This window comes from Macaca nemestrina, chromosome 11 (genome assembly GCF_043159975.1).
Source record: "Macaca nemestrina isolate mMacNem1 chromosome 11, mMacNem.hap1, whole genome shotgun sequence".
NCBI lineage: Eukaryota > Metazoa > Chordata > Mammalia > Primates > Cercopithecidae > Macaca > Macaca nemestrina.
The window spans coordinates 21,342,681-21,413,535 of NC_092135.1; the positions used below are offsets into that span (position 1 = coordinate 21,342,681).

Genomic DNA, 70,855 nt, shown 5'->3' on the forward strand with positions numbered 1-70,855 from the left:
ACCCAGGTGATCCACTTGGATACCTCTTTGAACCCCCTTGCCCACCTCAGACAGTAGATGGACAAGTTCAACTACCCTGGATGGGGGAAGAGCATGGTGACCAGGGACTCAGATTCCTATGAGGGTCTGGGTCATGCCACCAGGTGAGCCAGCGCGAACAACAGATGAGCTGGGCTGAGGGTGAGGGGAATCTAAAAGGGGCTGTAAGAGGTGAGAAATGATGAGTGTTAGTTGCAGTCCAGAGATGAGCTATAGTGACAGGGGCTATCTCATCTCATTAACCTTCCTTTCCTAAGTTTTCTCTAGGAATCCTAGAGGAGTGGAATCCGAGCAATGCAAGGGGCAGAGTGGACTGGATATGTGATGCACTTTCAGATCTTCCATTAGGACTGAAGGACAAATTCCTCTTGCTGCTGGGAATGCTGCTGGAAAGGTGGCTTTCCGTCTTTTTAGGGGATTGCCTTGGGTGATAAACTTCCTTGACTAAGGGACAGTCTACATCCAATAACTGACCAATGACTTCCTTAATGCAGGGAATGACTTCCTTAATGCAGAACTTCACCAAAACGGATGCCAATGTACTTTCCCACTTTACATCATGGCTCACGAGATAAGTGTTGACCAAATGAAAATCATCTTCTCTTACAGCATGGATTTTCACTGATAAATAATACCTACTTTACGATGCCTCTGTAGTGTTGTGTTTTCCATTACTTTTAGCTACAAAATTCTTCAATTTTGTATTGGGAAGCACTTGTAATGCTTGCACTTGTTCCGGTAAAACTTTATTGTTCCATCAGAGAAGTCACTATACTTTGTTGGAAAATGACACTGAAGCTTTTGTGGCTTCTTGCTGTTATTGAAAAATATTTTATAACAGATGCCACCCTGGAGGCATAGGGGCAAACATATTACCGTCTGATACAACCCGATTTTCAGAGTTTTCTGGTCATATTTCCTATTCTTGACTTACAGTCTTACATTTTTGTTAGCTTGTATAAGATAATCACAGTCATGTTCTTACTTCTCCCAGCAAATACTGCTTCACAGCTCTTTGTTGGTCCTTGAACCTGTTCTCTCTTTACAGTCAGATGTTATCGTCTTGAGTTATAATATCTATGTTATGCTTTTCATCATCATCACTTTTGATCCACTGATACAGTTTAGTAAATTAGAGAAAATCACAACATTAACTACTAAAGATACAAATTCAGTAAATGAAAACAGTGACATATGTTATCTGAGACAAAATACACACCCTGTAAATGAATGGTTGGCCTAGATGAACTGATGTGTTGCTGGGGGTAATCTAAGCATTCAAGGATCTCATTTGGAGCAATCACACCCTGGCTTTTTCCACTTCCCCTTCTTCCTTTTTCCCTTTGTTGGTCCTATCTGGACTCCTTGCCTACTTCTTTCCCTTCCTCGTTCCTCTGTTTTCTTCTTGAGAGTTGAAGAACATTAAAATAGAAAGAGACCTTGGAGATCTTAAAATCTAATGATCTCATTTTACAGATGAGGAAACTGAAGTCCAGAGAGATACAACGAACTTCTCCAAGTCAGAGGGACGAGATCTGGCCTCCTGGCTTCTCTGACTCATGGGCCAATCTTTTCCATTTTGCCACGACTCCAGTAAACTTTCTCCTTCAGATTATCTTTCTGGTTCTCTTGTCATTGACAGTGGTTGAATCCATAGTGGTTAAGAACAAAGGAGACAGGCGTTTAAGGAAATCATAACTTCCTCCTTTCCCTCCCTCTCCTTCCTTCCTTCCCTCCCTCCTTCCTCCCCTCTCTCCTTCTTTCCTTCCCTCCCTCTTTCTTTCCCTCCCTCCCACTACTGCCGGAATGGCCTGATAATGTCACTCTCTTTTCTACTCTTTGGTGACTTTTAAATCCCTATAGGATAAAGTTCAGTCTTCTACCTGGACATGTGACAGTCAAGTCATTTTTGTGTTCTGACTCTTACCCTCCTGTTGAGTCTTATCTTCATCACTCTATATATTAGCCAGGCTGGTTTATGATATACCAACAAACAGGTCCAATATCTCAGTGGCCTAACACAACAAAGATTTATTTCATATTTGTAAAAAGTCCACTGCAAGTCTGGCTGACTTTCCAGAGGAACTATTCTTTATGTAGTGACTCAGAGATCCAGCCTGCTTTGACCACACGATTTTTCCATTTTCACCAGATTTCCTCCTTGCCATGGAGGAGGAAGAGACAAGAAGATAGCGCTCAAGTAGGGAATGAACTCTTCTGTGCTTATCCTGAAAAGAATGCCCAATTTTATCAGGCAGAGTTTATCATCTAACTGCAAGAGGCTGGGAAGTGCCAGGGAATGTTTGGTGAGGACTATGTTTCTGCCATGGCCCTTCCTTGCAACTACAGTTCTGGAAATATTTGACTACTTGTCCCTGGACAGACTTACAAACCCAAGTCTCTCTTCTCTTCTCCTTTCCTTTCCTTTCCTTTCCTTTCCTCTCCTCTCCTCTCCTCTCCTCTCCTCTCCTCTCCTCTCCTCTCTTTTCTTTTCTTTTCTTTTCTTTTCTTCCCTCCCTCCCTCCCTCCCTCCCTCCCTCCCTCCCTCCCTCCCTCCCTCCTTTCTTTCTTTCTTTCTTTCTTTCTTTCTTTCTTTCTTTCTTTCTTTCTTTCTTTCTTTCTTTCTTTCTTTCTTTCTTTCTTTCTTTCTTTCTTTCTTTCTTTCTTTCTTTCTTTCTTTCTTTCTTTCTTTCTTTCTTTCTTTCTTTCTTTCTTTCTTTCTTTCTTTCTTTCTTTCTTCCCTTTCTTCCCTTTCTTCCCTTTCTTCCCTTTCTTTCGTCTCACTCTGACGCCTGGGTTGGAGTGCAGTGGCGCAATCTCAGCTCACTGCAACCTCCACCTTCCAGGTTCAAGCGATTCTCCTGCTTCAGCCTCCTGAGTACAAGGGATTACACGCTCATGCCACGATGCCAGGCTAACTTTTGTATTTTTAGTAGAGATGGAGTTTCACTGTGCTGGCCAGGCTGGTCTCAAATTCCTGACCTCAAGTGATCTGCCTGCCTTGACCTCCCAAACTGGTGCGATTACAGGTGTGAGGCACTGCGCCTGGCCTCTAGTCTCTATTTCTAAGAAGCCATAGCTGATTTTCCCAGGCCAACTTAGTGGTTCATTCTCCACGTCCCTACTGCATCTTGTCGTTATCTCCATCACAGCACTTTTTTTGTTTTGTTATATTTTTTCGCCTGGCACTTTTCCTCTAAACGGAAATCACCTTGTGCGTAGGGAAAGTGTACTTTCATCTTTAGGTTCTCAGTTTTATACGATGGTACCTAAACTCTTCATACCTGTGGCTGAATAAATGAATGAACAAATAAATGAACACAAAACTATCCAGTTTCTTGTTATGTTCCATTTCACTACCCTACCCTAGCTCAATCAACTGTCTTCTTCTCTTGCCTGGATAACCACAGAGCCCCCCTTGTGTTATCCCTCTTCCATTCTTACCTTTATCCAATCCATTCTTCACTCAGCAAGCACATCATTCTGAACACACGAATCAGAGTGGGGCTTCCTATTTCCTTAGAATAAAATCCAAACATCCAAATTCCTGCCCATGACCCACAAGGCATGCGCTGGTCCCTGCCTGCCAATGTGGTCACAGCTCTCTCTCGCTTGCTGTGGTTCCCACACCGGGGCCTCTTCTTAGTTCCCCGACACACTAAGATTTTTCTCCCCCCAGGCTTTCTCAGGGCTGGTTCCTGCGCCTGGAATACTCCTACTTCCTCTTCTGTCCTGGTTAGCTGTTTCTCAGTTTTTAGCTTAAATGCCATTCCTGGCCGGGCGCGGTGGCTCACGCCAGTAATCCCAGCACTTTGGGAGGCCGAGGCGGGTGGATCACGAGGTCAGGAGATCTAGACCATCCTGGCGAACACAGTGACACCCCGTCTCTACTAAAAATACAAAAAATTAGCCGGGCGCGGTGGTGGGCGCCTGTAGTCCCAGCTACTCGGGAGGCTGAGGCAGGAGAATAGCTTGAACCGGGAGGCGGAGGTTGCAGTGAGCGGAGATCGCGCCACTGCACTCCAGCCTGGGTGACAGAGCGAGACTCTGTCACCAAAAAAAAAGCAAAAAAAAAAAAAAAAAAAAAAAAAAAAAACACCAAAAAAAGAGCCATTCCTTCGGCAGTTGCGATGATTTTGTTTTGATGGCAAATAAGAAACTCCCACTTGAAATACCCCAAATAATAAAGGGAATCCACCGACTCATATATCTAGCAAGTCCTGAAACAAGTGCTGGCCTCAAGACAGGCTTCATTTATGCCTTGAAGGACCCCATAATCTCCAGAGAAAAAGAGAGATCCTTCTGGCAGTTCCTGCTGAAGTCCAGGGATTCATTCTCGCTCATTGGCCTAAACTGCATCACATGCCACAGCTAAACCAATCCCTTTAGGAGCGGGACACTCCAGGGGCGGTGCTAAATTTGCTTAAGCCAATCAGGATACTCCCCCCTCCCCCAGAGCTGATGATGGAATTGTGTATGACCAAACAACATGGAGGCTTTGGGGAGGGTTTAACTCCCAGAGGATGTACAGTACTTTTGGCAGAAGAAGTGGGAAATAAATATTGGGAATGCATCCAAAAAGATATGTTTATCATATTTTCTCAGAGGAGCCATCACTGCCCATCCCCATCTACAGAATCCCCTCCATTATTTTCTGTTACTGGATCCTACTTCCTTCCCTCCTAGCACCTGCTACTGTTGTAAATATTTATTTTGTTTGTTTTCTGGTTTATGGTCTGAATCTCCCACTAGGCTCTATCATTGGAAAAGATATGATTTGTTCACCTGCTGCTGGAACATTCGAGAAAATTCAATAAATATTTTCTTAATGAAAGAAAAAAGTGAACAATTTTCTTTTTTTCCATTTTAGCCCTGTTTTTTACTAACAGGCATGGAAGGATAAGGGTGAATGTGAGCACTGTATTAATTTGACTTTTCTTTGTCTCGAAGCTTAGTTCTCTTTCCCTTCCAATAATCCCTCAAATTCCCTTTTCCCAGATCTCGTCTTATTAACCCACCTGCTCCAGGCACTCTGGTAATTTGGTTGTCCTTTTCATTTTTTTTTTTCCGCCTAGCTTGATTTAGAGTCTTTGATCTAAATCTTGATTTTTAAAAAGGAGTTAAGTTAAATTTTTCCAGAGGATCTAGGATCTTGTGTTCCCCTAGTGCCTACAAATGTAGGAGTGTGCTTTACTGGGTGAAAAATCAACCACCCTCATGGAAAACAAGACTGAAGACAATGCCAGGTAGCAGAAAGAGAGAGGAACAGTTAAGAGCCAGCCAAGAAAAAGAAAAAGCTGCCAAGAAAAAATAGAGGTTGGAAAACAGTGAAGTGGGAAGTCTTTTGGGTGAAAGCGACATAGCTGAGAAGAAAAAAAGTCATAATGAACTTGAGAACTGAAGATTAAATAAATCACAAAATAAAAATAGACTGGAGGAAATTTCTTTCCTTCTGACATTTATTCATTTATTTTTCAACAACTACTGAGCTCTACTGTGTGCCGGGAGCACCCTTCTAGGTGCTGAGGATACGGAAGTGACCAAAGTCTCTGCCTTTCTGGAGCTCATATTCTAGAAAGGCAAGACAGACATTAAACAGACATAGAATATGGACTGCAGGACGCAGATGTCAGAGTGAAAACACACATCTACTTTTGCTCTTTCTGACACCTCACAGAATGCCAATAAAGGTACTTTTTAAAGGCAATACTCATGGATGAGGCAAAGGGGAGAGAAGTCAACAGTAACAATGGTGGGAGCAGGAAGGCAAACTTGAGAAAACTACATCTTAAGTGGGCAGAAGAGAAAACATTCCGAAGTACAGGAATTGGTGACATCAGGTGAATCTGGAGTGGAGTGTGTGTGCGTGTGTGTGTGAAGGGAGAAGGAAATAAAGAGGATCAGTTGAGAGTTTGTTGAGGAAGCAGTCAGCTCTCCAGACAGTCTCTTCTTTCCCTGCACCCCTGCAGAGAGTGGAGCTTTATTCTTTGGAGATGGCATCCGGCCCAGCTGAGAATGGAGGACTGAACACAAACAAGGGGATTGAGTGTATGCAGACTGGATGCCCCAGGAAAGATGGCATCCAGGCCTGGAACCTTCAGCAGGAGGTTGGAGAAGCCTCTCTGAAGAGTCTGACCATCTCAAGAGAGAAAGATCCAAAGATATGAATATTGGGGTTTTCCAACCAAGTGGTGCGGTGTGACCATGTCATATAGTGAAACTCTTCTCTCAAGAAGTCCCACCTGGGCATTCAGAGCTACCAATCGCCAATCAGCATTTTAGTTCCCTGTTCCTCAGATGAGCAGATGGCCAAGGATTACTAGACATCTGCACAAAGGTTCTAACAGGAAAGACAAAACAAAAACCAAATAAACAGAAAAAAAAAAAAAGCAACTTGGAAGAAACAGATTATGTAAGGAGAAGAAAATTTATAAGAGAGAGGGAGAGAGAAAATTATCATTAAATGTCCAGAGAGATTAAAAAAAAGAGATATTGCAACAATGAAATAAGTACTGGATGCTAAAAAAAAGTAATATTCAGAGGACTAAAAGGAGCAGTTGGAAATTAAAACTATAACAGCAAAAGTGAAAAACTCAGTAGAGGAATTGGAAAGTTGAAGAAGCTTTCCCCAAAGTAGAGTGAAAAGACAAAGAGATGGAAACATAGGAGAGAAAAGATGAGAAAATGAGAGGAACAGTCCAGGAAGTCTAAATAATAGAGATTTCAGAAAGAGAAAAGAGAACAAAAGAGAAAGGGATGGTCAAATAAAGAATTCAAGAAAAATTCCCAGAATGGAAAAATATGAGTTTCCAGACTGAAAAGCAGGCACCATGTACTCATCATAATTACACGATGGGTGAAAATAGTCCTATGCTCATATCATAATGTACTTTCAGAACATGGAACTAAAGAAAGAGCTTAAAACCTTGCAAAGGGCAGAAATATGCCACTTACAAAGGATCATTAATTAGAATGGTTTCAGTCCTCAATAGAAACTTTGGGAGCAGAAATTCAATGGAGTAATGCCTTTGAAACTGTGAAGGAAAATGTTTTCAGGCCTAACTTCCAGCCAAATTATAAATCAGCTGTAAGCATAGAAGAAAAGTATTTTCAGATGTGCAATGTCTCAAAAAATGTGTCTTCCATGCAGCCTTTCTCAGGAAGCTATTGGAGCTTATACTTGTAGTAAACCAAGAAAAATAAATATGCTAGAGTCAGGAAACAGAATAGCCTTAGGATGATGGTGAAGAGAGATTCCAGGATGTCAGCAATGTACCAGACATATTGGGTGGCCATTCTAGATTGCACCATGTCAGAAGGTGTAGTTGGGAGAGCACTGCAAGAAATTGAAATGATGGGGGATGTAATAAGTATAATAAATATTGAGAAGATTTGGGGAAATGGTGAAATTTGGTTTCATTGCTGATATGAACAATGAACTCTGAGCAAATAGGAAACAGTAAAATTAGTAACTCCAGGCAAAACAGAAATAATTGGAAAGGAAAAGTTATAATGGGATTCTATATGGTTCATTGACTGCCTTTGCATAGTCATAATTATGTAACACTGAATGTTAACTTATTCAAAAATATTATATATGAGGAGGACAGAGGAATGAAAAGTGTGTGCATGTGTGATAGGGGCAGAGAGAAGAAAGAGAATCAAAGCCCTCAGTTTCCATACTGAGAAATCAGTAGATAATTCCTAAACGTTATAGTTTTTTTCTCCTGTTTAGAGACTTGGAGGCAATAATAACAACAAGAAGAGTATCAGTTAAAGTCATTGAAGGTAATGGCAAACAGGCATATGAAAAGGTGCTCAGCATCATTATTCATCAGAGAAATGCAAATCAAAACTATAATGAGATGTTATCTCACCCCAGTTAAAATGACTTTTATCCAAAAGGTAGGCAATAACAACTGCTGCTGAGGATGTGAAGGAAAGGGAACCGTTGTCCACTGTTGGTGGGAATGTAAATTACAAACACTATGGAGAACAGTTTGGAGGTTCCTCAAAAAACTAAAAATAGGTTGGACATGGTGACTCACACTTGTAATCCCAGCACTTTGGGAGGCCGAGGTGACCGGATCAGTTGAGTCCAGGAGTTCAAGATGAACCTGGACAATATGCAGAAATCTCTGTCTCTACAAAAAATACAAAAAATTAGCTGGGCATGATGGCATGCACCTGTAAGTCCCAGTTGTTCGAGAGGCTGAAGTGGGAGGATCCCTTGAGCCTGGAAAGTGGAGGTTACAGTAAGCGGAGATCATGCCATTGCACTCCAGTCTGGGCAACAGAACAAGACCCTGTCTCAAAAACAAACAAATAAAAAACAAACAAACAAACAAACAAAATCAAAACCCAAACCAAACTAAAACAAAGCTAAAACTAAAAATAGAGCTACCATATGAGCCAGCAATCCCACTGCTGGATGTATTCCCAAAAGAAAGAAAATCAGTATATCGAGGAGATATCCACACACCCATGTTCACTGCAGCATTGTTCACAATTGCCAAGATTTGGAAGCAACCTAAGTGTCTATCAACAGATGAATGAATGAAGAAAATGTGGTACATATACACAACGGAGTACTATTCAGCCATAAAAGGAATGACAGCCTGTCTTTTCAGCAACATGGATAGAATTGGAGGTCATTAAGCTAAGTAAAATAAGCCAGGCACAGACAAACATCACATGTTCTCACTTATTTGTGGGATCTAAAAATCAAAACAATTGAACTCATGGATAGAGAGTAGAAGGATGGTTACCAGAGGCTGAGAAGGGCAGTAGGGGGATAGGGAGGAGGTGGAGATGGTTAATGGGTAAAAAATGAATAAGAAAGAATGAATAAGACCTCGTATATAATAGCACAACAGGGGTAATATAGTCAATATTAATGTAATTGTACATTTTAAAATAACTAAAAGAGTATAGTTGAATTGTTTGTAACACAAAGGATAAATATCTGAGGGGATAAATACTCCATTTTCCATGATGAGATTATTATGCATTGTGTGCCTGTTATCAAAACATCTTAGGTACCCCACAGAAATATACCTACTGTGTACCCACGAAAATTAAAAAAAAAAAAGTCATTGAAGGTAGTTGGCTCTGGATAGGAAAAATGGAAGGGGTAAGGAGATTGCTGCTACTCATAATAAACTTTGTAGATATAGTTGATTGTGTAAGCTCTGCATGATTAACACTAAAAAAGAATAAGACCAAAATCAAGGGAAAGGAAACCACTAGAAAGAAATACAGGTTGGGTGCAGTGACTCATACCTGTAATCCCAGCACTTTGGGAGGCTGAGGCAGGGGAATTGCTGAGCCCAAAAATTGGAGACCAGCCTGGTCTCTACAAAATAAAAATTTTATTAAAAAATAATAAAAAAGAAAGAAATATAGCAAAATGTTAGTCGTTTATCTCTGGGTTTGTGGTAACAGATTATTTTCATTTTTAAATTTTAATTTCTAAAATTGTCTACATTTCTAAAACGAACACAGCTTACTTTTTAAAAAGCACCATATCGTCGTGTATTTTAATAATATATTTCCTATTTGGAACATTGCTCTTTTTCTTTCTATTTTTAGTTGACATGTAATAATTGTATATATTTGTGGGATACAGAGTGATATTTCGATACATGTACATAATGTGTAATGATCAAATCAAGGTAAATAGCACATCTATCACCTGCAACATTGATCATTTCTTTGTGCTGTGAACATTTAAAATCCTCTCTTCTAGTTCCTTGCAAATGTACACTAAATTATTGTTAGTCATGGTCATCCTGCAGTGTATAGAATACTAGAACTCATTCCTCCAGTCTGGCTGTAATACTGTATCCCTCAACCAGCCTCTTCCTATCTTCCCTCCCCTCTATCCTTCAGAGCCTCTAATAATCACAATTATTGGAGCTCTATTTCTATGAGCTCATTGTTTAAAAGCTCCCGCATATGAATGAGAACATGCCGTATTTATCTTTCTGTGCCTGAACATTTCACTTAATATCCCTCAGGTTCATCCATGTTGAATATGGCTTAGTTTTTAAATCACAAAACACTCACATTTTAGGTGAAGGGGGAGAGAGAGTTATAGAGAAAGATATTAGTTTTCTTTCTCTTTCTTTTTTTTTCTTTTAAGAGACAGGGTCTCGCTCTGTGGCCCAGGCTGGAGTGCGGTGGCGTGATCATAGCTCACTGAAGCCTCCACCTTCTGGGCTCAAGCGAGAAAGATACTAGTTTTGATAGGAGGATTTTGGGCTGGGGGGATTGCTAATGGTGACGTTTGGATAGATCTTTGAGGGAGCAAGCCATGTGGACACTCAGAGGAATGGGTGGGAATTTGCTTGAGCCTGTGAGGAACAACAGAGGTCAGCTGTGATCAGCGTGGAGGGAAGAAGGAGGTCAGACAGGGTGACCGTGAGGTTAGACAGGGGCCGGGGACCAGGCCCTGCAGAACTTTATAGGACATGTTGAAGACTTCAGATTTCCTTCTGACTGCTACAGAAAGCTATTGGAGAGTGTGGAGGAGAAAAGTGCCATGATCTGATTTGCATTTTAATGCTGTAACTGCTGTGTGTCCGGGGGTGGGAGCCACAGGGAGCAAGGTGGGAAGAAGTAGGCAGGACCCGAAGCCGGGAGAGCTGTCAGGAGGCTTTTGCTATCTTCCAAATGTGGGATTCTTCCAGCAGTGTTCAGGAAGTTTTTATTTTAGCAACAGGAACCTTTTTTCAAAGGAAATCTTGCCTTGATTTCTCATCTATAAAACATTAAAGTGAAGCACACAAGTGAAGCGGCTTTAGTTGAAGTAGGAGGTGGGGGGTCCAGAGCTCCCTGCCTCTCTCCCCTCATCCCTGCTGTCTCTACCTAGTGATCCCTGGAGGTGAGTTTTTGAACCCAGAGTTCTGTTGATCACCACCTGGACACTGGTTCCACCTAGTCCCCTCCTTTCATGGAGGAGGCCAGCCATGAGAAGTGGGGTTCGAGTAGGAGGGTGCTCTGCGGTAGGCAGGCCTATACAAACCTACCCCTAAAGTCTGAGGAAGCTGAGAGGCTGAAGAAAGAGGCAGACAAATGCAGTTTCTCAGAAAGACACATTTAACAGGGACTTAGGAACAGAAGCCGTGTGTTGCCTCTGGTGGCGGTGCCAAGACAAGATAGTGGATCTCTGTGCCATTATCCCCTAGACCCAAGGCTCAAATATCATAGGGAAAGAATGCGTAGGACAATTGCTTAAGGGCCGGGTTTATGGTGAGTATCATAACATCAGGGTTGTTTTGACCTAAGGGTAGGACTTATGGGAATTACCGATCCTACACAAGGAACTATAGGTAAACTGGAAATCTTAGAGGCCTTCCCCAAATTGGGGTTAATCAGAAGTTAACATGGCGGATTAGCATCCAAGATGGAGTTGCTTTGGCCTCCACAGAGGGCTTCCTAGGGTTTATGTTAAGGGAAAAGATGGGGAGATAGGAAAAAAAAAATCATGCTCCATGTCCCTGTGGGGAGACAGCCTCTGTGGAGAAGGCGGGGCAATACCCTGGCATCTTCGTGCCAGCTCAGGGCAGTTCCCACTGTACCACACTGCTTCTGGCAGCTTTTAGGTCAAGTGTGGTATGTCAGGTTTTCACTTTGTCTAGCCACCCACTTTCTCTCAAAAAGGAGATATGCTTTGACCCAACCTGAATCCATAAGACAAGCTGGCGGGAGGCAATGGCCCAAATGAGGACAGTGGTTGGGCCCCTTCTGTTGGGAGGACCTATGCTCTAACTTTCCCCATTGGTGGCATGCTAGTAAATGTTTGATGACTGGTAAAAAGAAGGAAGGAAGGGAGGGAGGGAGGAAGGAAGGAAGGAAGGAAGGAAGGAAGGAAGGAAGGAACGAAAGAAGGAAGGAGGGAAGGAAGAGGCAGGGAGGGAGGGGCCCTCCAGCACTTGCAGATTTCTGTGGTGTAAATGGTCCTGTCATGATGGATTTATTGTCACCAACATGAGGTCACTGAGCTCGAAGCTGGGAAGAGATATGCACTTGCACATCCTTATATAGTACTTCCCCCATACACACGGCAGATCAAATAACCTCACAAACTTAAACAATAGCAAAATGCAGTAACAAGGAGCAAGTGAGGACTTTTGAGTATTTATGGCTTTTATTTATTAATGGCTGTGTTTAATAACCAGCTGTGTTTAAAAACCAGCTGGTACAATTTCTGAAACTTTTACAATCACCTCTCACGAGCCAGTTTGAGCCATCTCTGGCTCCCCAGTGTTCCACCTCTGAAAAAAAAAAAAAAATCTCTCTGAACTTCAAATGAAGAAATCCATCCTGACAGGACTACAGAAATCTACAAGTGCAGGCTTGCAAGATGAACCTCTCATGATGGAGAGCAGATCAGTGGTTGCCAGGGGTTAGGGAGGGTAGGAAGGAGTGACTCTAAAGGGGCAGCTAGGGACAGCCTTTTTGGTGTTGGATGTTCTGTGTCCTGATTGTGGTGATGACTACCTGAATCTATATATGTTTTAAAATTCATAAAACTATATACCCACCCAGGTCAATTTTATTGTATGATAATTTATTGTATGATAATTTTTAAAAAGAAGAAAAGTTAGCATATATGAAGCCCCTTTCCCCTAAACCAAAAACAACGAACAGATAGAATATCATTCTGAATGGGGCAAGTCTTTCTACCCCTTTGGATCTTTTTTGATTCCTCTGTGAAATGAAAGGCCTGGGCAGTCAGGAGCTGCAGATGCTAATGCCTGTGAGGAGGCAGTGGGTAGTGTAAGTGGAAGACAACAGGGAGGGGTGGGGACTGTGGAGAACTGGTGAGTTTACACCTGCCTAAGGGGAACAGCCTCGGCTTCAGCCTCAGCTCAGGGTTGCCATGCTGAACTGCATCCCTGGTTGGGTAGATGTTTTGCATTTCAAGATAAGTGAGAACTCTGGATTTTTTAAAGATGAAATTTCCTTATTTGTAAGCACTACCAGAACCCAACCATGCATGTCTCCCAAACGGGAGACCACCAGTTTGCAGCCCCTGGATGGCATGCACTATATCAACCTTTTGAGCATTTTAGGTCATGACTGTAAACTCTGATAAGCAATGTACCAGGTTCTTTATCAGAGATTTGGAAGTATTTTTGGAGGGTCTCCTATCACTGAATGTAAAATTGAGACCTCTTTGTCCTATTTAAAAGTTGTGCAGTTGAGGTGCCCAGCGTTATTGTGGTTGTCAGAATCCATGTGTGGGGAAGAGGACCCAGTGTTGACCTGGACTCAATGGCTCTGCCCATCCCCCCACCCCGTCCACCCTGCAGGAGCACCTGGAGATGTGTCATTTAGTCTGTTACAGATCATAGCCTCTCATAAATGGACCTGACTTCTCCACACAGGTTACCAGTTTCCTGATGATGAGTGAGAATTGAGGCCATCTCTCATTTCCACTGTGGAACCATGATTGATGAGCTTAGCATACTTAGATTTACACTAAGCATGTGACAGGGAAAGGCCTGTTATAAGCGGCTGAAAAATGGCATCTGAGTAGGAAGCAACACACATCCAGCGTGAGAATAGGGGGGATGGAGAGCCCATGTGAGAGGGAGAGATGAGTCCATGGGTTGGAGGGCATGGCCTCAGGCTGGAAGGATGGGTCCCTGTCTCCTGCTGCACAATTGCATGACACGGCCACATTGCACACCAACAGAACAGCTCAGCCCCGTCTGTGGGGGTGGGCCTGGGATGGGTGGGGACTACAATGGAACTTGCTGGAAGGAAAGTGCTTTACTCCTCAGGGTTGCATCCCAGAGCCCCAGCACTGACTGAAGGAGGAAAAGACTAGGGGGAAGGAATCTGCAGGCTCGGAAGTTTCAGCCCTGGAGCCTCAGAACTCGTGAAGGAAAGTGAAGCCTTTACTTGCCAGTGAATTGTGGTAGCTAGAGCTTTTGCCCAACACGGTTTCTCTTCCTCACTTCATCTAATAACCAAATCTGCTTTTTTGAGAGGGAGCCCATTCCACGTAGTTCCATGCAGTTTGGGAAGAAATGTGACTGACCTTCTTTCCAAAGAAAGGCTAATAGCCTCTAATCAGAGCACTGTTCCCCTAGCCTCAGCGATAAGTTCAGGGATGAACAGGTGACTCTAGCTGGTATAATCTGAGTTCTTCCTGGGAGCTGCGCAAGAACTAAACAGAAAGAGGTGCCCTCATTTCTCTACATTAGTTGTAAGGACGATAACCTAGAGCAGCTTGCAACTACCTAAGAGTCCATGAAAGAAAAGTTGAGGGCCGGGCGTGGTGGCTCACGCCTGTAATCCCAGCACTTTGGGAGGCCGAGGCGGGCAGATCATGTAGTCAGGAGTTCGAGACCAGCCTGGCCAATATGGTGAAATCCTGTCTCTACTAAAAAAATACAAAATTAGCAGGGTGTGGTGGTGTATCTGTAGTCCCCGCTACTCAGGAGGCTGAGACAGAAGAATCCCTTGAATCCAGGAGGCAGAGGTTGCAGTGAGCCAAGATTGTGAAACAGCACTCCAGCCTGGGCTACAGAGCGAGACTCCATCTCAAAAAAAAAAAAAAAAAAAAGAAAAGTTGAACTTAAAACTGCATTTAAATGGTCTTGATGTTATTGGTGGAGCCCTGGGATACAGCCCTACTGGCAGTCTACCTCTGGACTTTCTAGTCATGTGCGCCAATTTCTTCCTTCTTTCCTTCCTTCATCCTTTTTTTCTTTTATCTTGAGCTAGTTTAAGCTTAATTTCTGTAATTTGCAACCCAAAGAGTCCTGAGTAATATATCAACTTATACATATGCCTAATACTAAGCAGGTTAACACCACATAGTAAATGTATTAATAGTGAATTAAATACTATGCAAATATAAGATTAGTTTATTCAACTAATGTATACTATGTGCCAAAACTATGTTAGATACTAGGGGTGAAATTATCAACAAGATTCATTATGGTGGACCTGTCCCACATTGGCCTTATTGATATTAAATTAGATATTATGTGATTATAACATACAAATGATTTGCTGAATTATTGCCTACTACATGCTAGGGCAAGGCAACAATAAAACAGTGAACAAGACCGATATGGTTCCTTGCCTTGTGAAATGTAACTCTCACTTAGTTTTCTTATCAGTAAAGTGGCTATAATATGAGTACATTCTTCCCAAGGTGGTTGTGATTAAATGAGATCTACCAAGAGTTTACAATAATTCATAATAATAATGGGCGTGGTAGGTGCCCAATAAGTAGTAGATTATAGTTTTTATATTTTTTAGAGAGACTCTTTCTGTCAGGCTGGAGTGCAGTGGTGTGATCATAGTTCACTGCAACCTCGACGTCTTAGGCTCAAGCAGTCCTCTATATCAGCTTCCCAAAGTGCTGGGATTATAGGTGTGAGCCACCATGCCCAACCTAGATTGCAGTTTACTTACCGGATATCCAAGACTCCTTTTATTTATTTTTATTTTTTATTTTTGACTCTGTGTGTGTGTGTGTATGTGTGTGTGTGTGTTTTCCCTACTGCAACAAAAAGTAGTCTTGGGGATCAGATAGAAATAGTTCATATTCTGCTTCTTCCACTTACTGACTAAAGACTTTAGGGAAATTACTTAACTTTTCTTGAGTCTCAATTTACTCATCTGTAAAATGTAAAATGGAATAATAATCCCTTCCTTGAAAAGGCACATAGCGTGTTCTTAATTATTATTATTAATTTATCCCCTAAAATGTGATAATAACATTGCTTGAGAAAAATCACCTCAGAGGAAATAGTAATAACTGTTATTATCTTTGTAAATAGCATGGAGAATCACCGCCTAGCCCAGTACTCACACTTTCCATCAACGTACTTCTGGGAACAGAAGAGGGAAACTCATCTCGAAGGTGGGAGTTGGGGGAGAGTAATGACCTACTGTGGCCTTCTACAAATGAAAAATTGGTTTGTGTAAACTTACACAAATTTTTGCATTCCAGTCTATGGTAAATTCAGACCTATTTTAACACAAAGATGTTTTTATTTTATTTATTTTTTGAGACAGGGTCTTGCTCTGTCACACAGGCTGGAGTGCACGGCTCACTGCAACCTCCGTCTCCCAGGCTTAAGCGATCCCCCCACCCCAGCCACCCCAGTAGCTGGGACGACAGGTGTGCACCACCATGCCTGGTTAATATTTTCAATTTTTACTTTTTATTTTTAGTAGAGATGAAGTCTCACTATGTTGCCCAGGCTATTCTCAAATCCCTGGGCTCAAAGGATCCTCCTGCTTTGGCCTCCTAAAGTGCTGGGAATCACAGGTGTGAGCCACTGCACCTGACCGTGAAGATTTTTTTTTTTTTCCTTTGAGACAGAGTTTTGCTCTTGTTGCCCAGGCTGGAGTGCAATGGGGTGATCTTCGCTCATTGCAACCTCAGCCTCCTGAGTTCAAGCTATTCTCCTGCCTCAGCCTCCCAAGTAGCTGGGATTACAGGCATGTGCCACCACGTCCTGCTAATTTTGTATTTTTAGTAGAGATGTGGTTTCACCATGTTGGTCAGGCTGGTCTCGAACTCCTGACCTCAGTGATCCGCCCACCTCGGCTTCCCAAAGTGCTGGGATTACAGGCTTGAGCCACCATGCCTGGCCAAAGATGTTTTAATTTACCTACTGGTTACATTTCTTCTATTCCTCTTCTTCCAACTGACACTTCCTTAGAAATGGCTGATTTATCTTGTGGCTTCATGCACCTCCCGATCCCTCCTGCCTCTTGCTGCTGCTGACTGAGGATCTGTAACCCCAGTTTGAGAAGCACAGCTTCAGAACCCTCAAAGTAGCAGTGGTCTGAGAAGCAACGTCCTAGTCAATGTTGTGTCACAAAGGGGTGGCCCTGAGGCCCCCACAGTGAAAGAGCGGGAGTGGGGGCTAAGTAAACTGGGCCAGGCTCTCCCTGCCTAATTTGGTAAGTTTGTGCACGAGGAAACATATGCTGTGCCATTCCTGTCACCAAGATGAGGAGAAGGCAAGATAAAGACGTGGAGAAGTACCTCAGTCAGGGCAACAAATCCATAAGGAATATTCCCTGCAGCAGGCTGTGCCTGAAAGATGCTGGTAGAGGGAGAACCAGATAGGACAAGCCAAGCGCTGAGAAGTGGGGACAATAGGGATGACAACTAAGCGAGGAAGGGAAGAAGCTTGGTCACTGAGAGTCAATTGCATGCATTTGGGGTGTGGGGGGCTGAAAAACTTTAGTATTGGGCACTCCCCCACAGTCTTTTAATATGATCGGGGTGAGATGTATGAACATCGTATTTGCTGGGTTTGACCTACAGTTAGCTGCATGGGCCATATGGTTTCCCTGACCCATAAAAGCCACTAAGTGAGGAAGTAATTTATTGCTAGAGATCACTGTCCGCGCCAGAATATCCTGGTGTATTCGCCTCATTGTTTCCTTAATAAGGCGATAGAGAAGAGCAGGATTGTGGAAGCGGGGGAAGGGGGTGGTGCAGGATGGGCTGTTCTTTATTCTAACAGTGAGACTCCGTTTGTTTGGGAGGGGAAGATAGGCATGCCTGGATCCTCCCAGACGGTGCTTCACAGGGGTTTTTCCTGCCCTACAACTCAGCAAATTGTGGGAGAGGGAGAGCTGGGAACATAAAGAGGAAAAAGGGGTCACGAACTTCAAATGTATAACTTAGTATTTGCACAGATTGGAGGAAGAGAGGACATTTCAGAAATGGCAAATTATTCCGGATCCCGGGGAAGGAGGACAATATGTTTTAATGAATTGGTGCCATAAAGGAGAGGACCGTTTCCTCCCCTAAACAGCGCAAATTGAGAAACATTAAAACAATAGCTGCTGATAACCCTTTCACTGGAAGCTGGAATTCCGACAGTGGTTCCCTTGCTGGAGTAGCTGCCCTGTTTAACAATGAGCTTCACACAAAGCTCATTGTGCAAGGAGCTCTGAATCTGCGGCTGGAAGACCCTGCAGCAGGCGAGCCTTGAAAGTTTGCTGGTACAGCCGAGAGTCTTTTCTTCCTTCTTCTTTTCTTAACAGCCCCGGGGCTTTGTAGCAACAATTATTTCAGTGATTGCGTCCTGGGTTTCTTAGTCTTATCTGAAGATGTTATCTGTAGAGACTCGCAATAGGAACCTTGCTCTAACATCTTGTCTGATCTGCTTCTGCTTTTAGTATGAAAACATAAGTACTGATGCTAAGAACATTTTTGACTTTCTGTGTTTTTCAGGTTCTGCAAAAGCTGGTTCTGCTAAATTGCTACCTGGTCATTAAAAAAATGGTCCCTCAGTGCATTTTGGACCAATGCCAGATAATCCTAATCAGCACAGGGGCTAAATGAACCCTGGGGTCACTTGTCAGCCCTTGGACAGGTAGGATTTTTAAGAAGCTAGGCCCGTGTTAAAATATGTCCTACTAATACCTCAGAACAAACATTTCACCTGGGTCTCTATGGCCTGCACAACCTGTAAGGCCTCTGTCTTCTCCCAGATTGAATCACACTAGCCATGGCCTTCTCGGGCCACTGCCTCCTGGGTCTTTCCAGCTTCTGGTAATTAAAGATTGAGGTACTACCTGGAAGGGTTTGCATCTGGGAATGAGATGGAAATCCAAGGAGACCACGAGCTCCACTATGCCCTTTAACGTCAGCCATTTGTGTCCTGAGGGTAGTGTGGGGAGGCAGGGGGCTAGCGGTGACTTGTAGAACTCAGAAGCGGTGGGTGTGGGTTTTAGTGCTTTGTCTTGTGGGTCTGGTTTAGCACTTACAGTCCTAGGACCTTGACCTTCCCAATGACATTGTGTCGCTTTATGAAAAGATTGGGCCTGTGGAATCAGGCGGCTTGGTTTAAATCGCAGTTTCTGTTACTACTTCGCTTTGTGACTCTGGGCAAGATTCTTAACCTCTCTGGACCTTAGTTTCCTAAACTGCAAGGCAGGGCCCATAATACCTGCCTCAAATGGGTTGTGAGGATCAATGTCTGCAGCATGTCTGGAAAGAAACTGGAACGAGTCCTTTGTGTGTGAGATCCAGCCGGGGATCCCCCGCTCTCTCCATAATACGAGAGACGTGAGGGCCCCATCCATTTAATCTGTTATCAACCAACTTAAATTCACGTTCCTGAACTTTTCTTCTCCTAAACTTGTTCTTTCTGTAGGTAAAGTTCCAAAGGCTTTCATAGAACAAATGTAGTTTTTAGAAGGGATATCATCCATTCACACCTTAGCTTGAATCGGTTTAGGGACTACCTGGTAGATGATGATGAAAGCAGAGGAAACATAAATGGGTAGTAGAGAGGAGAATGTGAAGGTTTTCCAGCACAGGGATCTCGGTTCTTGACCGTGGGTGGAGCGAAAGCAGTCAGTGGGAAGAGGCTCAGGGAAGTGTTGAGTAGAGAGGTAGAAATGGAAGAATCAAGAACCAAGAGAACATGGGAGGGGAACACAGATGAAGCAATGATGGGCATAGTATGGCTGTTAGCCCCAGAAAGGAGAAATCAATTTTCCTCTGAGATTCAGGGGAAGGGAGAAAGAATGTGGGTGGGGGACAGAGAGAGAGAGTCTAGAAAGGGGAGAAGGACATTGGCCAAGCCAGTTCAGCAGGTAAGAAGGAAAAGGTGAGGCTTTGGCACCAGTCACCATTGATGTACTCCTTGCTTCAGACACTTCCATTTGATTGTGAGCAATTAGTGTATTTCCAATGACTGTCAGTTTCCATATCTATACATGGGGATGATAACGTCTTATTTGAAGAGCCGATTAAATAGGACACTGCAGAGTGTACATGCAGGCTGTGAGTAGACAATCCTCTGCACATCACTTGCATCTTCAGCCTCATTGTTCACTGACGGTGGCAGACTCTGGGTGGCCTGGGGATTAGGAGAGGGTCCAATATTTGGAGGAGCCATTGTGGGATGGTAGTACTAGCAAGAGGTGGCAAGGGCTCAGTGGAAGTGAGAAGCCATGAATTAATAGTGGGCCAAGTCCACAGTGTCAGTGACGTCCAACAATGTCTCCAGCCCAGGATCAGGACCAGACAGCATAGAGCCAGGCAAGGGGGTCCAGGACTAGGGCCTGGTCTTTAAACCAGGAGGATGGTTACAGGAGTACAGAGAAGAGAGTGCTCCTGCTATCTGCATTGCCAATAGCTGCACACACGGAAGGCAGAGGGGTCAAGTCTAGAGATGTCTTGGTGACGGTGAAGAGCTGTCACCATGGTGACAAAGTGGAAAGATGCTATTAGGAAAGAGAGGTTGGGTGGCTGCTTAGCAGGAAAACAGACCAGAAATACTAATGTGAAATGAGGCCATGATCCAGGGACTATAGGGTCAAGAGGCCTGATGTGATGTCAATAAGGATGTCAAAGTTTTGAGAGGCCTTAGGTGGCCAGAAATAATAATATGGACTAAAATTATCCCAGGATGAAGAACTAGGTCACGATGAGGGAGAGTTGTCAAGAAAAGCCATGACGTGAAGAGATGGCCCTGCTAGACCTAGCAAGTCCACTAGGGAGAGGCATACGCTTTGACGGGGACATGGTGGGGGATACTTTGAAGCAGAGCGGTGCACATTGTGTTTGACTTACACATTAAAAAAAACTGAGCCAACATTTAAACTTATTTTTTGGAAAAAAAAATCAAGAATTATAACTTCTGTAGAAAAATAGGATTATCCGGCAAGGCTCGGTGGCTCACACCTGTAATCCCAGCACTTTGGGAGGCCGAAATGGGTGGATCACCTGAGGTTAGGAGTTTGAGACCAGCCTGGCCAACATGGTGAAACCCTGTCTCTACTAAAAATACAAAAATTAGTCAGGCCTGGTGGCACATGCCTGTAATTCCAGCTACTTGGGAGGCTGAGGCAGGAGAATCACTTGAACCCGGGAGGCGGAGGTTGCAATGAGCAGAGATCGCACCATGACACTCCAGCCTGGGCGATGAGAGCGAAACTCCATCTCAAAAAAAAAAAAAAAAAAAAAAAGAAAAAAGAAAAGTAGGATTATCTGGCATTCCTGTGTCTGAATTTCTAGAGAGCAACTACATTGTCCCTATTAGAAGGGATAGTGACTTTTCAGTTAGCTACATTCCCTGTCAGTCCCCATCACTGAGGTTAAGAGTCATTTGTTGTGTATTTTTGGATCGTGTTTTGTTTCTCCATAGTAGGAAAACATTTTTAAGTGTGCACAGAAATATGCACCTGGAGGCATTTGAGTTGGTGACCTTGATGTGAAGCAAGGGCTGTGCCATTGAAGCTGGGCCCCGATCCAATGGCAGAAGAGGGGATCCTAGTTGTTCCAGGAGTACCTCATGGTCCTAGTGCCAGGTAGAGAAGAGACACGGGGAGACAGAAGTAGTGTGCAGGAAAGGACTGAAAGAGGGAGACAGGAAATGAGGAGGTGCGAGTCAAAGGATGTAAAATAGCAGATGCATAGTAGAGATAGTAGAGAACTAATGTTAATAAAATTGTATTGTGTTAGGATTTTCTTTTTTTTTCCCCGAGACTGAGTCTTGCTCTGTTGCCCAGGCTGGAGTGCAGTGGTGCGTTGATCTCGGCTCACTGAAACCTCCTCCTCCCGGGTTCAAGTGATTCTCCTGTCTCAGCCTCCCAAGTAGCTGGGGCTCGGCTAATTTTTTATTTTTAGGAGAGACGGGGTTTCACCGTGTTGGCCAGGCTGGTCTTGAGCTCCTGACCTCAGGTGATCCACCTGCCTCAGCCTCCCAAAATGCTGGGATTTCAGGCATGACTCACTGTGCCCGGCCTGTGTTAGGAATTTTTATTAAACAGGTAGGTTTGGGCTGCTCTTGTCATAAAAAAGTAACAAGTAAAATGTCTTCATTGTAGTACCCATTTTACTGTCAATATGTGTCCCATAACATCGTGCTATAACCTCAAATATACACAATAACTTTTATTTAAAACAACGAAAAAGAGAAGAGACGGAAAAAGAAGGTGAAAGAATTTTACACAAATAAGCCACTGTCCCTAGGGCTACTTGCTTGGGTCCCTCGAGAGTCTTGCTCATTCAAAGTGGTTGTATTTAGCTCTCCCTCCTCCCTGTCACAAGGACTGAGCCTGTGGGACGGAGGGGCTTTGTGGAAGATCCTTCCGGTCGCCTGCCTAGCAGCAGGCTGTGAGGTCCCTATCCCATCCACTTCTTGGTGGCAGAGTTCACCTCTTTAGAAGTTAAAAGTATCAGATTTTCCATTTTTCTAGCCTCCCTTGCAACTAAGGCATGGTATGTGTTCTAATTCTGGCCAGTGGACTTTAAAGGAAAGTTTCCTTGAGGACTTTGGGAAAGGTTTTCTTCCCCCTTTGAAGTGTGGTTCATGAAAGGAAGCATCCAATTTCTTCAACCAGATGTTATTGCATTGATACAGAATGCCTAAACCACAGTGACCATCTTGTTCCTGTGGGAGGATGCGTGGCACAAGGAAGTTGGCAGAATGGAAAGCTGCCAAGTGCCTGGTCCTTGGCATCATTTTTGATGCACTGAAAAACCCTGCACCACTCATCTCCAGAATTTTTGATGTGCAGCAACACATTTTCTTCACTGTTTAGATTAGTGTAAATGAGATATTCTGTTACTTGCAGCTGAAAGCATTCAAATGGATGGAGACTTCATCCAGAGCTGGGCTTCTTCATGGGGAACATGGGCCAGTGTGCTGGGGGATACATTCAGTGACTACATAAACACAGTGTATTTTCTTAGTGTGTCCATTTAACTCGATGATAGCTGAAAACTATGTTTTCCTGTGAAAACAGACACGGGATATTGGTATAGGGAATAAAATTCACAATATAAAACAGGAGTCTTGAGATTGCTTCCAGGCAAGCATCCAGAACCTTGGGAAATTTTATGATGCAAGTAAATAGTGTTTCTCTTTCTATTGAGCACAGACACGGGAAACTCAAACTGCAATTGGAGAGATTAAGCCAGACACAGGAAGGATTGTGTCTATTGTGATTATTAAAGAGGTTCTAAATTGGAATGGAGACAGGACAATGGAATGTCAGAGCTTTGGAAGTTTTAAAGAGAGGAGTATTGTGGTTTCAAATGCAGTTTTGCCTGGACTAGTTTTCTCAGCTTTCTAGGTCCCTGTCAATGTCTTGCCATTGTTTTGTATTTGTGAAGAATAATGATTTTTTTTTAGATGATGATTGCATTCTAGACCCTTCAATGTTTCTTTGGTAATTTATCCTTTGTTTTAATTCAATGTGCTACTCAAAATGCTTCCCTGGAGTTTTCCTTTAAGGAGTTAATGTGAATGAAAGCAGAAAATTGCCAGGAGTCAGCCAAATGTTGAGACAGATTGTAAATACCTGTAGGGAAAGTATTTAAGCATTTCCGATAGGAAGGATACTGTAAATTTTACATGCAAGGGCTCTGCATCAAAGCCCGGATCCCAGCTTTTCTTCCCACTTTGAGACTTCTTAGACAAGGTCATCACAAAGGATCTACTGTTTCCACTGGCATTTACATCACCACTTTATCTTGTTATTCCTGATTTCTTGCCAATCATATTGAGAATTTCTCAAGGGGAGTAAAAAAGAATAACCAAACCAGCTTTGCCTCCTTGACAGTGAAGAATAAGAAGAAAACGTTCTCTCTCTCAGAGACAGGCTTTCTGTTTCTTCTTTATTTTTGCAGTATGTTTTAATTTGACACTCAGCCTTTGACAGCCCCAGGAGTCTTAGCTGATGAAAAGCTGAGTTAGCTTTCTCTTCCCCAGCTCAACCTCATATAAAGTCATTTTTCTAAATGGAATTTTGGAAAGGTTTTGGCTTAGGGAATAGCCTCATGAGACTTCTTTACTGGGTTACAAACCCACACTCCAGGCCACTAGACTGAGGACGTGGCTGTAGCCTTTGGTTTTGTCAGCACTGGAGGCCCAAAGGGTGACAATAGGAGGATGGAAGGAAGGATGGGAATCCTTTGGATTCTGTCTGTTTCAGGAGCGTCTGCCCTGCTTTTGAAGAATGTTTATCATGTGCTAGCTTGTTCTTCCAGGCTAGACCTGCTCTCCCATAGCAGTTCTCTGTTCAGCCTTCAGCTTCTTAGCAAGGCAGAGTGCGTCCCTTCTGCCTTCATCTGCTCATTCAGTCTTTCAACAGATTCATTAGGTGCTTAATCATTGTTGCAACAGTTAACATTCTGTGAGGGGTTCGTCAGGAGGAGGTGTGGGTTGGAATGGTTAAAAGCATTGAGTCTGATGCCTGATTGCTTGGGATTTCCCGTCTTAGTCCATTTTGTGTTGCCACAGAATACCCGAGACTGGTAATTCATAAAGAAAAGAAGTGTATTTGGCTCATGATTCTAGAGGCTGGGATGTTCAAGACTGGGCAGTCCATTTGGTGAAGGTCTTGTGTTCCTCATAGGTAAAAAGTGGAAAGGAAAATGGGTACAGGCAAAGAGACGAAACAGGAGAGGTAGCCTTGCTTTATATCAACCCACTTGTGTGGTAACAAGTCTATTCCCAAGAGAGCAAGAACTCACTCATTCCCCGACTCCTTGAGACTGCATTAATTCCTTCATTAGGGCAGATCCCTTATGACCCAAATGCCTTTGAAAGGTCCGCCACTTCTCAACACTGTCACATTGGCAAATATATTTCAACATGAGCTTTGCTGGGGGCAAACCACAACCAAACCATAGCACTTGGTATTGAATCCTGGTTAGCTAAATGACCTTGTTTCTAAACTTCAGTAGGCCGTGGGACAGTAGCGTTCCACCAGCTTGTTGTGCAGACTGAAAGAAGCATTGCATACATAGAACTCAGCCCAGCTTCTGGGGGAACATAAAAAGCTGGTAGACGGCCATCTTTGGAACCATTGTTGTCATTGCCATTAGCATTTGGGAGCTCAAAAACATGGCAGCCCTTTCTATAAAGCTTTTCTCACTCTGGGCATTTTTTTTTCTTTCTTTCTTTTTCTTTTCTTTTCTTTTTCTTTCTTCTTTTTTTTTTTTTTTTTTTTTTTTTAGCTTTTCTTCTTCCTGAGACCACTTCTGCTCACCTCAGTGATTCACCAGGTGGACATTCAACATCTGCCAGGTGCATTGCACTGTGCTCCGTGCTGTGGGGTGACAAAATGGTGGGGTATCATTGGGCCTTCTAGAGGGTCTGCTGTCTGAAAGGAGCTAAATGCTGATGGACCCAACACCAGGCAGGACTGGATGCATGCTGATTTGTGTACTAACCGATGGGAGGGAACCAGGGGTGTTGGCATGCCAGGAAGTGGGGGGAGAAGGGCTGATTTGTAACAGAACCTTGGGTAAGTCACTGCCTCTCTTGGGGCTTCACTTTTCCCATCTGGAAGACCAGGGAGCTAGCATTTTCAAACTTTTTAGACCAGGACCCATAGTAAGAAGTGCCCACAATTTTACATTGCCACTCTCAGAACCATATACATAATTGAAACATAAGTTTCCTGAAGCCACACTTACTTGTACTACATGAAATTCTCTGTGTTGTCTTATTTTTAAAAAATGCTGGTTATAACTCATTATATTGACTTTCTGACCCCCTAATGGTTCATTTCAAAAACACTGTACTGGGTGATCCCTAAGAAGCCTATCAGCTTGAACTTTCTGTCATTTTCAGTCTACATGGGTTGCATGGGTTTAAAAGAAGAAGGAAGGAATGATTAATCTTCTAGTTTTAATGATGGGTCAGAGTCCAGCTAGATTAATTAAAAAAAAAAAAAAATATATATATATATATGGTTGGCTCCCATAGCAGCTTTCTGGAGTTCAAGGACATGGTCTAATGGAAATGAAGAGGCTAATTGTTGGGGTTCATTTGCTGGATCATGATGAGGCTGCAAACAGTAAAAAGTGCATTACCCATGAGAATTGGGTCATTTGTGGGGAGGGAGGAAAGGACACTGTCATTAAAGTTTGTTCCTCTCCTGCTTTCTAGAGTATGGGAATTCTGGAAAGAATCCACTCTCCTCAGAAAAAAAAAAGTCGGCTTGTTTTAATTCCTAAATGGATATGGTCCTGTGAACTAGGGTACTTGGGAGAAACGACTTCCCTGCCTATGTAAATGTTTGTTTTTGCCTTAATGTGTTTGTCCATTTGCTTGACTGCTCAGGAGATAGTCATCTGAAAACACAAGCTTCAGGAGACACTTTAAAAAACACAACAGCTAGTGCAAACAAAGTCCACCACCCAACCCCCAAAACAAGAATATCAAACTGTGACCTCTCTCTCCACCTCCTTACCCTGTACTTTAGTTCACTTTCCATAGAGAAGCGCCCTCTTCCCAGTGGCCCCTTTGGGACCATGCCTTTGGCTGGCGTTTCTGAACACCCAGGTGGTTCCATGAAGTACCTTCATGTTATCCAGAACCAATAGAAGACTTTTTCTTTCCTTCCTTCCTCCCTTCCTCTCTCCTTACCTCCCTCCCTTTCTCCTTTCCTTTTTCCTTTCCCCTTTCCATTTTCCCCTTTCCTTTCCTCTACCCTCCCCCCCCTTTCCCTTTCCTCTTTCTCTTTTGACAACTCTTTGCACCCTAAGAAAATTTCTGGAATTCTAGTGACTTTCTGAGATCAAATGGCCTTTTTTAACATCTCAAGTCTTTCAAAGTCCTTTGTTCCAGACTTTCACCCTTCAGCCTGGAGCAAAGGACTGATCAACACCAGCTGGACAGGCCCTTTGGGAAAACATCAGCAGGAGGGTTCATGGATATAGTCCTTGGCTTAAAAAAGTCAAGACTGCTCTCCAGCCCTTTCTGTCTGTTATCTGCCTTCGATTTTGATGAAAAACACGGGATTTAAAGTTGGTATGTTACGTAAGTTACTGGACTTCTTATGCCTCTGTAAAAATGTAGTTAACAGTATTAGGTTGGTGCAAAATTAGTTGTGGTCTTTGCTATTATTTTAAATATGAAAAACTGCAATTACTCTTGCACCAACCTAATAGTAACAAATTTATAGGATTAAACTATATATAGGCCGGGTGTGGTGACTCACGCTTGTAATCCCAGCACTTTGGAAGGCCGAGGCAGGTGGATCACGAGGTCAGGAGTTCGAGACTAGCCTGGCCAATATGGTAAAATGCCCTCTCTACTAAAAGTACAAAAATTAGCTGGGTGTGGTGGCACACACCTGTACTCCCAGCTGCTCAGGAGGCTGAGGCAGGAGATCGCTTGAACCCGGGAGGCGGAGGTTGCAGTGAGCCAAGATCGCGCCACTGTACTCCAGCCTGGGCGACAGAGCAAGACTCCATCTCAAAATATATATATATATATAAAAGGTTTAGAACCATGTTGGAAGTTACTCAGTGAAATGCAGCCAGCACTGTTACCGTTGACCAGTTTATCATCCCAGAAAGAAGGTAGCAAATACAAAGACAGAGATGCAGAGAATGAAGCTAAAGGAGGAACTGTGAGCCTAAGGTCATGCTGCAAAGCGTAGGGGAGAAAGGTGTGATTTCTCACTCATCTTAAGGGTCACCACCATAACAAAAGACAGGCTGACAAAGAAAAGCATAACAAATGTATTTAATCACACGTTATGTGACATGGGAACCTTCAGAAATGCAGACCCCAAAATCTAGGGAAAACTCTGTTTTTATGTTTAGGTTTCATGAAAAATGGACAGTCATATAGAAATGTGATTGAACAAAAGGGTGCGATCTAATGGTCATGAAGCCGGTGACCCAGCAGGGCCTGTCCAGATTCTTCTTGGATTTTCTCTGTAACAGTCCCTCCCCTGGCGTATAAGTCAGGAACCTCTGAAATGAGGGTCTTCAAGGGAGAAGAGAGAGGGTGGCCTTTCTAGGTTTTTATGGCTTGCTTTTGGAGAAAGTGGTTCTAGTTTCTATGAGCCACTTTAGGGAAGAGGGATTCTGATTTCTATGACTCACTTTGGCAGGGAAAACAAAGAGGGGTAAGAGATAGGAGGGCAGGAGAAGGTCAGAGAGTCCTTGCTTCTGAAGCTTTCCTATTTCCTTCAGTTCAAAGTACTTAGCATGCCCAAGTGCCATACTTTAGGATATCATTTTCTTTGCCCTAACACAAGTCAAGGCAATTGAACGAAGATGGTGTCAGCTCCTTTGACCTGGTCCATCCACTGGGCATGGGCAGGAGGCAGCCACAAAGTCTTGGTGAAAAGGGAGTGAGAGATGGGCCTTTGTGAAATAGGGATAAAGATTTGAACCCTGCAGGGTTCCTAAATAGATGAGTAAACCAATTGGAACCTGTCACTAGTTCGCTCTGGCTAAAGGTGACTATAATAATAACCTTCTTTTACCATAGCTGTGTCCTTTCCTCAGAGCTTCAGGCTTTCTGAATTCAGAGCCTTCCTTAAGGTAAGGAAATGGCAGTTTGCTTGAATACAATGGTCTTTTTGAGGCAGCTCAGATGTTTATCTTATCCCAATATTTACCCTATTGAATAGGATTTGGGTGGCTTATTTTTCTAATTCTCTGGGGAGTGAGATTTCGTTGTGTTAAGTTGAATATCAATTTTTAAATGAAAAATGGATCAAACTGCGAGAAAATCCTGTTCTGACCCAGGAGAGAAAAAGGCTCTGGTAAAATCTGGCCTGGATTTTTCTCTACCCACAACCTTGAGGGCAAGGAGCCCAGGGGAATGGCTGAAACAACTGCAAAAAACAACTACAGGACTCGAGTCCAGGCCTGCAGCAGAGAGCACCCAGGATGTTCTAGCATCTGAGTGCCTAGAACAGCTGTTGACTGAGCCAGATCTCCCACCCCCTCGACTTACCAGGTGGCCCCGGGTCTGGCCAGCCTTCCTGTTTAAGCCTGGGTTAAATCCTAACATCATTTATTTTTTTTCCAGTTGGTCTGAAATGAGCCTCAGAAAATAGGATCTATGACAACAACCTCTTCAAGTAAAAAGGACAATGGCCAGATTAGCCCTGAGGGTATAAGTGTGTGTTCAGCTACCATATCTCTTTTTAGAATGGAAGATTTAATTTACAGTATCCTCTTGCACCACCATTGAAGGCTTCCCTTTAGATCAGACTCAAGACAACAAGTGTGTATTCAGATTATCTGAAAGTCTCGAGGGTTTTTTTCTTAGCTAGGACCATAAGCACTAGACATGTATTTACTTAGTTAATCCTCTCAACCATCCTGTAAAATAGGGTTTATAGATGAAGAAAGCAAGGCATAGTGAAGCCAGGTTACGCCCAGATTAAATAGCTCGAGAGCAGCAGAGCCAGGGTGTGAAAGTGTGTCTGCATAACTCCGGAAGCTGTGCTCTTAGCACTATACTCTTGGAGCAGTCCTTGGAAACTAAGCATGGTGTGGGTGTGTAAAGGTAGTGGGCTTTATTTCCCTTAGTAAGCTTCCAATCAGGTTAGAAAAATGGGACTGGCCAGAGGAGGGGAAGGAATAAAACGATTGTATGTGTTGTTTGTGTGGTTTCAACCAAATTCTTTAGGTTTCCAAGATCCTGGCAGGAAGGGAAGACATGCTGCCACTTCTAAGACACCTGAGCAATTTCATTTGTGCTCCTTAGTGGCTGAAGGAGCTATGGTAAGTGGTTCAGCAAGAAAAGACTGCAGTTGTGCCAGACAGTGGGCATCTTTTTGCTTGCACCTTTGCTGGAGGCTGAGACTTTGTGAAAAGAGGAGGTAGACAGCAGCTGCCCATGAGTTCATGAGAATAAAAATCTCAAAGCAGCCTTAAGTGTTGTACCAGCAAGGTCTTCCTCCTCTAGACTTTCACTTCAAACATGAAAATTTCCCTAGTGATATTTAGACATCTCCTATCAGGGAAGCAGGATATTTCCCTGACCCCTTCATGGGCAGGCACTGGAGTGCATGGGTGCTAGAACTAGCTGGCTACTTTGGTGCCAGAAGAAGTAGACTCCACTCTCTTGGTCACACTGTGTTTCACCCCTTGTAGGAGGAGCCGCACAGGTGAGTGCGTGCAGGAGCCAGGGTGAGTGCTTCTGGGAGCCAGCAGGAGCAAAACTCCGTGTGGGCCCTGTAGCAGCATCTAGGATGGGTGCCCGTGACCCCTGAAGCCCCAGAAGGAGTGTTACAATGCCCTTTTAGCTTTGCCATCCACAGATGGCTCAAGTGTTAACAGCTCAGTGGAGGTTCAGTGTGACAGTCTTTTGCACCCACACTCATGACACCTGAGTTCTTGTTTGGTATCCAGGAGGAATGAGATTGCACGAACAAATTAGAGATGGTAAATGCAGGGGATTTTATTGCTGATGAAAGTGGCTCTCAGTGGGAAGGGGAGCTGAAAAGGGGGCAAAGTGGGAAGATAATCTTGCCCTGGAGTCCGGCCACCCCAGCCAGACTCATCTTCAAAGCTATACCATCAAGTTGTCTCTCTAAAGTCAAGCTGCTTCTCTCTGATGTCCAACCGTAGTCTCCAACATCCAGCCGCTTCTCCTCTCTGCTGACTGAGCCTGGGGTTTTTATGGGCACAGGATCAGGGGCGCGGTGGGCCATGGGTTTTGGAAAAGGCAACATTCAAACAAGCAAATAGGGATGTATGTTCTCACTTTGGTCACCGGTATTAGGCTTTTTGGCTTGAAGGTGGGGGCCTCACCAGAAAACCACTCTCTTTTGCCCAGAATTTCCCTGTCTCCTGTCCCTGTCATCAGCACAGATTTGCTTATTCATTTATTTCAATCCACAGGTGTCTACTGAGAGTGTTCTACATGTCGAACACTGTTGTAGAAGGTTGCAGCACATGAATGAAAAGATGGACAGTGTCTGTAGCATTAACAACAACGATGAAAACAACAACAATGTTGGTATAGTGAAAGGTGGTACAAGCAACATGAAAAATTAATCAGGCCAGGTTCTGTGGCTCATGCCTGTAATCCTATCACTTTCGGAGGCTGAGGCAGGCAGATCACAAGGTCAGGAGATTGAGACCATCCTGGCCAACACGGTGAAACCCCATCTCTACTAAAAATACAAAAAAATTAGCTGGGTGTGGTGGCGCGTGCCTGTAGTCCCAGCTACTCGGGAGGTTGAGGCAGGAGAATCACTTGAACCCAGGAGGTGGAGGTTGCAGTGAGCTGAGATTGTGTCACTGTACTCTAGCCTGGTGACAGAGTGAGACACCATCTCAAAAAAAAAAAAAAAAAATCAATAGAGTAGGATACAATAATTGTACCATATATGCCAATTAACTGGCCAATATGCATAATATGTAAAAAGCACCTATAAACCAATAAGAAAAAGACATCCCATATAAAAATAGGCAGATAAGAGCAGCAGATTAATCCCAGAAAAAAAAATTGGCTCTTGGCTTGCATTCGGAATTTAGGAATGTGGGAAAACCTAGTCACGAGTGGTAAATGCTGCAAACAGAAATTTTGCAGAAATGGTAAATGCTCTATACAGAAATAGGTATGGTGTTACATCACTTGTATGTTAGTTTCTTTAGTTTGTTGGTAGACAACCGAGCCAAAATTACCCTGAATAGATACCTTAAGTCCACTAAGTAAATTGTATATGATTTTGCACGTATAAGCCTTTGCCCTAATTTTTAAGAAGCACTTTCACAGACTAAATGAAAGAACAGAAGGAATGCCTACCTGAAGAAGTCTTGAGATTCACTCCATTCTGCCTTTAAAGGTAATGGAGGGATATAGATCAGTTTGGGTCTGTTGGGTTTAAGGTGCCCTGGGGTCCTCTGGCTGGAGCTGTCCAGCGCAGAGTGGTGAACACAGACCAGGCTTACCTCACAGCTGGGGAGAGAGAGGCTGGACTTTGTGCCGAGAATCAGCTGCTTCTGTGGGTAGATGGGCTGGACTGGGAGTGAGGAGATGACTCCTCCTTGCTCAGTTAAAGTACTCAGAAGGAGTCCTAATGCTTTAGGGTAGATGAGCCTATCAACATCCTCCTGCCTCTGAGGGCAGAGCTCTGGAGACCCCTTGGGTGTCGGGCCCAAAGCAGGAGGCTCTGAAAGGGGCAAGAGGTGATCTTGGAAAAGACCACATGCATCTGTTTTCCCCTAAAATGATTCTACCTCTAAACAGGAACTGGAGACCTTGGCTGACTGGAGAGAAGGGTTGGGGGAAAGAGGAGGGAGATGTACCACGGCTCGTTCTGGCTGCCTGTGTATTGTGGCCTTCTTCAGGGTTCTCAGGAACTAGAGTGGGCTACTCAAACTTTAGTGTCCTTAAAAATCAACTGGAGAGTTTATTAACCTGCATATTCATGGACACTACGCTTAAATACTTTGAATCTACGTTTAGTTTATCATAAGGTCCTGAAATTTGCATTTTCTAAGCATTCTCAGTGCTACTAATACAGCATTCAAAGTGGCTGAAAAGATACATACAATACAGACATGTATTAAAAAATACAGGGAAGATAAAGGTGAAAAGATCCTTTGAGACACTGGCTTGAAAGACAAACCGAAGGACCTATGCCACAGTATGTGGATGTTTGATAATGGGCATGTCTGTTGTGAACGGTGCTTTGGCATTCTGCCTTCAGCCAGCACTGAGAGATGTGGGTGAGACTGGCTGCTGTGTTTGCTGAAGGATGTTGGGAAGACCCACACATAATAGAGCTTCCTCTTTAGAGATTCATAGAACAGGGTCCTTTGTATCCCACTTCTGGGAGACCTGTGCTGCTCTTCACTAACTTGTTTGCTCTTATCTTGTGGAAAATGGGGATCTCCTAAATGATTGGATTTCTTGGTCTGCTCTCTCTTCTGGGAATCATGGCTGAATCAGTGCAGCCCATTCCTTATAACTCTGGTTTGCACTTGTATAATAATCACTACTCCCCCCTCTTCCAGGCTTCACGTTAATGTCTTGCCTTTTGTTTCTCTGTCATGCCTGAGGACTACTAAAAATTATTTTGGGGTAAAATTCATATAACATTAAATTCACCATTTAAACCATTTTAAAGGGTGCAATTCAGTGGCTTTTAGTACATTCATAACGTTGTTCAAGTGCCACTAGTATCTGATTCTAGAACATTTTTGTCATCCCAAAAAGAAACCTTTTAGCAATTAAGCAGTCATTCCCCATTTCCCCTCCCAACCAAGTCCTCAGCAACCAGTAACAGCTATTTATCCCTATGGATTTGCCAATTCTGGACTTTTAAATTTGATTTTACTTTAAGTTCTGGGATTCATGTGCAGAATGTGCAGGTTTGTTACATAGGTATACATATGTGCCATGGTGGTTGGCTGCACCCATCAGCCCCGTCATCTGGGTTTTAAGCCCCACATGCATTAGGTATTTGTTCTAATGCTCTCCCTCCCCTTGCTTTCCACCCCTGACAGGTTCTGGTGTGTGATTGTCCCCTCCCTGTGTCCATGTGTTCTCATTGTTCAACTCCCACTATGACTGAGAACATGCGGTGTTGGGTTTTCTGTTTCTGCGTTAGTTTGCTGAGGATGATGGTTTCCAGCTTCATCCATGTCCCTGCAAAGGACATGAACTCATTCTTTTTTATGGCTCATTCTTTCTATGGTGTATATGTGGCACATTTTCTTTATCCAGTCTATCATTGATGGGTGTTTGAGTTGGTTCCAAGTCTTTACTATTGTAAATAGTCCTGCAATAAACATCATGTACATGTGTCTTTACAGTAGAAGGATTTCTAATCCTTTGGGTATATACCCAGTAATGGAATTGCTGGGTCAAATGGTATTTCTGGTTCTAGATCCTTGAGGAATTGCCATATTGTCTTCCACGTGGTTGAACTAATTTACACTCCCACCAACAGTGTAAAAGTGTTCCTATTTCTCCACAGCCTCACCAGCATCTACTGTTTCCAGACTTATTAATGATCGCCATTCTAACTGGCGTGAGATGGTATCTCACTGTGATTTTGATTTACATTTCTCTAACGACCAGTGATGATGAGCTGTTTTTCATAATTTGTTGGCCACATAAATGTCTTCTTTTGAGAAGTGTCTGTTCATACCCTTTGCTCACTTTTTGGTGGGGTTGTTTGTTTTTTTCTTGTAATTTGTTTAGGTTCCTTGTAGGTTCTGGTTATTAGACCTTTGTCAGGTGGTAGATTGCAAAAATTTTCTCCCATTTTGTAGGTTGCTTGTTCACTCTGATGTTAGTTTCTTTTGCCGTGCAGGAGCTCTTTAGTTTAATCAAATCCCATTTGTCAATTATAAACAGAATCATATGCATATTTGTGTCTGGCTTCTTTCATTTAGTACAATGTTTTCAAGGCTTATCTATGTTGTAACATGTATCACTACTATACAGATTTTTATGGCTGAGTAATATTCCACTTTGATGGCTATATCCATTTAGCAGTGGATAGACATTTGAATTGTTTCATTACTCTTTTAAAAAATATAATTTTCAAAATAAATTGTTCAACCAAAAGGCACATCTTGTATGTTTATTGCAGCAGTATTCACAGTAGCAAAGACATGGAATCAACCCAGGTGCTCATCAGCAGTGGGCTGGATAAAGAAACTTTTGTACATATACATCACGGAATACTATACAGTATACTATACATAAAAAGGAATGAGGTAATGTCATTTGCAGGAATATGGATGTAGCTGGAGGCCATTATCCTAAGCAAATTATCAGAGGAACAAAAATCCAAATAAGCATGTTCTCACTTATAAGTGGGAGCTAAATACTGAGTACTCATGAACATAAAGATGGCAACAATAGACACTAGGGACTGCTAGAGGTGGGAAGGAGGGATCAGACGGGTTGAAGAACTCACTCTTGGATACTATGGTCATTATCTGGGTGACAGGATCAATCATACCCCAAACCTTGGCATCATGCAACATACCCAGGTAACAAACATGCACATATACCCCTGAATCTAAGATAAAAGTTCAAATTAGTAAAAAAAAAAAAAAAAGAAATAAAAAAAAATAAAAATAAAAATATACATTTGTCTTTTATATAGCTTTCAGCCATCTCAAATCTTTTCGTAAATAGGCAGAACACAGGCAATTAAAATTCATCTATATGTTTATGTATGTATAACTGCATGTACAATTCTATACAAAAATCAACAAAAATAAAATACTACCATTATGTTTGAGCTCAGATACTAAAGTTTATTTTCTAATTACTTGGCAAAGTATCAATTCATCAATATACCCAGTCCTGAGTCTCTCCTGGGTTTCATTTCACCTAGAGGTTAAGGCAGTCTGGGGATGGGATCTGCCTGTCTTGGGGGCTAACTGCTAACTAATCCACTGTGGCTCCCCTGCATCAATACCTCTTTCTGGTCAGAGACAGGAGCAAGAAAGGAGAATGGTATTGGGCTGCTCTTCCCAAGTCCATTTTCATTCATTGCAGCAATGGATGGGTTTCAATTACAATGAGGTCATGGGCTATTAAAATGACTGCGGAGTCTGTGGGGGAGGGTGAGTCACTTGTGTGCATGTGAAATGCCCATGGCTGTTTTGTAGAACTTGGGCTCCAGTCTCTGTTTTCTTCTGGGAGTGGGTTTAAGAGTGGGCAGCAGAGGCGTCATTGGAAATGAATGTTCTCCATGTGGGATCCAAGATCACTCCCCCTGCCTCTACCTTCCCCCTTGTCTGGGTTCGAGAACAAAACTGTGTGAAAACAATAGAGGAAAAAAGCAGGCAAACTTCAGTTGGTAACATTCTTGGAGACCCCAATTATGTGCAGTGCCCTGAACTAGACCATGGGGTTGGGAAATAAGGACAAAATCAAGACATGGATGGGCAGTAGGTATCTTAAGGGCATACTCAGCACAGCCACACTCTGCCTGGTCAGTAGTTCTGGTGGCAACAGAAGCTGGTGAGGCTGGGAGGGATTGTGCCAGGCTGTTCTTAGCTGCTATGGATGGCTGCCACACTGTCTATAGAACATGCCAAGGGAAAGTCAGGATGCCAAGCTGGTCTCTGACAAAAAACAAACAAACAAACAACTCCCAGTGTCTGAAATAAACTCAAGACATTCAAGGATGGGTCAATTCCCTGTAGATTTTTTTTTTTTTTTTTTGAGATGGAGTCTTGCTCTGTTGCCCAGGCTGGGGTGTAGTGGTGTGATCTCGGCTCACTGCAACCTCCGCCTCCCGGGGTTCAAGCGATTCTCCTGCCTCAGCCTCCCGAGTGGCTGGGATTACAGGCACCCACCACCATGCCTGGCTAATTTTTGTATTTTTAGTAGAAATGGGGTTTCACCATGTTGGTCAGGCTGGTCTCGAACTGCTGACCTCGTGATTCACCTGCCTTGGCCTCCCAAAGTGCTGGGATTACAGGTGTGAGCCACCGTGCCCAGCCTTTATGGCTTCTTTTAAGGGTTGAAGTGGGGCAGTGATTGTATATTCCTGTGATGAGATCACTCAGAGCCTGTAGATGTGGAATTCCAGGTTAACTGAATGGAGCAGCTGGCTCAAGCAGTAAGTTTTATGCTCTGATGTCCTTTGGGGCTGTGCTGCCTAATCAATTCACCCTGTCCACCTGCTTTGGGAACAAGGTGGTGGTGGAAGAAGAGGCTCTGCCCCATGCTGGCTGGTTGGGTTGGTTGGGTTGGATCTCTGATTAAATGGGAGGTATCAGAATTTGGATTCCTCAGAGGTCTGAGCTGGAGCATGGATGTTGCAGATTTAGGTTGCAGATCTCATGAGAAGTAAAGCAAGTTACGTTAAAGACCAATAAGGTCAGCTTATGTTCAAAGTTGGATCCAAGAGTAAATGCCAAATGCATAGCAACAGAAGCAGGCCTGAGAGTTGAAGTTCAAGGTCACAAAGCCATGACTTGGAGGATTAGCAATCAGGCAGGTAACAAAGTAAGAGAGAGCAAGAGAGACAGAATGAGAATGTGTGTGTATGTGTGCACACATAGTATTCGTGTGTGTGTGTGTGTTAGCACATGTTTAGTTAGGTTGATAACAGTGCATATATGTGTATGTAGGGTTTGTGTGTATAGTGCATGCCAGGTGTGTGTATGTGTTTGAGGCCACTCTGTAGAGTATGAATTTATGTGGTGGGCCCCTAAGCATTTGTCTGGACTCTAGTGTGTGAATTTAGAGGCTGGCAGCTGTGTGATGATGTTTGGGTTGTGGGTTGCGCTGACTGTGAACATGTACCTCACTTATGGTCGAAGCCAATTGTAGCTAAGTACCTTGCCTTCTCAGGGTTGCTGTTCCTTAAAGGGCTATTTGGAATTGAGATCCAGGGTTGCATTTAGACCTTTCAAAGGTACTAAAATTAATGGAGCAGTGAAATCTATTGAGAGAGGTAAAGAGAATTACTGGGACCTCAATAATAAATGCAGGCTGACCATTCTCAGGGAAAATTTCTCCCTCAAACCTCTGACTTTCTAGTTTCTAATTCTAGCTTCTGAGTTCAGATGGCTTCAAGAGACTAAATTCAAAGGCAGCTCAGAGGTTTAGACTGCATCTTCAACTGTCAGCAACTCTGGAATGCACTTGGAAGGGAGGGTGGAGAATCAGGGTCACCTTACGGTTGTGAGGACCCTATGAAGCTGAAGGTGAGGTCTGGGCTGGGGGTGAGGGTCGCTGAGCTCTGGAGTGGGCTCTGCTGGTTGGCTGTGGACAGGTAGGTGTTGCTGGTCTTCAGCATCTCATCCACAAGCCAGAGTGTTGTTGGGGTGGGTTCCCCAAGACCCTTTTAGTGTGGCAGTGTTGGGATTGCAGGCTGGCAGCTGCCTGTGGTTTCAGACAAGAGGGAGGATTCCCAGAAGCATGTGTGCTCCTTTTATACCACTTTGAAAAGTTTTGAAATGCAGGTTTCTGGAAAAATGACAAGGTGCTCCTAATGGACAAGGTCCTGTATTTTCTAGGCAACTGATACATGTTCAAAAAATTAATAATTTTCCATAAAGGTATGTGTTTTCAGGTATTTGGAGCTGGGTTAAAAGACATTATAAAATTCATTGGCTTCTTCCAGACACTTCTCAACCTTGCATTGAAAGTCACTCGCAACATCCCATGAGGCAGGTACTATTAATGTTACCTTCCTTTCCCAAATGAGACAGAGGCAACTGCAAAGTGAAGCTGTGGAGGCCTGCCTGTTTCACCCAGTGCTAGTTTCTCTTCTCTTGGATTCCCAAGGTCTTGGTTACAGAAGATCTCTTTCTTAATCCAAGGATATGCTGACGTGAAAATACATCGTTCTTTGAGGGAGAAGCAAATTCTCAACAGATTCCAGGTAATGACAAAATCCTGTCCCTCCACCCTGCAGGAAAAGCCCTAAGCATGAAGTGGCTCTGACATCCAAACTGCAGAGCCAGCTTCCTGGTGGCAGGGAGAGCTGGGATGTGGGGCAAGGCCAGCAAAACTTTGATTCAGTGAAACCTTTGGTTTCAGGGCTTTCTAGTGATATCAGCACGGTGGTCTCAGGTTCCAGTGATAGGCGGAGGGATTTCATCTCTCCATGGAAGACCCTTTCACGCATTTCTTCGTATGTTATTAAGCATAATGTTTGGAGACATTTTCTGTTAAAAAATAATCCTCAAGTCTATGGAAAGGAAAAGAATCAGCACCCCTCCTAACCCCCTTTCAAAATCTTCCTCCCCAGCAGCCTAGCTGTAGTTTTGTGCTCGGAGACTGACAGAGGTGTCCTGCTCCAACCGCTGCTCTTTGTTTTTCCCTCCACACAAGTTAATTTTCCCAGGGTCATGCAGTGACAGTTCACTATGGACACAGCATTTTCCTGCAAGATATTTTCTGAAACCACCAACAGCCTTTTGGTTTTCAGGATTCTGATTTAAAGAAATTTGCATCAATAGCTCGTTGGGCCCCCTCATTTACATACATCTTTGAAAGGGCAGGAGCTTGGGGAATGCAATGAAAAAAAGCAAAACATGAATGCCCAGGCGTTGCACACTCTGCCGAGATGCCCAAGACTATTAAAAAGTAGAAATTTAACTTCCAGTTACCTCAATGTGTTGCTGTGGAGTTACGGAAGACAGGAAAAGAATAAACACTGTTAATTTTTTCTTACCTTTGCAACTATGATAGAGAACGTTGGCATTTGGCTTCCCAAAACAGAATAAAGTTTTCTGGGGAATGTTTTTGTTCTCGGGGTGGGGAAAACTTTGGACATTAATTAAGATGCATTAAGGAATGAAATGAAATGTGTTCTAAGGAGCCAAAAATGTTTTGCAGCTAGTGCCGGATCTGATTTGGCTAGCACCCTGCAGGCAAGATTTCTGAGTTTACGATTCTGAAAAGATGGGCCCATGAGTCAAAATGCAATTTCTTTTTAGCCAATGATGTTCTACATTATTTAGGAAGCAAGCTGGATTGATGACATTTGGAAGTCCCGTTGAGACAGGATTATGAGTGTGTTTTGTTTTCCATGTAGTGGATCCTGGGGTAATTACTGAATAAGAATACCTCATTCCAAGTTTTAAAATAAAAAATCAGAGCAAAGAATCACATAGCCATATTTTTAAAAGAATATGAGAAATAAGATGGAAATATAAATTTTAGTGTCTTGAAGATTTCTTTAGATTTGTTGAATCTGACTTAACTGATGTCTATGGACTCCCTGTCCCCCAAGGAGTATATGTTTAGAATTCAAAGGATACACCAACTTGAATAAGAAGAAATAATTACATCTCTAATTGAAAATTGGCATGTCCTTTAATTATGAAGTTAGATGACAAGCCACAGTAACATTAGCAAACCTATAATGTTTTCACCAGTAAAAACCACAGCTATTTCCATAGCACATTGAAATTGTTACAGATATCTCAAACTATTATTGACTTCAGCACTTCAAAGTTCTGACACTTACTGGACCAGCCCCTAGGTCTTGTTATAAGTACTTTAATATATAGTGATATCTGTCATTGCTACACATTCCTATACCCAAACTTTGTTTTCTAATACTATTTTGATAACAATTTTTCAATGTAGTTGTTTTCCTTTATAATCCTGGGTATTTTATTTTAAGCATTGAAAAGCATTACCATGAGAAGTTCAGAGATTCCAGAATGCCAGACGACACAAACATGGAAGAATCTAAAGCTTAATCCCTTCTCTAAAGTCAGTGAGACTGGGGGGGGGGCAGTGAGGGTGAGAGAACCTATGGGGGAAAGGATGGAGGTGGAGGGAGGAGTGGGGAGGAGGGAGGAGGGACACAGGAGCCAATCCAGCCTGACCTACACATTGCCTCGCTGAGTGACCTAGGACGACCGGATCTCTCTGAGGCTGCATGTGCTGATGTTAACTGTGACAATAATCTTGTTATTTCTAGGAGGCTCAACAACATCCTACCCATGTAAATTTCTCAAAATTTCAAAATTTTTTTTTTTTTTTTGCTAAGCTGAAGGCTATTGGAAATTTATAGTAACTCCCAACTATACGTCCAGTCTAATAAAAAATAAAATTACCTTAGAGCAGGGTTCCCCAAATCCCTGGGCTATGGACCAGTAACGGCCTGCTACGCACCAGGAGGTGAGTGGCAGGTGAGCAAAGGAAGCTTCATCTGTATTTACAGCTCTTCACCATGGCTCACATTACTGCCTGAGGCTGGCCTCCTGTCAAATCAGTGGCAGCATCAGATTCTCATAGGAGCACAAACCCTATTGTGAACTGTGCATTTGAGGGTTCCAGGTTGCGCACTCCTTACGAGAATCTAATACCTGATGATCTGTCACTGTCTCCCATCACCCCCAGATGGGACTGTCTAGTTGTAGGAAAACAAGCTCAGGGCTCCCACTGATTCTACATTATGGTGAGTTGTATAATTATTTCATTATCATGTAATAACAATAGAAATCAAGTGCACAATAAATGTAATGCACTTGAGAATCATCTCCAAACCAACCCCCCTCCCCAGGTCCAAGGAAAAATTGTCTTCCATGAAACCGGTCCCTGGTACCAAAAAGGTTGGGGACTGCTGCCTTAGAGGCCTGTAAATTATTAAGACCTGAACTGAAAACTACTGTATTAATTGTGTGTTGAGAAGGAACAGAAGCTGTCTTCCTTCCTTCAATCTATATTTGGACTCCCTGCACTCACTCGCCTACTGGAATCCTCCTCCTTTGTTGCTGGTAACTTGAACCATCCAGGTCAGTGGTTCCCAAAGTGTGATCTCTGCACCAGCACATAAGCATCACCTGGGAGCTTGTCATAAATGCACATTCTCCAGCCCAGCCCCAGGCATACAAGGAATCAAAGCAATGGGGGTGGGCCTCCTTGCTAATTACCTACTTTCTCTGGGTGACCCCTGATAATCACAGGTTTTGACCCACATGGCCCTTAGTTTGGCTTCTGTACCATCCAACTTTTTGGAATCTACCTTCAGGACTGAAAAATCTCACTTTTCAGTGTTCTTTATCACAGCTACAGGTAAAAGTGACTCTTAGCTGGATTACAAGAGTGGAAGGGGAAGTCTGGGGGTAGGGGTGATGTGCTTAGTGAGCAACTCATTCCCAGTTCCTTCAGCTTCCCTTTGCCTTGGGGCTCTTTTGCTCTTGGTGTTCGCCACCTCTGCCCTGCTCCAGCCCATCTCTAAGAGGCCTCCTGTTTGACACATGAAATTGGCCACAGTGGAAGTATTTACATCATGGAAATAGCAAATGTTATACATTAAGATGTTTTTTGTTTGTTTCTAGAGTATCAGTTTATGAGCCCACTTCTGAATGAATATATTTAAAACAACATTGGCATTTGCTAGTTTCTATGAACTAAGGAATGTCACTTCACCTCTTAGGTATCAAAAATTCAGAAGACATAGATAGTCTAGGTAAGAGAATGGAAGTCATCCATAATACCACCACTCAAAGATAAGTATGATTAATGTTTTGATGAATTTCTCATCTTCCATGCTGTATTAGTCAGAGTTCTTCAAAGAGACAAAATGAATGCGATAGATATCTATGTATTGATATAAATATAAATTAGATATAAATATAAATAATATACGAGAGGGGATTTATTAGAAGAATTGGTCCCCAAGATTATGGAGCCTGAGATGTCCCACGATAGGCCGTCTGCAATTTGGAGACCTGGTTCACGGTTCGGTTTGAATCTGAAAGCCTCAGAACCAGGGAAGCTGATGGTGTGACTCACAGTCGGAGGACAAAGGCCTGACAACCTGGAAGGCCACTGCTGTAAGTCCTGGAGTCCAAAGGCTGGAGAATCTGAAGTTCTGATGTCTGAGGGCAGGTAAAAAAAAGAGCATCCCAGCTCCAGGAGAGAGAGGAAAGACGCTTTCTCTACCTTTTGTGTTCTCTCCAGGTTCCCAGGTGATTAGATGGTGCCCACTCACATGGAGGGCAGATCTTCCCCATGCAATCCAACTCACAGGCCAATCTCCTCTGGAAAGACCCCCCCACAGATACACCCAGAAGGCATGCTTTACCACTTCTCTAGGCGTTCCTTCGTTCAGTCAAGTAGACACTTAAAGTTAACCATCACATATGCCAATATTGGGGCTCACAAAACAATACCCCAAAATGGAGGCCTCAGAAAGAGCCTCAGAAGCAAAAGTTCTTCTCTACCTTCTCCTGCCTTCCTGTCTCTCAGTCCTATTCTCCCGCAAGGCTAGCCATAGGAACTAGAATCCCTCTGCCCCAAGATAGGTCATAGAAACCAGAACCCCTTTTCCCCAAAGTCAGCCACAAAACTTAAAAATATTACTCTAACCTTCCCCACTTCTTTCTGTGTAAAAACTGGCCGTAAATAAAGTATCTGACCTACCTTGTTTGGTGGAGGTCATAAGACCCCATTGCAGAGAGGGTCCTGCACCACACCCAGAAGGGCAGAATACTGCTCAGCTAGGCCAAGAGGAATGTAGACAGACAGGCCTTGCTTGGTTTCCCGGCTCAGTCTATTAGCGTTAGCTCATACCCTTTTTGTTCAATCAGTCATATTTCTACAAGGATACCCATACTTTGTCGAACCTAAGCATAAAAATGGACAATTTCTCCTGTATCTTGGCTTCTTTATTCTGAAGGCTCCTGTGTCTATGCATTAAATAAATTCGTATGCCTTTTCTCCAATTAATGTGCCTTTTGTAAGTTGATTTTTCAGTGAAACTTTGGAGGGCCAAGAGGAAAGTTCCACTATGCACTTACACTATGCATTTCCCAAAATGCACTTACTCTATGCATTTTGTTTAAATATTTGAGATTATGCAATTGGGTATCCTTTTTTCATAACAATCATAACCATTTTGCTGTGTCATTAAAATTATTTGAAAACATGTTTTTTGATGGCTGTGTAATATCTCATCCTTGGGATTAAACACTTTACCTATCCATCTGCATTATAAATAATGCTGCAATGTCTTTTTTTCTTCTGCATTTCAATAGTTTTCTTAGATTATGTTCCCAGAAGAAGAATCTCTGAGTCGGTTTTTGAGGCTTAAATACATATTTACAAGTTGTTTCCCAAAATGTTTGTCCTAGTTTATATTCACGCTGATGGAAAGGGAGCACTCCTTTTGATCTTAGCCACGATGTTAGCCACATTAAGAGCTGTATTTTAACTTAGACACCAGCATTTACACATCGACACACATTGCATTTGGATATCTATTTGTTGTCTGACAGCTTTAGAAGGGGATGGCCAAATTTGGAGTGTTACTAAAAAAATCTGGTGTCAAGACAACTGAAGCTCTTCTGGTAGAGGCTGGCCAACCTGAATAAAAATGATAGTTATACTCTTTTAATGTGTCAGCCTTTTGTAATTTAAATGCTTGCAATGAAATGTGAAATGCAGGTAGACATTTCGTATATTACCATATTGAGTAAGGGTGACAGTGATAAGATCGTACCTTTCATTTTATTAATTAAAAATGTATGGCTGGGTGTAGTGGCTCATACCTGTAATCCTAACACTTTGGGATGCTGAGGTAGGAGGATCACATGAGGTCAGGTGTCTGAGACCAGCCTGGGCAACATAGGGAGACCCCTTCTACAAAAAAAAAAAAAAAAAAAGTCAGGTGTGGTGGTACCTGCCTGTAGAGGCTGGGGTGGGAGGATTGTTTTGAGCCCAGAAGGTTGAAGCTGCCACGAGTCATGATCATGTCACTGCATTCCAGCCTGGGTGGCATAGTGAGACCCTGTCTAAAATTAAAATAAAAAAATAAAATAAAATAAAAGAACAGCAGCACCTCTATTGTTTTATTATGAAAGGAATATATGCTCATTGTAGATGATTTAAAAACACATAGACAACTTAAAATAAATATTACTTATTAGTTGTTTTCTTCCAGTCTTTTTTCTATGCACATGTATATGTGTATAGTTTTAATATTTTGCATATATAACTTTAAACCAAAAAGGCATGCTGTATATGCTGTTGTACACTCTCCTTTTTTGATCTCCGCTTTTACTCCCCTTAAACTAAATAGACTTTAAATGCCTTTCCATGTTATTTAATAGCCCTCTAAACATCCTTTTAAATGTCTTCCAGTATTCTATATTGGGATATATTATTTTTATTTAAACCATCCTTATGGTGGGACACTTTTGCATCATATGTTTTACATTATTGTCAATAATACTTGTTATCCCTGAATTCTGAGTTTTATAGCTAGCAGACTCGTTTGGGAACAGCTCAGAAAGAAGCTGACTCAGTCTTAGAAGGTCTCGGCTGACCAGCTCCAGTATGGATTATTGCTCCTGTCTGTCCTATTTCTTCTTTCCTCTCTGATTGTTCTCCTTCCTTTCACAGGCCTGTGACAGAGGGAAGTCTAGAGCTCTCCATCTTCCCCAGCTCACTTTGTCTTGCTCTTCATCTCAGGATCCCATAAGGCCTGAAGCTGAGATCATCAGTGTCATGCTGGCTCCTCTCCTTATTTGTTTAAAATAATTAGGGACACAGTTGAAGAATGAGATAGTACAGATGCTCCTCAACTTATGATGGGGTTATGTCCTGAATGTCCCGATAAACTCATCATAAGTGAAAATATTGTGTCAAAAATACATTTAATAAACCTGACCTACCGAATGACAGTTTGGCCCAGCCTAACTTAAACATGCTCAGAACACTTACATTAGCCTGCCGTTGGACAAAATCATCTAACACAAAGCTTATTTTGTAATAAAGGATCAAATATCTCATATAATTTATTGAATACTCTACTGAAAATGTAAAATAGAATGATTGTATAGGTACTCAAAATGCGGTTTATACTGAACAAGTATCAATTTTGCCCCATCATAAAGTTGAGAAGTCATAAGTGGAGCCATCATAAGTCAGGGGCCATCTGTACTGTGAGGATTAGAGTAAGGGGTTACTCACCTTACCCTTGCCAACTTCCCAATTCTCTATAATTTCCCAGAGGTAGCCATTTACAATTAATTTTAATTTTTGTGGCTACATAGTAGGTGTATGTGTGGGGTACATAAGATGCTTTGATACAGGCATGCAATGAGTAATCACAACATCATGGAAAATGGGGTATCCATCCCTTCAAGTATTTATTCTTTGTATTACAATCCAATTATACTTTTTAAAGTTATTTTTAAGTGTATGATTAAATTATTATTGGCTGTCGTTGCCCTGTTGTGCTAGCAAATACTAGGACTTCTTCATTCTTTCTATTTTTTTGGTACCCATTAACCATTCCCACCTTCCCCTCCCGCTCCCACCTTCCCTCTGGTAACCCTTCTTCTGCTCTCTAGCTCCATGAGTTCAATTGTTTTGATTTTAGATTCCCCGAAATAAGTGAGAACATGTGATGTTTGTCTTTCTGTGCCTGGATTATTCCACTTAATATAATGACCTCCAGTTCCATCCATGTTGTTGCAAATGACAGGATCTCATTCATTTTTTGTGGCTGAATAATACTCCATTGTGTATAAGTACCACATTTTCTGTATTCATTGCATTAGCTTGCTCTCACACTGCTAATAAAGACATACCCAGGACTGGGTAATTTATAAAGGAAAGAGGTTTAATTAACTCATAGTTCCACATGGCTGGGAAGGCCTCAAGGTCATGGCCGAAAGTGAAGCAGAAGCAAAACACCTCTTACGTGGCAGCAGGCAAGAGACAGCTTGTGCAGGGTAACTCTCATTTATAAAACCATCAGTTCTCATGAGACTTATTTACTACCACAAGAACAGTATGGGAGAAACCGCCCCCATAATTAGATTATCTCCACCTGGCCCCACCCTTGACACATGGGGATTATTACAATTCAAGGTGAGATTTGGTTGGGGACACAGCCAAACCATATCATCCATTCATCTGTTGATAGACACTTAGGTCGCTTCCAAATCTTAGCTATTATAAACAGTGCTCAAACAAACTTTGGAGTGCAGATATATCCTTGATATACTGATTTCCTTTTTGGGGGTGTATACCCAACAGTGGGATTGCTGAATCATATGGTAGCTCTATTTTCAGTTTTTTGAGGAACTTCCAAACTGTTTTTCATAGTGGTTGTACTAATTTACATTCCCACCAACAGTGTAAGAAAGTTTCCTTTTCTCCACATCCTCACCAGCATTTGTTATTGCCTGTCTTTTGGATAAAAGCCATTTTAACTGGAGTGAGATGGTATCTTGTAGTTTTGATTTGCATTTCTCTGATGATCAATGATGTTGCATACCTCTTCTTATGCCTGTTTGCTATTTGTATTTCTTCTTTTGAGAAATGTCTATTTAAATCTTTTGTCCATTTTCAAATCAGATTATTAGATTGTTTCCTATAGAGTAGTTTGAGTGCCTTATATATTCTGGTTTTTAATCCCTTGTCAGATGGTTAGTTTGCAAATATTTACTCCCGTTCTATGGGTTGTCTCTTCACTTTGTTGATTGTTTCCTTTGCTGTGCAGAAGCTTTTTAACTTGATATGATGCCATTTGTCCATTTTTGGTTTGCTTGTCTCTGCTTATGGGGTCTTACTCAAGAAATTTTTGCCCAGACCAATGTCCTGGAGATTTTCCCCAATGTTTTCTTGTAGTAGTTTCATAGTTCGAGGTCTTAGGTTTAAGTCTTTGATCCCTTTTGATTTGATGTTTGTATTTGGCAAGAGATAGAGGCATAGCTCCATTCATCTGCATATGGATATCCAGTTTTTCCAGCACCATTTATCAATGATACTCTTTTCCCCAAAGCATGTTCTTGGCACCTTTGTTGAAATTGAGTTCACTGTAGGTGCGTGGATTTGTTTCTGGGTTCTCTGTTCTGTTCCATTGGTCTGTGTGTTTTTATACCAGTACCAAGCTGTTTTGGTTACTATAGCTCTGTGGTATAATTTGAAGTCAGGTGATGTGATTCCTTCAGTTTTCTTCTTTTTGCTTAAGATAGCTTTGGCTATTTTGTGTTTTTTGTGGTTCCATATAAATTTTAGAATTATTTTTTCTATGTGAAGAATGTCATTGGTATTTTGATAGGAATAGCATTGAATCTGTAGATTGCTTTGGGTAGTATAGACATTTTAACATTATTGATTTTTCCAATCCATAAACATGAAATATCTTTCTATTTTTTTAATGCCCTCTTCCATTTCTTTCATCAGTGTTTTATAGTTTTCCTTATAAAGCTCTTTCCCTTCTTTGGTTAATACTTAGGCATTTAATTATATTTATGGCTATTGTAAATGTGATTACTAATTTACATTCCCACCAACAGTGTAGGAAGGTTCCCTTTTCTCCACATCCTCACTAACATTTACTATTGCCTGTCTTTTGGATAAAAGCCATTTTAACTGGAGTGAGATGATACTTCATTGTAGTTTTGATTCACATTTCTCTGATGATCAGTGATGTTGCATACCTTTTCTTATGCCTGTTTGCCATTTGTATGTCTTCTTTTTTTGGGTTAATTAAATTTATTTTAAAAATCATAAAATGTTTCTTACAAAAGAGCATTGCATTCTGAACTGCTCTGAACAGATGCCAGGGACATGTGGGCTATTGTTACTTTTCCTGCCTGTCCCACCCCCCAAATGTTACAATGACCACAAAGCAAGGTGTTCATAATAATTACATAGGGGGAATTTCTTCAAACCGCCAACAATAACAAAAAATAAGATCCACTCACTCTGCTGCTGTTTCAAAATTTCAATGTTAGTTTGTTTGTTTGTTTGTTTGTTTTTTTGCATGCCCTTCCCCCTCCAACCCTGCTGGTAAGGAACTAAAACATTACATCTGGTGAACAGCGAAAATTTCCCTACACCTCAAATGCAGAACACCTATGAAGCAGAGGAATGTTGGCTTTTTAAACAGAAGCAGATTGGAAAAAAAAAAAAAAAAAGCATGCAGGACTCCTTCAGTTCTTCACTAGTCTTAGGAAAATTTTCCAGAATACTGCTTCACACTGTTCAGCAGCAAATACTGTGCATTCTGTATCTGGTCCTGTGTTCCTGTAATGGTAATGATCTGATCTTTGAATCCTTCTAAAGGCCCATCAATTTTGATCAAAGCTCCCTACTCATGACGGATTTGTTTAATCCACTGACCACCTTTGCCAATAATAGATCCAGACAAATCTTTGGGAATAGTTACTTGTGTAATAATAATAGTTCCACCAAGATCACCATATGAGCCACCACCCCCTGCATAGGAATAATCATATCTGGAGCCACTCTGTGGTTCGTAAGCCATCTGCCATTCTGATGTGCTCCATGGATCTACTGCAGAGTCCCAGGTTTCATCAGCACTGAAATCAACCATGCCGACATAACAGTCTCCAGGTCTCCCTTTTCTGTTATAGGTCATGAGATCTCCCCCTCTAGGTGGTGGAGGAAGAGGAAGATTCCGAGCTCTGCTACCACCCCAGCCGTCTTGTCCAGGAGGAGGAGAAGGTGGTCCTTGACGAGCGCTCATATCATCATAATTTCTTCTAGATGGAGGCATGGGACGCCCACTACGACCAGGAGGCATTCTATCAAAACCACCTTTTCCCTGCATCAGAAATCCCACTGGGCGTCCACGGCGGTCATCAAACACCATTGTAAAACCACCATAATCATAGGTTTCATCATAAAAATTGGGATCATAAGGCTGTGCATGTCCTTTGATGGGAGACTCAGATATAAGATCAAGGATGATCTTTATGCACTCTACAACCCTATCGGGTTTTCCTCCAATAAGAATAACTCGGTCAGTGGAATGAGGACAACATTCCTGGAAAAGCGTGATGGTTGGTTGTTTTCTCAGTTCTTTGATTTTAGCATCTTTGACCCCAGTGATTCCTGCTGCTAGACTCTGATGAATCAACAGCCTCAACTCGCAGTCAAAGTCACTTCCTTTATGGTGTTGGTAATTTAAGTATTCCACAGCATCAGATTCGGGCGGGAACTGGCTGGTTGCAGTGGGTGATGGCAACTGCAGGCCCTCTTCCAAGGTATGGATGATTTTCCTTATAATTTCTCCAATTGTTTCAATATCAGCACTGATACTCAATATAGGCTTGGGGCCACTGCTATCTGGAATTGAAACACTGGCATTGTAGTCTGTAGGGAGAGCCTTAATATTCTTGCTTCCTTTTCCAATCACTGCCCCAGCATTCTTGCTCTGAAGCAGAATGTGTAATTCAACCATCTCATCAGTGTTTCCAGGTCTTTTAAATATTTGTTCCTCTTCCATATCTTCTGCAGGGCGTTTACCAAATTCACCACTGGTTTCAGTGTTAGGGAAGGTTTCTTCTGGCTGTTCAGTTTCCACATTCTTGTATTAAATGGACACACCAATCAGTTATTATATATCCTTGCAGAGCAGAACTTAAGTGTTCTGGGTCAGACCAATGACTGACACCCCAGCGCTGCAGTAGCCACGCGAGGTCACCGTCCCTCCGCCGCCGCGCTTGTGTGTCTTCTCCTGAGAAATGTCGAATTAAATTTTTTCTCCACTTTTAAATCAGATTACTAGATTATTTCCTATAGAGTTGTTTGATTAGGTTTTAATTTCTTTTTCAAATTGTTCACTGTTGGTGTATAGAAATGTTACTGATTTTCATATGTTGATATCCTGCAACTTTACTGAATTTATCGGTTCTAACAGTTTTTTGGTGGATTCTTTAGGTTTTTCCAAACATAAGCCCATATCATTTGGAAACAAAGATAATTTGACTCCTTCCTTTCCAATTTGGATGCCTTTTCTTTCTTTCTCTTGTCTGATTTCTCTAGCTAGGACTTTCAGTATTATGTCCAATAATAGTGGTGAAAGTGGCATCCTTGTCATCTTCCAGAGCTCAGAGGAAAGGCTTTCCGTTTTTCCCCATTCAGTATGATACTAGCTGGTGGTCTGTCATATATGGCTTTTATTATGATGAGACATGTTCCTCCTATAGCCAGTTTTCAGAGTGTTTTTATTATGAAGAGAGTTGAGCTTTATTAAATGCTTTTTAAGCATCAATTGAAATGACTTTATGGTTTTTGTCCTTCATTCTGATGGTATGATGTATCATGTTGATTGATTTGTGGATGTTGAACCATTCTTGCATCCCAGGGATAAATCCCACTTGGTAATAATGCATGATCTTTTTAATATATTGTTGAATTCAGTTTGCTAGTATTTTGTTGAGAATTTTTGCACCAATATTCATCAGAGATATTCGCCTGACCTTTTTTTTTTTTTTTTTTTTTTTAAATGTATCTTTGTCTGGTTTTGGTATCAGGGTATTACTGGCTTCATAGAATTGGTTTGAAAGTAGTCCCTCTTCCTCTATTTTTCAGAATAGTTTGAGTAGGATTGGTATAAGTTCTTCTTTAAATGTTTGGTAGAATTCAGCAGTGAAGCCATGTGGTCCAAGGTTTCTCTTTACTGGGAGACTTTTAGTACAACTTCAGTCTCATTACTTGCTATTCATCTGTTCAAGTTTTGGATTTCTTTCTGTTTCAGTCTTGGTGTACATGTCCTATACAGTTGTACGTGTGTAGGAATTTGTCCATTTCTTCTAGATATTCCGATTTATTGGGATATAGTCGATCCTTTAAATTTCTGTGGTATCAGTTGTATGTCTCCTTTTTTATTTCTGATTTTATTTGGATCTTCTCTCTTTTTAATTCATTAGCCTGGCTAAATGTTTGTCAATTTTAACTTTCAAAAAACCAACTCTTTGTTTCATTGATATTTTATATCATTTTCTTTATTTCAATTTTATTCATTCTACTCTGATATCTATCTGTCTATCTATCTATCTATTATCTATCTATCTATCTATCTATCTATCTATCTATCTATCTATCTATCTATTTTTTTGAGACAGTGTCATGTTTTGTCACCCAGGCTGGAATGCAGTGGTGTGATCTCAGCTCACTGCAGCCTTGACCTCCTAGACTCAAGTGATCCTCCTGCCTCAGCTCCCTCAAGTAACTGGGACTGCAGGCATGCGCTGCCATGCCTGAATATATATATATATTTTTTTGAATCTTTTGTAGAGACAGTGTTTGCCATGTTGTTCAGGCTGGACTTGAACTCCTGAGCTCAAGTGATCTGCGGCCTCAGCCTCCCAAAGTGCTAGGATTACAGGCACTGCACCTGGCCTCAAAGCCAATAACTGTTAGCTTTGCCCTTTTGAGGCTATTTTCTACATCCTGTAGGTGTGCTTTATTGATTTTTATTCTTTTATTTTTGTCTCATCTGACTGTGTATTTTCAAATAACCTGTCTTCAAGCTCACTAATTCTTCCTTCTGCTTGACCAATTCTGCTATTAAAAAATGCTGATGCGTTCTTCAGTATGCCAATTGTATTTTTCAGTTCTGGAATTTGTGCTTAATTCTTTTTAATTATTTCAATCTCTTTGTTAAATTTATCAGATTGAATTCTGAATTCCTTCTCTGTGTTATGTTGAATTTCTTTGATTTTTCTCAACACAGCTATTTTGAGTTCTCTGTCTGAAAGGTCACATATCTCTGTTCCTTCAGGACTGGTCTCTGTTGCCTTATTTAGTTCATTTGGTGAGATTATGTTTTCATGGATGGTGTTGATGCTTGTAGATGTTCTTTGGTGTCCGAGCATTGAAGAGTTAGGTATTTATTGTAGTCTTCTTAGTCTGGGCTTGTTTGTACCTGTCCTTGGGAAGGTTTTCCAGATATTCAAACAAACTTGGATATTGTGATCTAAGCTGTATTTGCTTTAGGGGGCACCCAAAGTCCAGTAACACTGTGGTTCTTGTAGACTCCTAGAGGCACTGCCTTCATGGTCTTGGAAAAGATCTGAAAGACTTCTCTGAATTACCAGGCAGAGACTCTTGTTCTCCAAAAGTGGTGTCTTTTGGAGTTGTGAGTTCACCCAAATGAATGGAGTCTCTCTCTTTCTGTCCTGAGCCGCCGGAGGTGGAGGTGGTGTGACACAGCACACCTGTGGCCACCACCACTATGACTGCGCTGGGTCAAATTTGAAGCCAGCATAGCACTGAGTCTCACCAATTGCCTGCTGTAACAACCCCCTGGCTACAGTCTCTGTTTGGTCAAGGCCCTGTGGCTCTACAATCAGCAGGTGGCAAAGCCAGCCAGGCCTGTGTCCTTCCCTTCAGGGTGGTGAGTTCCCCCAGGCTCCAGGCATGTTCAGAGGTGCTGTCTGGGAGCCAGGGACTAGAGTCAAAAACCTTAGAAGTCTATCTGGTATTCTACTGTACTGTGGCTGAGCTGGCACTCAAACCACAAGACATGGTCTTTCCCACTCTTCCCTTCCCTTTCCAAAGGTAGAGGAGCCTCACCTCATGGCCACTGCCAACACAGGCCCATGGGGAGTACTGCCAGACTACCACCTATGTTCCCTTAAGGCCCAAGTGCTCTTCAGTCAGCTTGTGGTGAATGCTGCCTTGTCTGGGATCCACTCTTCAGGGCAGTGGGCTCCCCTCTGGCCCAGGGCAGGTCCAGAAATTATGCCATTCAAGATCCAAGTCTTGGAATCAGGGACCCCAAGAGCCAGCTTGGTGCTCTACCCCCCTGTGATTGAGCTGGTACCTGAGGTGAAAGACAAAGTCCCCTTTGCTTTTCTCAAGTGGAAGGGGCATCGTCTCATAGCCTCCACAGTAGGGAATGTGCTGAGTCTCACCTGAAGCCAGCAAGTCTCAGAGTCTCATCCAAGGCCCTTGGTGTGATACTTGCATATCACTGCTGGTTATTTTGAGCCCAAGGGTTCTTCAGTTAGCAGGTGATGAATGTTGCCACTACTGGGTCTTTCCCTTCAAGGCTACAGGTTCCCTTCTGGCCCAGGATGTGTCTAGAAATGTCATCTGGGAGTTAGGGCCTGAAAAGGGGGACTCATGACTGTGACCGGTTCCCTATCCTGCTGTGGCTGAGCTAGTATCCAAGATGCAAGATGAAGTCTTCCCGACTCTTCCCTCTCCTCTCCTCAAGTGGAGGGAAGTGGTCTCTTTTGGAGTTGTGAGTTGTGCAGCTTGGATTTAAGGGAGGGGAAATGCCAGCATTCCCTTAGTCACCCTGGCTGGTGTTTCAGTAGGTGGCATGCCCCCTCAGTCCGCTGTCTCTGGGCCCAGTTCGGCACTCGTATTCAACTAGGAGTTGCAGTCCTTGTGGCCTAGGCTGCCTTTCAAGTTTATTGAGGGCCCCAGAGCATGTTAGCCCATAGTGGCGAGGCTTGCAGGAACTCAAATTCAGACACTGTGATTGGCAATTCCCTTCTGGTTAGGGCTGATTTAAATGCTCTGTTGGTGGTTGGGCATCACCTGAGTTTGGTCTGACTTTGCTCTCTAATAGGGCAGCACTGAGCTCAATGCCTTACAGATGCTGTGATCTTCCTCTCTCCAGTGCACCAAAACACTCTCCATACTGCGCTGCAGTTGCCAGGGGATGGGGAAGGGTGGCATTGGAGATTCAAGACTGTTTTCCTACTTCCTCAGTGCCTTTTTCAGAAATACAAAGTTAAAACCAGATACTGTGAGTGCTCACTTGATTTTTGGTTCTTATGAAGGTGCTTTTGTGTGTGTGTGTGTGTGTGTGTGTGTGTGTAGATAATTATTAAATTGGCATCCTGGCCGGGCGCAATGGCTTATGCCTATAATCCCAGCACTTTGGGAGGCCAAGGAGGGTGGATCACCTGAGGTCAGGAGTTTGAGACCAGCCTGACCAACATGGAGAAACCCTGTCTCTACTAAAAATGCAAAAATTAGCCGGGCGTGCACATGCCTGTAATCCCAGCTACTCAGGAGGCTGAGGCAGGAGAATCACTTCAACCTGGGAGTTGGAGGTTGTGGTGAGCTGAGATCACGCCATTGCACTCCAGCCTGGTCAACAAGAGTGAAACTCCATCTGAAAAAAAAAAAGGTGTTTTTACGGCGGGGATGCTTGGTGGAGGCTCTATTCTGCCATCTTGCCCCACCCCAAGTTCACCATGTACAGTTTTAAAATTTGTTTCTTCGGCTGTATTTCTCCTTATTTATTTTATTTTATTTTTTTGGATACATGTTCTTGCTCTGTCACTCTGGCTGGAGCGCAATGACATGATCTTGGCTCACTGTAGCCTTGGCCTCCAGGCCTCAAGTGATCCTCTTGCCTCAGCCTCTCTGGATAGCTGGGCCACAGTGGCACCACTTCCAGCTAATTTTCGTATTTTTTGTAGAGGCTGGATTTTACCATGTTGACCAGGCTGGTCTCAGATTCTTGGGCTCAAGCAATCTGCCTCCCTCAGCCTCCCAAAGTGCTAGGATTATAGGCATGAACGACCATGCCCAGGCTTCTCTTAGTTCTATGTAACATGCTTATACTACAAATATTTTTATATTACATTTATTTATTGTTTTGCTACTATAGATTTAGAAAGTATTCTACTTAACATCTCCCTATTTCCCTCATTGCATTATTTTGATAAAGTTACATTGTAGTGTTAGTCACATCAATGTTAATATTCCTTTCACTGTGATTATATCAACATTATTCATAGCAGAGCCAAATAATGTACTACAGTTACAATTCCTTCTTTTTTGTGAAATGTTGTATTTCCCCTGTAGTTAATAATTGCCCTTTTTTTTTCTTGGTATTGATATCTGTGACTAGTATGTCCCTAAAGTCTTTACCAGAGTTTTAGAAGATCTCTCAACATTGTTGAAACTCTCAGATAATTTATCAGTCTTAACTTCTTTTTGAAAGATATTTTTTTCTGGAACCTTATTTCTTTTATTTTTTATTTTTTTATTTCTTGAGACAGAGTCTTGCTCTGTTACCCAGGCTGGAGTGCAATGGTGCAATCTCAGCTCACTGCAACTTCTGCTTCCTGGGTTCAAGTGATTCTCTTGCCTCAGCCTCCCGAGTAGCTGGGATTACAGACGCGTGCCACCTTGCCCAGCTACTTTTTTTGTATTTTTAGTAGAGACGGAGTTTGACCATGTTGGCCAGGCTGGTCTTAAACTCCTGTCTTCAAGTAATCCACGCACCTCGGTCTCCCAAAGTGCTGAGACTACAGGCATGAGCCACCATGCCTGGCCCTGGAACCTTATTTCTATCTGATTTTTCCTCAGCTTTACTGAGATTTCTCTTCACCATTATCTTTGGAATTCACTGAGCTTTTTCTCCTAAAGGTCTTTTGTTAGTTCAGGCTGCTGTAACAAAGTACTTTAGACTGAGTAATTTATAAACAATAGGAATTTATTGCTCACAGTTCTGCAGACTGGGAAGTTCAAGATCAAGGCACCAGCAGATTTGGTGTCTAATGGGGGCCCATTCCTCATGGTTAGCACCTTCTATGTCTCCTCACATGGCAGAAGGGCGAAAGAGACAAACAAACTTCCTCAGGCCTCTTTTATAAGGGCACTAATTCCATTTATGAGGGCTCCACCTCTTAATAACAACACAGTGGGGGACTGGGTTTCAGCATATGAATTTTGGAGAAACACAAACATTCAGACCACAGCAGATCCTTTATCTTTCTTTTTCTTGGTTTATTCCAGTGGTGTGCTGGTAAATGTACAACCACCTGGGGGTCAGGGAGGGTTGAGGGGGATGGGAAACCCTAGTTCATAGTGTTTGCTGGTTTCTGTGGTATCAATATTCCCATCATGGCTGGTTTTAAGCGACCAATGTGATGCCACTAAATTCAGAGTTGAAAAGAGATAATCTTGGGTGCTGGCGTCAGCCAGCTACAGCACACCACTGGGTTACTCCCTTATTTTGATGGAATACATCCACTACTTCCTGAAAAAGGGTACATGGGAAGGAAATGTTTTGAAAACTTCACGGTTTTAGGAAAATGACTTTTTAAACTTTCACATTCAATTGACTTTGTCTTGATATTAAAATCTAGGTGGGGAACAGTTTTCACTCAGAACTTTGGGCATGTTGCTCCATTTTCTTCTAGTTTCCAGTGTTGCTGGTCAGAACTCTAGTGCCATCCTGGGCCTCATCCTTTGTATCTTATTTTCCTTCTCTGGAAGCCTTTAGAATCTTCTCTTTATCCCTGATTATATACAATTTCATGACGATGGATTCCCTGCCACTTATAGTTCTGTATCCTCAGCAGATCCTTTTCATTTAGGAAGCTCGTGTCCTTCAGGTCTGAGGAACCTTATTAAATTTCTTTAATGGTTTCCTCTCTTTCATTCTCTCTCTTTTTTGCTAGATTTCCTGTTTGTTGGATATTGGATCTCTTGCTTTGATCATCTAATTTTCTCTCTCTCTCTCAATTGCTGAGAGGTTTTCTCAACTGTATTCCAGAACTTCTGTGTAATATTAGACACTCCTGTTAGAGTGCTGACTCTTGGGTTTGGGGCCGTGTCATATATCTGTGTTTCCTCCAGAGTGTCTGCCCGGCACAGTGCTTGACTGGTTGGAGAGGCAGAATCAGCAAAGGATTTTTGATCCAGATGAACCTGGTCTTGAATTGCAGATCAGCAAAAAAAATTGTTTAACTTCTCGGTTCTTTGGTTTTCTTGCTTGGAGCTGAGCAAGATGGCAAGTCATTCCATGGGGAGGGAGACTAGAAAGCTTGAGGGTGGTCTACCAGATCTGGTTAAAGGAGGAGAACTTCTTCCCATTCTCCTACCCTCTCTCCAGACTGCATTCTAAGTAGTGCATTTTAATCTTCAAATTCTAAAATTTCATGAGAGATTACTTTGCAGTTTATAGTACCTGGTGTCACAGTTAAACAATTCCATCTTGCTTACAAGGAACATTTTGATACTTAAATAAGATTATTGCCTTTCAACGATGAACTTAAATTGTATTTTTCCAGGCGCTTTCCACATCTGACCTCTCTCAACTAAATTAATGACAAAATAATGACTAAGATTTAGTGAGCATTTTCCACATCCTAGGCCCTGTTCTAAGTGTTTAACGTGTATTAATTAATTTAATCCTCAGCAGCCCAACCATGTAGGCAATATTATTATCCCCATTTACAGTTGAGGAAACAGGCTCCACAAGCCCTTGGGTTACACAGCTAGTCAATGTAATGTTGGGACTTAAACCCTGACATTAACTATGGATTGTCTGCTACTATAAAATCTTCATGAAGGAGGTTCTGAATTTGGACTGAGGTCCAAGGAGGTTTCCCTGGTGGAGGAGCTGAGCATCATAGGACTCAGCTCTGATGCTGAGTAGGAATGAAGAACAGGCTTTAGCGGATGCTCCAGCCCACGAGGGAGGAGGCTCCTTTGGGTCACACACCCTTTGCAGCTGCCCCAGCAGCTACCAGACAGGCTTGGTCAACATTGGGACTCTTCTGTGTGAACAGCCTCAACCACTAACACAGTTTCGCCTCAGCAACGCTGCTCAACTCCCAGCAGGCCTTGTTTAAACAGGCAGCTTGTAGCAGCTGGGGTTGGCTCAGTGGAACGTGTGGGCAGCCAAGGATGCCCCGAGTGCAGGTGCCTGTCTCTGAATGTGCAATCATGCAAATCCGAGGACCCAGACTGATGTGAATTGAAAGCCTGGTGTTCATTTCCAATAAACTCAACTGTCTATCGCCAGAGCAACACAGACGTCCAGTCCTCAAGTCATCAATTCAAATGAGCATTTCTGGTGTTAGAGGAAAAAAGTCTGGGGTGAATCCCAGTCAGAGCTCGCTCCCTTTTGGGCAAGCAGCATCTGGAAAAGGCTTTGGAGGGGCAAATACCTTTCCTAGAAGTAATTTTCACAGGAACTGTTCAGGACACAGGAGGCATTGCAGGAGGAGGGAGCAAGGGAAATCATATCATGTAGTCATAGGGTCTTGAAGTTTACCTTATCCTCTCTGCTTGTTTTACGGAGGAGTTAAGAGAAAGTCAGGGAAGTTAAGGGACTTGCCCAAGGGCACCTAGCTCATCAGCAGGCTGCTCCTCCTTATCCTGAGCCCTGGTTTCCTTTTAGCCACTCCACCCGCCAGGCTGTTTCTCTAGTTCACTGCTTTGAGCACCAGGTCACGAGTGAGCACATCTACCAACAGCTCTCCCCCTGAAACCATTGAGGCAGGTGAGTGATAGCAAACTTGGTTTAGTGCAAAGAACGGAAAAGGCTGCTTGAAGCACAGAAAAAGGGAAGTCAGAACAGGTTGTGGCACAGATGTCTGGGCATTGTTGTGAGGACAGAGTAGCTCACAAGATACAAGGCTTGTCAGCCTCTCTTCCGACACTCTGCGCCCAAGGATTCTCAAGGAGCATTCAGATTGGATTTTAACTATGGATGCTGTGGTGGCCAGTAATAGAACGGCTAATAAAAAGCAAACCTGGGGTGTCATCACTCTATCAGCAGATCAACAGTCTCTTCTTTGGTCCATAGGGCTGACCATGACAGCCCTACAGCCCAGAGGCCCTGTTACATAATCCTTCCTCAACTCCCCTTTGTTCCTCACTGCACTGCCCTGGCCTCCAAAGTCCATATAAGTGCTGTAGAGGTAAGTCTCATTAGCTTCACAACTTGCAGTAAGTGCCAAGATCATGTTATTCAAATGCCACTGAGGCCAGTGCAAAGGGAGCTAATTAAATGATATGGGCTTTCTAGCTCTGAATCATCAGTTCAGGTGGTTACCTTTAATGCTATCTTCAAGCTCACCTTCTAGGTTGGTCTATGTGCCTAAGCTCCCACACCATGCCGCCAAGCCAGGAAAACCAGCAAGGAAGCTCTTCTGGTACGAAATGGGGGTTACACAACTGGTATTTTTTCACGCCCATTCCTACCTTGAGGAGAAATGGTAAGTTCTGTTGGGCAGATACACGTAGGCAATTGAGGATCTATGAGAATGAACACCTCACATTTTAAAGTTCAAAGACAAGAAAGAATGAATGGAAGGTGAGCATGCATTTTCCATCTTGACCCAGAGCAGCCCACAAACACATTAGGATTTCAGTTTCCGGGGGAAATTGACTGGCCAACCCCAGTTCCTGAAGGAGGCAATCTGATTGGCTGTCCATGGGTCAGGTGTCTACAGTTGGTCTAACCACCAGAAGGGCTATTGGAAGCCCAACCATGTGAACTGTGTTGGGAAGAAAAGTGGGTTGCGGGCCGAGCTCAGCAGACACCTGAGAGATGTCTACTCCCATTGCCTAATTAAATATTCAGGCTACATGGCCTTTCTGTCACCAATTAGTCTATTTGAGTTTGGGCCAGTTTTCCCAAGGTGGAACCATCATTTCATTCCAGAGTGGAATCCAGGCCCTTTGGAATGGATAGAGGGAACGGGGTCCTTAAAACTATCTCCTTACAACTCAGGCTTGTAGGATTTGACCAAATTCTTTTGTTTTACAGATGAGTAAACAGGTTCAGAGAAAAGACACGAACCTACTCAAGGTCAGCCTACGCACCTGTAACAGGCACTTTGTAAAGTGAAGGGACTGGGAGGACCACCTTGTTAAATCCTTCACCAGCCATCAGCTCGCTATGGAAATGCTGACTGGATAAATAGTGTACCTCTGTGGCAAGATTTGTGGCTCTCAGAGGCCTTCCCATAACAATGCTTAAGAAGGTTTTAATGATCTGCCTACAGGGCATTTCTGAAGCATTCATTTTAGAGAAAGCCAAGTTGCTCAGACTATAATTCTGAGCCTAATTTCTCCCTGGACCCTCCCGACCTGGTAGCAAGAGGGAGTGAACAAAGAGAATGACTAGGATTGCGCCAGCTCCTTGATTCTTATCCTTTTGACCTTGTGCTTCCGAAGGGAGATGGGTTTGGTGTGACTTTTTACACCTGCTTCAAATGTTGTTACAGAGCAGATGAGGGAGCTTGCCGTAGCCCAGTACCTTTGCCTGCAAAATGTCTTGCTGTAGTTCTTATGCTGTTGACCCTGAGATCAGACTAATGCTCAGAACCAGTGGGGCATAGATCAAGTTGGGGGTGCAGATGGGAGCTGGCCGATGTGAAGAAAGGGCATTGTTAGAGCTTCTTTGAGCTCTCTATATCCCAGATCGTGAGGAAGCTGAAGGATTAGGGAGGAGAAGATGAAAGACAAGCCAGGGAAAATAGGTGAAGGAAGTAGTTATTAAAATAAGAGGTGAAATCCATCGGAAGTAAATCCAATGTTTTGTCCATGCTCAACTGGATTAGGAACATGTAATGAAAGCAAATAGATTTAATGGGGTGGGGATGATTAACGTTGTCTTGCAATACATCAGGAAATGACTTTGTTCAGGAGGAGTGGAGGGCTATGAGAGGAAATTAAACTTAATTCTTATCTCCTTACGATATTTTAGTTGCTCAACTTCTTACAACACACCTGTAAAACCAGAAAGAGAGAGAGGCCTGAGGTTTAATATGTTGTTTGCAAAGTAACTGGAGATATGAATGTCTTGAGTGTATGCTTCAATCTTATCAAGGATCCAGTGTTTTTTTTCTTCTAACAATTTGTTGTAATAAGTAGATGTCCTTAGTGGTATTGGGGGCTCTGGTTAAAAATTACCTTTCAAAGAAATGAAAGTTGAGTGATTATTGGCTTCCCAGGACCTGGGTGAAATTTTATCCCCATCATAAACCTCACAACAAATCCTCTCTCCTTGGGGACCTTATATTAATAGTATGTCATTTGCACTACTCACCTTTCTATTGCATCATGTATAGTTGTGTATTGCTGGTATATTATAGTGAGATTTGAATTTTCAGACTGTTCTAATTTTGGCAGAGAATAATAATTGTGCCTTCTTCATTTTTCATAAGACATTTCTCTTCCCCACTTGCACAAGGCACATGGCTGCCCAGCTAGAATCTGTATTTCTCAGCCTCTCTTGCAGCTAGATGTGGCTGATGATAGAAGAATGTGACTTGACATCCTGTGAGGAGAAGTCCACAATTGTTCCTTATTAAAAGAACGTGTTTGGCCTTCCCCTTTTTGCCCTCTTCCCTTTATTACTGGCTAGAATAGACGCTGGCACATGCCAGTAGGATAATGGAAGAAAAGAAGGGACTTGAGTCCTGGGTTGGCTTTAGGGAATCAAGTTGCTTACCTGCTGTAGACTGCCTATCTGCCTCCTGATATTAAGTATAAGAGAGAAATTTAGGTCTTGTTTTAGACTCTGCAATTTTGGTCTTGTTGTAGCCACTTATTCTATACTTAAACTAATAAAGAAGTGAAATGCTTTGTGTTTCTTCCCTTTCCTTGCTAGGCCTAAGGCACAGATGTTTCCCCTAACCTCCGGGGAGGGTGTGAGGCTTCTGTTCTTCCTGCTTCTGAGGAGGTGGGAACTGATTTTTCCTTTACTTGAGCTTTGGGTCAGATAGGTCATCACGTTTATGTTGAGGGAATAAGAGAAGAGGGTTTGAGGAGGAGGTAGAGGGAACGAAGTGCCATGGTAGAAGGAAGGATTTGTTCAGTGCCAGTAAGAATGTGGGCAAGGGGAGTGCAGAGAGGGAGAAGGAGGGAAGCACAAGGTGGCCTCAAGAGCTAGAACCAAGCCTGGGAAGTTACTAAGGAGGGGATGGGTCTGCTGTATGGGTAAGCTGGGAGAATGGAGCTGACAAAAGACCAGCAAGAGAAGCGTTGTTCAAGCACAACATTGAAGCTGACCATGGCACTTGAAAGGAGCCCAGATTTCTGTCAGCAGAGCTTGCAGTAGGTGTCTGGTGATGCTTTCCTTTCATCAACAGTTGGCACCTTGGCCCATCATTGCCTGACCAGAGTGACATCCATCCACACTCCAAGGTTTTGCTCAGTCCCCACTGATTACCTATGTACTTCTTCTGTGTCTTTTACCCTAGGATACTGCTGAACTCAAGATAAGGCCAGTGGTTGCACAATTCCCTCAACATCTGGACTTGGGGGTAGACCTGCCAGATTTAGGATAAAAAATATAGGATTCCCAGTTAAATTTGAATTTGGAATAAATAATGCATTTTTTTGTATAAGTAGGCCCCATGCAATAGTGCATGCATTCTACCTGGAACCCTACTTGGGGAGAGAGGGAAAGGTTGCTAGAAATCTCTTGAGCTAGGCCAATGGTAATAGTACCCCAACTGCATTACTCTTTCATGAGTATAGATGGGTTTTCTTAGTCAGCTTGGCTGCTATGACAAAATACCTTAGACTAGATGGCTTATAAATAGAAGTTTATTTGTTACAGTTCTGGAGGCTGGAAAGTTCAAGATCAAGGTGCCAGCAGATTTGGTGTCTGGTGAGGGTGGCTTTTTGGTTCTTAGATGGTACCTTTCTGCTGTGCCTTCACATGGTAGAAGGAGAAAGGCAGCTCTCTGGGGCCTCTTTTATAAGGGCACTAATTCCATTATCAGATCTAATCACCTCCTAACAGCCCCACCTCCTAATACCATCACATTGATGATTAGGTTTTGACAGATGAGTTTTGGGTATGAGGGAGGATCACAGATATTCAGACCTAGCAATGGTACAAATCTAAAGCAGGAAGATTGATTTCCAGTACCACCCACAGCATGAGGAAGTCAGGGTTCACTGGCCTTATTTCCCCAACCTGACTGTAAGATTCTTGGGTGTGGGTTGGGGAACAGGCACTAAGTCCTACACATCTGTGTGTTTCACTCAGCACAGCACAGGACTGAGCACATGGTGGGCATTCAGGGAAGACTTGCTCCCAAGTGGAATCCAAAGGCTGTTTGCTGAGCTGGAGGGAGAACTGGACCAGGAATCAGAAGATGAGGTTCTGTCCCTGGTATTGTCTTTAGCTTGGCATGTGCTCTTGAATGATCTTCTCTATGTCTCTGGGTTCTGGTTCTTCTAGGCATAAAACAAGGAATTCAGATTAGAACTTATGATTTTCAACTTGAGCCCTTTAGGAAAGCAGGAGAGGTAAGAAGAGATAGGGTCCAAATAGGTAGGACCCCAGATCTATGTCACCTACTTGAAAGAGATCACCTGCAGCAGCTTTCTCTCTCTGTATCTTAACAGTCAATTAACATGATTCTGACCCCATGTATCTCTGACCCCTCATTGATGGAGAAGTCCATTTTCCTGTGGCTGTTCTTCTCCCAGGATGTTCTTGGGGACTCCTAGGCTTGCTACTCTGTCCCAGGACATCAGCCTGGTTACTATGGTCAGGAAGTCTGGTCAATCTGGCTGCAGGCCTGCTGTCCCCTGCCATCAGGGTTGTCATGATGCTACTGCTGAAAGCCAGACTGTCTGGCTCAGCCACAGGTTCTTCTGCTCATTGCCACCCCTGCCCTGGCCCCATATCTCAAGGAAGAACCACTCCTTGCACATTTGTTCCAAGCCCAGACACAATCTTCTCCCTCCCCTCAAGAAGTCTAACTAAGGGCGAGCTCCATGACCCAGTATAGTGGTCCTCAGCACATTCTCCAGAGTCCCAGGTATTCACTTTTATTATCTCCATTGGGGATAATGTTTTAGTTTGTTCAAGCTGCTGTAACGAAAATACCATAGACTGGGTGGTTTAAAAAATAAACATTTATTTCTCACAGTTCTGGAGGCTGGGAAGTCCAAAATCAAGGTGTTGGCAGACTCGGTATTCAGTGAGGGCCCACCCATATCCTGCTTCACAGATAACTGTTGTCTCTCTGTGTCCTCACTTGGTAGAAGGGGTGAGAGAGAGCTCTCTGAGGCTTTTTTCAAGGGTACTAATCTTATTCACAAGGGCTCCACTCTTATGACTTAATCACCCCCACAAACTTTCTAATACCATCAAAGCAGGAGTTAGAATGTCAACATATGAATCTGGAGAGGATACAGATATTCAGTCCATGACAGGTAGGGAATGGGGAGAGCTAACAGTCCAGTATGCATTTCTCTCTAGGAAAAACCATTTTTCTTCTGCTTTCAAGTGTACAGTCTGGCTTGGGAGCTCACTTTACATGTTTGGCACATACATGCAAATATAAGAAGACCTCACAGTTTCCTCCGGGGACAATGAGTGGGGACTTATCTTCCTTTGATGGAACTGAAAGGCCTATGAACTTCCCCAAATAAAGAAGGGAGGGGCTCCAAAGCAAACAGCAGCCTCTACTTCTAGAAAGCAAAACTAAAAGTCACCCCCAAAGTTAACAATTCCATTACTGAAATTTAAAACAAACAAAACCCCTATTTACCAGATATTCTACTGTATCCGATGTCCTGTGTTAGTTTTTTTTTTTTTTTTGAACAAAGTTTTTTAAACTTTTGGAAGACTTTAGAGGTTTAAAGTCTAGTAGAGGAAGAAAGAGTAATAAGGAAACAAAACCGGAGGGCGCAGGATAGAGCTCCCTTGTGTGGTATCAGAAGGCAGCCCTGGGAAATGGAAGGAAAGAGAGATTGGGTGAGGGAACATTGGGTTGGGGCACCCTAGAGGCTTCTTGGAAAAATGAAATTTGAACCAGACCTGAAAGGATGACTCTGCTTTGGAAAAGCAGAAGGGAGAACATTCAAGTACAGTGTCTTGACCTGTAATGGCCAGGAGGTGTGGATGAACATGTTGTGTTTGTGAGAAGGTGAGGGGACCCAGAAGGCAGCACCAGGTGTCTTCACTGCCTTTCACTAGCTGGGATAGAAGAGACTTCATCTCCTGTGGCAACTCTGTTCAATTGCTGTGGCTGCCTGGAGTGCTGTGCTGAGAACAGTGTTAAGGACATGCAGTGCCCAGCAGGGAAGAGTGCTGTCATTGATTAGTGATGTCTGCTGTGGGTGTGGGAGGGGAGAGGAGTAACATGTGTTTCAAGAACATGCCAGTTTTTCCCTAGACACTGTTTGGCGCATATTCCAAAGGACTTCCAGTATGGGGATAATTTTATTCCTTTTTCCTCTCTTGAATTACAATCAATAAATGCTGAGAGCAATGTCTGTGACTTTAAACGTTATCACCTCTCTGCCAATTTCTCAACTCCAACTGTGCCAATTCCCCTTTGTCGCTTTTCAGGCTGCTCAGAGAAGTTAGGGTCTTTGTCTCTGCTGCCCAGGTGCAGGAGGGAGCAGTCTTTCAACTAGGCACAAATAACAACATTGGCTCAAGAGAAGACTTTGAAGGCACTGAAGAGGGGAAGAGAACAGGGGAAATTCCAGCCACGGACACTTGCTAATACTCATGTGAGTGTGTTATGACATAATGTGTGGCACTGGTCTTGTATTGCCTCATGTCCCCAAGTCTTATCTCTCTATCAAGGTTGTAAGTCCCTTGAGGTCAGAGGCTGTGCTGTCTTTATCTTAGGCACTTGGAGGGACAGGAACTGAGTTTGTGCTATTTGTGTCTCTACAGTTCTTTGCAAATAGTGGATGCTGTATCCTTCACAGTGACAGACGCTTATGACTTTTAAATTGCTTTAGGAGTCCTGCTGATGCCTTGTTTGCTTTAAAAGAAAAACAGAAAGAGGAGTGGAAGGGGAAGATTATGAAATTAACCTGTGGTCCTTGAGTCAGAGCAACTGGCAGAATAGAACAATGTGCCATTCACATCACCCCTTTCTGGGCTTTTTCTTAGGGCCTGAGCCTCCTCTCAATTCACAGGACCTTCTCTTGAGGGTGGAGGAGGATTGTGGGTGGACAAAGAGAGAACTGACTGGATAGGGCACCTTCATAAATGTTTTTCCTGAAGCCTACAGAATGGCATTTTTCTGTTTGTGTTGAAGTTGTCCAACCGGTATTTTCAAACAATGGATTTCCGGAATATTGGAGCCTGGAGGGTGACTTTTCAGAAGATAGGCTCCGATCTTTGATCCATTTAAAAAACTGCACACTGGTAGGAAGACTGCATCACTGCAGCAAGAAAGTAACCTGGCACACATGGTAAGAAGTTGCTGGGGTGAGTTCACGTTGTGACATTAATGATGAAGTTATAAGGTACAATTGTGGAAGGAGCAAGGGTGCTGAGCGCTACATCAGGTCACAGAGAGCAAATGAATTAGACATATAGAGTGCAAAGTGGAAGGCCAGGTTAGTCCAAGTGCAAATGCTTTGCAAAATTAGAAAATAGTCTTGAAAGTACAGTACACCTTGACATTAGATGGGAGATGACATCCATAGAATGTTTATAGATATCATTATGTGGGTTTTTGACTTTGCAGCTTCTTAAATGATCAATATTTAAATCTTTGGTGAAATAATATTATAGCAAATAAGACTGGAAAAACTCTCCTTACTTTCAGGTTTTGCATTATAGGTATTTTCCCAGGAGGACTGAATGATGAGTAGAGGGCTTAAGCAAGTCATTCAGCCATTGGAATTTAGAGCTTAAAGGGAACACTAGGGTATGAGCTAATCCTACCCGCTTTGGGTTGTAGATGAGAACAATGAGACTCAAATGGCTAAATGGCTTGAGTTAGTGGCCACACTTGGCTTAGGACTCAGCATTCCTGATTCCAGGTCTAGGCACTGTCCACCCCACCTCCCTGACCTCCGGGTGAATAGGAGCTCAGCTGATTTTGGTTCCTCTGAAGCCTTTAATGGAGCCCTGGCTATTGCTGTGCTCTGAAATGTAATCTCACTGAATTCCAGTTCCCACACTATCTATACAATGACGACAGCATTAGGCAACTTGCTTACCTTGAAGGAGAGTTAAGCATGGAAAAAGAGAACATGTCTAAAATCACAGTGAGAGGCTCACTGCAGGAGAGGTGATAGGCAATGTGGAGCTATACTAGTTTTAGTGGTGTGTGGAGATTAAATGTATAGCCTCTGGGCAGGTCACTTCACCTGTTGGTCCCTCAGTTTCCTCATCAGTGAAATGGTGCTAATAATAGAACTGACTTTATTGGGTTCTTGTAAGGATCAAATGAATTAAAACACACACACACACACACACACACACACACACACACACCCCTCTTAGAAGAGTGCCTAGTATATAATAAGCACACAAAAGGACTCTTGCTAATACTGATGTGAGTGTGTTATTACATAATGTGTGACGCCAGTCTTGCATTGCTTCATGTCCCCAAGCCTTATCTCCCTATCAAGGTTGGAAGTTCCTTGAGGTCAAGGACTGTGCTTCTTATCTCAGGGAGTTGGAGATACAGGAACTAGGTTGGCTTTTATCATGTAAGTCATAAGATGTCTTTTCAAATGAGGTTGGTTGTTGTAGCTATGATTATAACAGCAATAGAGTACTGGGCAACTCTCCTGTTATATACAGTAGCTCATTTCATGTCTCCAATGTCCGTATGAACTAGGTATTATAACTACCCGCAGTTGTGGATGCTGCTGGCGCTCCACACCTCATCCCCTCAGCCTGGGTGATCAGTTTTCCCCTCATGAAGGGTTCCCACCTCAAGTGCCTGCTGAGTCTCCCAACTTTCCTTCTTTAGGGTTTTCTCCTAAGCTGTGGAAGTCTGTTCAGCCAGGAAATGCAAGAGAGCAAATGTTTCCTCTACTAATGAGTGACAAGAGCCTTCTGTCTTTCCAATGCCCAGCATTGAGGTGCATTCTATACCAGGACATCTCAAACTTGAATGTGCACAGGATCTCCTGGTGCAAATTATTGTACGGGAAGTCTGGGGTGGGGACTAGACTCTGCTTTTCTAACATGCTGCCAGCTAATGCGGAGGCTGGCCCATGGCCCACATTTTCAGTAGGAAGGTTCTACGGAATTTTCTTTGAAGGTCCTCAGGGGTTTGAATCAGAATTGCCCACAGTGAGACCCAGCTCAATAGCACACTCTTTATTGATCTTCCCTCCTTCCTTGTCCACTACCTTTCTCTGGCTTCCTAAGATCACCTTTCAAATAAATCACCTGCTGCCACCCAAGCCCTTGTTCAGACTTGGCTTTTGGGAGTACCCACAGCAAGACACTCTCCTTTACAGAGGAGGGTCATTGATTCAGGTCACACAGTTCCTAAAGAACTAGGACTCCAGCATGAGTCCGACCTCCTAGCTCTTTGTACTGCACCTCATTGCTCTATAGTAATCTATGACTGCTTTGAGTTTTGAGTCCAGTTTTAGGAATGAAAACCCAAATAACAATGGCTTAAATACAATAGGAATTCTTTTTTATCATATGAGAAGAAATCTTTAGGTATTCAGTTTGTGATACTGATTTGGTAACTCGGGGATTTTAAGATGAGAGCTCTGTGAGTCTCTTGACGTTTTCCTTGCGGCTGTGAAAGGGCTGCCATGCCTCCAGCCACCATCTCTGGATTTCATGAAGGAGGATAGTGGAAGACTGAAAGGCAAAAAGGTGCATGACAGCTGATAATGCCTTCTCCTCCCTTTCAGGAACTTTCTTTGCAGCCCTGCCTAAAACCTTCCACATATGTTTCAAAGGTGAGAACTGTCATGTGGCCGTTGCAATCTATAAACAGCTTTGGGAAAAGGTAGTTCTGAATGACTGTTATGTTGCTGCCTCAACACAATCACTCTAGCTGGTCACTCCCTTAGGACATTAATGGAGGGTTTAAGGAGTTGTTTTTGAAGGGTTTTATGTGATTTTTCCAAAGCTCTCTTTGGTCAAGTGTGGCATGTGATGGAAGTGGTAGTGGCAGATCGGGTAGGGCGCTGCATTCCTGTTACGGGCGCCTCACTCCCTGGTACCATTAAGGGGTGAGATCTGGTCTAGAGGATTTTTTTTGGGGTGGGGTGGAACACACAGTGGGGCTTTAACTCCAGGCTGGGTTGGCTTTCTCCTAAAGTATAAAAACTCAAAGACAGTTTATGACCCCTGGGACTAATTTCCTTCTAAAGACCCCCATCTGGTAATCAGGAGAAATTAATATTCTTTCTATTAACATAACCTTAACCCTATTTATAACAGACTAATAGCAGTGGCCTTATTATGCCAAGAGGGCATCAGTCCCCTTCCTGCCTGGTTATGCTTCAAAGCTTTCTAACATTGACTCACAGCGAAGGACACCCAGCTCAAGAGGTTTCTCCCTGATGTGCAGTTTCTCATTCCCCAGCACATTCTTCTATTGGAGTCCGTATATCAGCCAGACAGATATTAGGTTTTTAAGCAGGTATCTTTCCACTGGCTCGTGAGCTTCTGCGGTATCGTGACTTAATTCTTATTCTTCCAAATGCCTGCAATTAATTGACTGGAGATACAGCAGTGACATAACCCAGTTTCCTTTTCTCCTAGAACTTGGAATCTTTTACTCAAAGCAGGTACTTAAAAACTCCAAGTTCTCCTGGAACTTGGACTCTTTTACTTAAAGTAGGTACTGTGTGTTGAATTGAATTAGTCATTCAAAGAATGATAAAAATTTAAATACAGAAAGGTCCTTGAAGATGTTTTTCCTCCAGACTTTAAGATCAGGCAGCTTGGGTCTATCACTGTAATTCATTGTGTAAATATAAACACACAGACTCGTCTCTTTGTCTTCGGTTTCCACACTTGTAAAATGGAGCTGATAATCCTGCTAGAGTGTTGAGTACTTACTACGTGCCAGGCACTGTTCTAATTATACGTGTATTAACTAATTTCTTATCATTGAGTTCTTACCAAATGGAAGTGAATTAATACATGAAAAATGCTTGGCATGGTATCTGGCACATGACAAGCCTTCATATATATTAGCAGCTGTTATTATAATCAGTTCTCAATTCTTGCCCAAGGTTAATGTTGGTTTTGAGGTCTGTTTGCAAAATCTATTTTCTTCTTCTTTTAAAATGTAGGGGAGTGTTTGTTCATGTTCCAGGCTTTCAGCACCTCTGCGCACCCATATCTATATTCCTGGGCTATCTGCTTTAAATTGTCCTCTGATTCTGTATCCTGCTCCCCATATGAAAATATTTCCTTTTCTTGCTGGTGGTGGCAGTGGCAAAAGGAGTAGTACAGGTTTTGCAATGCCCTTAAAATTTCAGTCTATCTTCATAGCCTTACTGATACTTTCTTTTCTTCCATATACCACCACCAAAAAAAAAAAAAAAAAAAAAAAAAGAAAAGAAAAATCTATAAGTTGTAAGAACTGAGTAGAAGAAGGTCATTGTCACAATACACTACATTTATAAAGTGCTTTGGAGCTTACAAAGACCTTTCACCTATCTCTTCTCACTTAAATCGCCTGGCAGCCCCAGGTGGTCCTCATCAGAATCCTTGTGATAGAATTTGCCAGTAAGTTTTAAAGTCACTTTCAAAGAGTAGGGCCACTGCCATAGACAGTCATCTGGTGGATTCTTAGTTTAGATCCTGTAGTAAGCTTGAAAATTGTCACTCTGACTAACTGAAGGTAGACAGAGTCTGGGACAATTAGCTTCCTGAGGGGAGGAATGGTGTCATTCATGGAACATCCCCAGGGCCTGGATCAATAAACTCTTGCTCAATGAGTCAGTGAATAAATGGTGAGAAAAAAACGTTAACATTTCCTTATTTGAATAGCCACAACCAAAGTTATTCAAATTTTGAAAGTTTAAACTTTTCAGTTCTCAGTGAATTGTCCATTGTAGTAATAACCAGTCACAAACTTGGAAACTCTTAAGCCTCCTTCTTCAGGGGATTGAGGTGTTTATGTGGGGTGGGAAGAGAGCGTTTTAGTTGAGGCAGATCCTTGGCTGGGGTCTTTGAAAATCGGAGTGCATTTTTCAAACTCTACCTACAGAGGACTGACCAAGAAAGAGTACTTGCCTATGAGACATTCAATGGGAGCCAATACATGAGCTAAATGAAGCCACAGAGCCAAAGATCCCCACATGCTTGTGTTTAAAGGCAGAGGGCAGACTTCCTGGGTATCCAACTTTGGAATTCTTCCACTGTGTGATGTTTTACA

General features: G+C 42.8%; 1 long non-coding RNA gene and 1 pseudogene across 1 annotated transcript; one reads left to right on the forward strand and one right to left on the reverse strand.

Moving 5' to 3' along the window:
* Positions 1-16,669: 16,669 nt before the first annotated feature.
* On the forward strand, positions 16,670-34,470 carry LOC105492571 (uncharacterized). Its single transcript, XR_011609707.1, has 5 exons — positions 16,670-16,983; positions 18,272-18,413; positions 28,842-28,932; positions 29,448-29,542; positions 30,665-34,470. It is a non-coding gene; the product is annotated as an uncharacterized lncRNA (long non-coding RNA).
* Positions 34,471-48,035: 13,565 nt separating this feature from the next.
* LOC105492572 (heterogeneous nuclear ribonucleoprotein K pseudogene) lies at positions 48,036-49,578 on the reverse strand (annotated as a pseudogene).
* Between the last annotated feature and the right edge of the window lie 21,277 nt (positions 49,579-70,855).